This window comes from Drosophila nasuta, chromosome 2L, assembly GCF_023558535.2.
Source record: "Drosophila nasuta strain 15112-1781.00 chromosome 2L, ASM2355853v1, whole genome shotgun sequence".
Classification (NCBI taxonomy): Eukaryota; Metazoa; Arthropoda; class Insecta; order Diptera; family Drosophilidae; genus Drosophila; species Drosophila nasuta.
This window is the reverse complement of record NC_083455.1, coordinates 8,748,223-8,804,793: the sequence shown is the minus strand read 5'-3', so window position 1 is coordinate 8,804,793 and position 56,571 is coordinate 8,748,223. Positions and strand designations below refer to the sequence as shown.

The 56,571-nt window shown below is 38.6% G+C and overlaps 2 protein-coding genes across 2 annotated transcripts; both read right to left on the bottom strand.

Moving 5' to 3' along the window:
• Nucleotides 1-5,017: 5,017 nt before the first annotated feature.
• On the bottom strand, nt 5,018-47,322 carry LOC132791579 (uncharacterized). The gene is given in 13 exon segments (XM_060800564.1): nt 5,018-7,624; nt 8,246-9,392; nt 9,713-9,851; nt 11,085-11,317; nt 11,507-11,743; nt 15,637-15,844; nt 15,950-16,089; nt 17,959-18,138; nt 23,885-24,032; nt 24,118-24,349; nt 29,773-29,878; nt 32,848-33,220; nt 46,490-47,322. Coding segments are annotated over 11 exon segments (3,060 nt in total). The 5' UTR covers nt 33,167-33,220; nt 46,490-47,322; the 3' UTR covers nt 5,018-7,624; nt 8,246-8,274.
• On the bottom strand, nt 31,606-32,591 carry LOC132798798 (uncharacterized). The gene is made up of 2 exons (XM_060810781.1): nt 32,350-32,591; nt 31,606-32,282 (listed from the first exon to the last, which is right to left on the bottom strand). Exons 1-2 carry the CDS (start codon nt 32,547-32,549, stop codon nt 31,907-31,909), a joined length of 576 nt encoding a protein of 191 aa, XP_060666764.1. The 5' UTR covers nt 32,550-32,591; the 3' UTR covers nt 31,606-31,906.
• Nucleotides 47,323-56,571: the final 9,249 nt, after the last annotated feature.

Sequence of the window (56,571 nt, the reverse complement as noted above, 5' to 3'; positions counted from 1 at the left end):
GACGCTTTTAATATAATATTTTAAATTGTAATTTTACAAATAGTCCCCACTTTTGATCATAATTGTTTATCGAACGCTTTTAATATAATATTTTAGCCAACTATTTTTGCAAGTAAGAAAGCTACAGTTATGTGTGCTCGACTATGAGATACCCACTACCAAATTAATATACCTCAAAAATACTGAAGAAGGTTACATTGGGTATATTAGTGAAGGTTATATTTGGTATATTAGTTAATTACTACATTCATAATATACCATAGAGAAAACAAATATTATAAAAAGGATGTTTTGTTTGTTTTCCGTTTTTTGTCTCATTTAATATTCAAGTGTTTTTGTTACTTATATTGTATACTATAGATGAAACAAACTACCTAACATAATTTTTATTAATTCATGCAATTTTTTAATAGTTTACTTGTCTTATGTAATTTCAAATGATTTTAATTATGAATACCACATATATTATATAAATTTAATACAACATCCTTTACTTTTTAACCAAATTCTTTAATAAAAAAAATTCAGACTCTTTTTAAGAAATTTTTTCTCAAAATCGCACAAATCTTTCAGACTTTAAAGCCTTTAACAATGGGCTGAAAGCAGATTTGCAACTTCTTCACTTGACTGCGTCTTAGACAAACAAATGCAGGATTGACTGGAGTAAACGTTGCTGCTTGGCCTTAAGCTCTGACCTTTCACATAATCAACAGAAATCTGTTGAGTAACTTGAAACATTTGCAAATTTGTCTTCGACTGACCGCAGCATGAAAAGTGCGAAATAAACTGATGATTTTTGCACATTTCCCAAAGACGTAAAGCACAATAATAGATTAAGACTGTAATAGAAATTCTCGGGGCCGGATTTCACAGGAACTGGAAAGGGGATCAGGATGTGCATAAGCACACAGACAGGACGATAGGCTTGGGAGACCAGCAATTAACACACTCGAATCTACGGATCTCGAGTGATGCAAGCAGCATAGAGTCGGGAGCATGCAACATGCTGCATGGCAGCACTTTGATAGTTAGATAAACAAATACGCAAATACAAACACAGACAGACAAAGGAAGCTAGCAAGGACGTGCGGCCGGAAACAGCATTTGATAAGGACACACACTCACAAACTAATAGTTTGCGATGAGGAGGTGGCAAGAGGAAGACGCAGAAGGGACAGAGATAGAATGCAATTCAATGCCAATACAAATGCAAGGTAACATGCAAATTGACAGAGAGGACACGACAACACAAACACAAACAAACTCAACACACACACAGAGGGAGGAAGAGCGATGCATAGAATGAGAGCAAGACACATGAATTGCATTAGTTGCAACGGCAACTGGGCGACAATTTGACATTTTACTCGTACTTTGTTTTTACGCATTTCGGGGAGAGACAAAGGGGCGGCTTCCTGCATGGGGGTGTGGCAAGGGATTGCGCTATGCAAATAGAGCCGAATCTCAAGCATTGTCTTTGGCAACGATAAACTGTCAAATTGCAGCAATTTAACGCTTGATAAGCAACTTCTGGGGGACATTGCCGAGAGTAGTTGACAACCTTTGATGATTATGCGGTGACCGAATAAATCCGGTTCTACCTATTGTTGAACTTCCCTCCTTCCCTCCTTAACTCCTGCGATGCACTGAACAAAGTCAAAAAGGGTTCGTTAAAAGGTGCATGCCATGTAAAAATAAAAAGGGGTAAGAGTTCTGTCTCATGTGCGATGCGATTTAAAACATTTCCATCACCGAACTGAATTCAGACATTTGTAATTATGAGTAGAGTTGGTTGACTGAGCTATTTAAGCGATTTGCTTTATTAAAATCCCAAAGCAGAAAAACAAACAAAACATTTTGCGAATTGCAAAGACGAGGCACAAAAACCAGAACCACCACCAAAATTTATATTATACTCATACTTTATATATATAGATGTGCTACGTGAAACAACAACCACTGAAAAATCTGCTCAGGTCGCTCACATATCGTTGACTCCAGAGCTAAAGGTCCTTTCCGTCTATTCGACTGTCTGTCTGTCTGTCAGATCGACCGACTGTCATAGCGAAAATCTGTTACTCTGTCACATTCGCAGCTTGCCGAAAATTTCATTCATTCACTCATTCATTCCATTACATTTCGTTTCGTTTCGTTTCGTTTATCCCTTTTATGGCTTGTTTGGGGATTTTCATTATTACAATGATGTCGTCATCTCATACCCAAGAAGAGAGAGAGAGAGACAGAGAACAGAGATCCAGCCCAGTCGGGCTTTGTTGCGTTCCCCGGGATACTTTCTCCTTGTCCATGTTTATTTATAACTAGCAATTGTAATTAGGATTACTTTTTACTTATTTGCACAGTTGTTGTATCGCGCCGCATCGCGGCAGCATAAAAAACATATTTCTGCATTTTTACGTTCTGCGCATTAAAGTATTTGTCCAGACGGCTTAGTAGGCAGCCAGCTTCTAGTTAATAGGATGGCTATTATACGAGCATGAGCCACTCGACCCATTCTTTTACCATCGAATACACTGATACTCTGTGTACAATAAGCACAGCTGATGCCTTACCCAAAATGCAATGAGAATACGAGTATCATTTCAACGTAACAAAACAGTTGCCGGATACATGAGGTATTAGCGCGCATTATGCTGGATCAGCCATAGAAACTGTCTACCTTTATTCTTTATGGATTCAACTTATTCTCAACAGAGACTTGCATTGCACAAACATATTACTATACTGGCCTTGTTTATTATTATTAATTTACTTCATCAATATTGAAATGATGCCATGAATCTTAGGCTTACTTTTGGAGATAGGAAAATCTTCAATTGTTAGTATAAGTAAAATAAATTAGTCAAGATTTTAAAAAGTATAGCATCTCATAATAAAAATATCTAATGATTTATAACTTGCAATTTTTCACAAAGAAACCATTCTTTACTGTCCGTATAAGTTCATAACCACAAGGACGATTTAGATGACCTTTCGAATCTTCAAAAGCGAACTCAAAAGAATCAGAAGGAATATTGTCGAGATAAAGGATATTTCCTGTATATAACAAGCTGTGCTTTTTGAACAAAATACAATATTTTTGATGGAGTAGACTAGAAACTGCATCGTTGATTGTTATTTTGTTAACATTTTACTTTACCTACTTTAGAATTTAGAAATTAACGATTATATAATCATAATTTACTAAATTTATGAAGTTACATTTTAGATTATTAAGTTGACGTTCTTTGTTAGTAGAATAAATATATCTTCTGCAATTTTGACTAGTTATAACATGCAAAATAAGCTACATCTTAGAAAAATTTTGATTCAAAGAATATGAAACCAACTCAATCAATTGACATAAAATTCTTCTACCGTTCATAACAGTTTAAAGTCAACTTGTGTTTTTGAAAATAAATAATACTGACATGCAGTCTCACTTTAATAAAATGAATCGGCATTACTGTTGCTGGCTTCTCCAATTTTCATAGACATCTCAATCAAAGAGTACAATAATGTGTGGAACAAATCAGATAAATCTATTCATTTATTGGATAAAACATCGCTGTTGTCAAAGGCTTCTCTTATTCGCTAGGGTAAACCCTGAGTACTTTTAGTAATGTCCACAATTATAATTGCTTCACGGTTCTTTTTTGGCCATCACGAATTCAATCGTCAAATAAATGGAATGTATGGCGCATAAAGATATCAATCTCCTCCCCCTTGTCAACCCTTTTTCGCAATGGTCGATAAATAAAGTCAACGACAAATAACAAATTGAAAGAACGTAAAACCGAAAAGTGCAATGGAAAATAAATAGAATAAAATTGTTAAACACTCAACTCGAAAGCCAAATGACAATTGACAATGCGACGAATTGAGAGAACTTTTCACGCATTTTTCCAAATATACGAGGAAAAAAAAGGAAAAAGTGAAAAGAAAACACATTTCGACCATTTTGTGTTCTGTTTGGTTTGATTTTTCGTAAATGGCTTTTGAACTAATTTTCAACGCATGCCTGTCAGTCAGGTGAAGAGGGGGAGGTGAAGAGGTGGAGGTTGAGTTGGAGAGCTGCCTCACTCGAGTCCGGTAAATGGATTGAATGGCCTCAATGGTTTGATGGACAGGCATTGATTCATTCATTCACGCAGCCGGTGCGTCATTCAATCAGTTCAACAATCGAAAGTGTCAATTAAAAGACAGCTACAAATAGCGAACGCCAAGTGCCTTGTATTATTTTATTATATGTATTTGATTTAAACGTTTCAAAAGCGACATGTGTGAACTTTCCCTTGCACCCGCCCTGCCGCCGCCCTCTTGGCACAATTTGCGGTCGATTTTCCACATCGAATGCAATGTGTGAAATATGCGTGAATCAAAGCAGATGTTGCTGCCCTAAGGTGGTCATTGATCCCAGTTTGCAGTTCGCAGTTCTGTATAAGTGCTCTGATTAAGGCCTTCGGGAACATTATATCCATGGGCCACAGTAAACATCCAATAACGATTCCTTCAGCAGGTCCCTAGAGAAATTCAAGGATGTCCAAACTCTCTTTCTCTATTTATCTTACCAAATTTCTGTTTGTACTAGAAAACTACAATTCAATTAGCAGTTTTCCCTTTATTTAGATAGCACAAAATGGAATACACTGTTTACAGATCACATTTGATATGTCGCCTAGGGAAATATTGAATTAGTAATTCTCGAAAATAGCAACCAACATTCTTATCAATAAACCCAATTAAATGCATTCTTTGTAATCACAATTACTCTCCATGACCCAATTTGCATGTAAATGAAAACAAGCTTAATTTGTATTTAAATTGTTCTTTTTGTTTTGTATATTTTTATTAATTTTTTACTCTCTTGTTGTAGTTGTGTTTTTTTGTATTTTTCTCATGAATTATTACCCATTTTTTGTTTGTTGTTGTTGTTTTTGTTGTTGTAATCTCAATTGTCAGTTGTGGTTGTTTGCGTGAGTTTAGTTTAGTATTTTGTTAATATTTCAATTAATTTGCATTGTTAATTGTGTTAGCGTTATTTATAATAAATATGAATGCATTGTTTAAATTAGAACTATGCCGCATTACTTTTGTTTTCGGTTCATGTTTTTGCTTTCTTTTTTTTTTGTTAATACTTGCCAACAACAATCTCAGCAATCTCAGTTTGCAATTTAAATTGAATTCAAATGAGCGAGAAATAAAGAAATTCCATTGGGGTTTTGGTTTTGTTTGTTTAAATAATTTAATACTATATTTTTGCCTTGAAATTTACACATATTATTACTCGTAATAAATGCCATTAAATTAGTTTAGAAATTAAACTAGTCTATATAAATGAACTGCCAAGCAACAGCAAATGAATTAATCCATAATTCGTCTGTGCGACTTTGCGATAATTTACAAAAAAACATTACAAGTAGTTTATTTAATTTGTTTTTTTACAGTGTACACTTATGCCTCGTTCTTTGTTAATTTATACAAAATGTAATTTAAACTTAATCACTAATTATACAATTTCTCATTATCGTTTTTTATTATTATAATTTATACAAGTCTTGTAGGTAGGTTCGTGATTTTTTTTTTACGTTTTTTTTTTCTTTATTTTCTTTGATAGTGTATCCAGTGTTGCAGAGCTGCGGAAAGTGTTCGTCAGTGTTGTTCAGTTTTCAGTGTTGGCAAACATTTTGTGCATTGGAAATTTGGAAAGTTAAAGAACTGTGCGAAAAATACAGAAATATGTACGTTTTATGTAAAATTGTATATGTATTGTATGTTATGTTTACCCTTCGGGCCTAGACAGCTTATTATAATTATATAATTTAATCATTTAATTATGTTGTGTTTAAAAATGGCTAGCTTAATGCTTACATCTGTTTTTTTATTTAATGTTCTTGCTGTTGTTCTTGTTGTTAGTTTAAAACATGTTTCGAAAGTGTTGCACAAACATTTTAAATACTTTTCTTTTTTTTTATGAATGTCTCTGTGTTCCTGTTCGTGTTATTTGTTATCGTTTTGTTATTTCTGCTACTATTTTCTACTACTTTTTGCTGCACGTGATGTGTGTTTGTCTGTTGTGGGAGTGTGTTTATTTTTATTTCTATTTCTATTTTAATTTTTATGTTTTCCTTTTTTTTAACGAACTTACTTATTTTGTATTTTTATAAAATGCGGTGTTTACACTTTAATTTTTTACTTTCTGCTTTATCGCTCATTACTTTTTAACTACTACGAAGCTACTACGACTTTAACGTTTAGTACTTTTGTTTTCTTGTGATAATTCGTATGCGCATTAAACTAAAAAGGAACATATACATGATTATTTATTAATTATACATATACTCGTATATAAGTAAGTATATATGTATGTATATTATATATATGTATGTATGCATATAATTATTTATATTCATAGTATTTGTTTTTATAGTCAGAGTCATTTTTGTCGGGTAGTACGATTTGCATTAAATTAAAGTTTAGCATTAAGAACTGAATATTCATTTTTTCTTTTTGTTTTCTTTTGTTTTTTTGTTTTTATAAGTAGGTAGTTAAATATTTAATCACAAATCATTGATGAAAACTTCATTTTAATTGGTTTTAGGCGACGACGCTCTGCACGCTCTCTTGGTCCGTTAAATTCCGTTACAATTTTATCATCATCAATCAAGGTCAATCATCAATCGTTCAATCGTCGATCGTCTCTTGATTGCTCTACATAATTTTTTGACGCGGCATTTCCATCTGCTCCAGTTAGCAAACAATCTACGTTTAAGTATTGTATCTCACGGATACTTTTCTAGGTTTATACACAGAAATTTACAGTGGGGATCTCTCAAATGGGGGGAGGTCACAGAATATATACGATAGTACAGTTATAGGATAGCATAATGTGGGGATTAGGATTGAGGATATTACAGACATTTACAGTTAGTTCTCTTCTTTTTTTTTTTTTTGTATTTTTGTTTTTGTTTTGGAAAGGTACTAAAAATCAGTTGAACTTTATTATATGCTAGTTACTTCATATTCTTCAATATCTTTTGCTCATACATCGCGGTTCGTTTCGTTTCGTTTTATAAACAATAAGTGTTGCTAAATGCTAGATCTTAAATTCGTTTTTTTTATTTTTTAATATATTTCTTCTTCTTACGTTTTGCTCGATTGCATTTGATCTATGAGAAACTAGTGCCCATCTTTTTCTTTTTCATTTTGTTATTTTTAAAAATTCAGCTCGCTTTTCTATCATATGCATTTTTATTTTGTTCACTACCTTTTGCATTCCGATATACTAGGTATATATTTACAGGTTGTATTTCTATAAGTTGTATCATTTCGTTGGCATATATTCGACGCTACATTTTGCTTAGATATTCGACTTTAATAATTTTCTTATTTCTCATTTTTTTATGTTTACTTTTACTCTTCCGTTTTGCTCAGTGGGTTCAATTGTTCGACGCATTGTGCTCTCCGCATTTGTGGGAGGGGCGGGTTCTAATACAAATTTGCTGTATGATTACTAGTACTTAACATTTTCATATGGTTTTTGCTTCTATATTTTTTTTTTCTTTTTTGCTATTTTTTCTGCTTTTATATTCTGTTTGTTGTTGCACGTCCGTGTAGAGCATCAGAGCTGCAAAGAGAACAAAAGATGTAAAGAGTCTAAGGTTATTAAAGTGGAATTTTCTATGGCAAATTTGCTAGTTAAACAGCAGTAATGTAAACAACTCTTTTTTTTGCAATTTAATTGGCTCAACTATGTTAGTAAAAAATAAAATGTTGCTATAATTTGAAAGCACTAATTAAAGTTTCTTTATTTCTGATTATTGCACTATGAGTTGTAATTATATTAGCATATTCATTCATATTAATAGTGCTATTCAGTTTTTATTATAAAGTGGAAATTAAAGTAACTTTATTTTAGGCTTTTGCCCGTTTATTTACACAGTAGACACTTGCAAAATAAGAATCATTTTGTTTTTAAGGTAAATTCAATTGCTAAATAGCTTCAGATTGCAAAGCGTTTGCTGCATATTAATAACAACTAAATTTCATATAACTTTTTACTTATTTAAATATATAAAATGCGTTATTAAAACTAAATAATTCTGTGCAACACATTTTTTTGAACTATAATCAACAAATAATAAAAAGTTACTTTAATTCTAATTTCAAAAAGATACACAGTATATTTCTCAGATTCTATTGTAGTTGTAGAAATATATATTTAATTGTTTGAATTAGCTAAACTCACCTCAAATCCATTTAATAATGGCGTTTTCATCAATGATACCACAGCCTGTTGTTTTGTGTCCTCATAACACCGTTCGCCATTGGAGTTGCAGTTGTTGTGGCCGCATTTCCGTTTCCGTTGACATTTCCATTCGCCGTATTACCAGTCAATTTAGTTGCATTTGTTGTTGTCGATGTTGTCAAAATGCCAGAAGCTTCACCGTTGGCAGCAGCTGTCCCACTCCCATTGCCAATGCCAACGCCAATGCCATTGCCCGATTTGAGGGTCAAATTTCTGCTTAGATGAATCCCAACATCCTCGGCAGGCGATAGATTCGATAGCATCGGTCGCTTGTAGTCGTTGATATCGGTGTTGCTGACGTCGCGGGTTAAGCGCAATGCCTTCAGGTGTTGTCGTTGTTGCTGCTGTTGATTGTCGCGCATCGAGGTGACGTTGTTCTTGTTGCCACCACCACTTGTGGCATACTTATTGTTGTGCAGCGTCAAACTATATTTGGGCTTATTGGCATTGGCATTCGCATTGCCGGTGTTATTGGCAATGCTCAGATGTTGCGGCTTCTTGGGCATTGTGGTTGCTGCACCATTGTTACGCTTGGGGGCAGCAATCAAAGGATCTGTGCCGTTGCCCGAAGTGCCAGCGCCGTTGCCCAATGTGGCAGGCTCGGCTGCCGCCAACTTAAGTGAAGCTTCGAACTAGAGATTGTCTGGATAGCTGCGGAAGTTATAAGTTCTGGCTCGCTGAAATTCCGCAGCCGCAGCAGCTGCTGCAGCACTGTTGCCACTGGTATATGGATTGATCATCGGGGCTGTCGACTGTGAGTTCATGGTGCCCATGCCATCGTCGCCGTAGATGCCATTCAGTTGATCCTGATTGCTGTGGCTGCTCTTGCCGCCGCCGCTGCTGACGGTGTTGGTGTTGCTGCCACCGCTCGATGAGCCGCCGCCTTTGATGGGCTTGAATATGGCTGTGGTCGCATAATATTTCTCCATGGGCGGTGGCGGCACCGTCGGCGGTCTGGGGAATATGCTGCTCAGCGGTGGCGGCGGCGTGCGTCGCACATTCACATAGCCGCCGCCGGCATTGGACATTTTCGATGCCGGCATATAGTCCTGCATGTGGGGAACCGCATAGCCACCTTCTGGCACATCTGTGTGTGTGTGTTTGTGTGTTGCCCGCAGGGGAGCGAACGTAAAAGACGTAAAAGGATTTCGCTTAGTCACAGTCACAGGCAAATGGCAAAAGGTTATATATATATACAAGTGTGTGAGTGTGTGTGTGTGGCAATCGCCGCAAAAATTTATTTGCATTAGTTGCTAGCGGCGCCATATTTTATAGCTCGCAGCGGAAATGGGTGAGCCAAGGGACTTGGGGTCTGGGCTCTATTCTCTGGGCTATGTGTGGAATGGAGGAGTGTGGAGTGTGTGTGTGGTGGGGGGAATTTGGGGTCAAAGTATTGGGTTTACACACCTGTATAGTCTGGCGTCATATTACATTGTAAATCATTAACCGCTGCGTAGCCGTTCACACCGCTCGTGTACATATTCACATTGAAGGGCTCATGGTAGAGACTGTTCTTGCCAATGGAATCGTTGTCGTCGACGCTGGCCTGAAATTAAATTGCGAGATGGGGCGAAAAGAGAGAGAGAGAGAGAGAGAGTTGGGTGAATAAAGTGCAGGAAAACGCACAAATGTTTAATATAGTGACAAGTCAGGGAATGAAGATATATCTGTGCGGCATTTAGAACCCTTAAATTATTATGTGTCGGATGAGTTTTAGAATTCCCAAAGCAAAAATAAACTTCTTGCTCGATATAAGTCTTTTGATTTTAAGTTAGCAACATTATTATGGTATTAACTTTTGCGTTGTTTTCTTATTCAATTTAGCACAACTAATTGAAATGAAATTTTGCTTGAATGCGCTGATATTGAACTCTATTCAAACAATACTAAAGTTATTTTGATATTTTCGTTTCTATGTATATTTTCATATTTATCGTTTTTAATTTTGATTTTTAACAGAAAAGTATATTTTTAATAACGATAATTTCAATTGTAGATTGTACATTTCATAAATAAAATCTAGCTTTATAGTGAGAATATTTTAATATAATTTATTTGAAAATTATTTGCAAGTATGTGGTTTAATGTACATATATCTTTCTTCAGCTAAGTGATACAATTTCTTTTTCTCCTATTAAGTGGTCTACTTTGCTCTACTTTACTTTCAACACTTTTTTCAATCTAATATCCTTCATAATTTAAGTTTACTTATTATGTTCTCTTTCCTTTTAACCTATTTTCTACTACTCCTCTTAGCAGCTTTTCCGCTTAAACTATTCAACATACTGCTTATCTCTACATATTGCTTATGATCGAGTCTTGCCTTGAATTGTTATTTTTACTGCTTATTACTTTTAGTTTAAAGCGCTTTTTCGTCAATGCTGTTGACGCTTAATGCTTTCTTGCCACTTGCAACTTTAAAGTGCCGGCACTTTCTGCACTGTTCAGCACTTAAGTTTTGGCACCCACAGCAGACTGTGGCCAGTGGCTAGCTGGCTAGCTGGGTAGCTGTGGACTTCATCGAAGAGGCTATAAAAGGAAGCCGTTGAAAAGTTCTATTAAATAAAATAAATGCCGCACGGGGGCCGTCGTCGTCGTTGTCGCTGCCGCCTGGTCAAGTGTGGCATGGTTCGAAGCACACGTCGAGGACGTGGCAGCTGCACGCAACATTGAGCAATTATGTGAAATTTGAGGCAGGAATTTCAGCTGCTGTACAAGTACTATACTATATAGTACACTATACATGTACATGTATATCGTAGTATGTGTGTGTTCTCACCTTAATGCTATTGCCATTGGGGCGATGCTTGTCGACATTGCCGCCCAGTGTGTTGGGGTTGAAGCTGTATTGGAATGCATCGAGAACGTTGCTGCCACGGGCTCGCTTCGTGCGTGACACGATGAACAGGATAACGGCGACCAAAAGGATAATTATCGTTGTTAGAACCACAATGACAACACCAATGAAGTTCGCCTCGTTCGGCTCCTGATCAATCGGGCGTGGCGCAATTACTGCAATGAAACGATTAAAAGCAAAACAAAACACCATCAACAAAGGCGGCCTCAATTTAAATTAACATGCAAAAATCGACAAAAACCAAATTAAAAGTAAATATTGTTCAACTAAATAATTACTAGAGTGTGAGTGAGAGAGTGAGAGGGTAAAGTATTGAGCTGCTAATTGAATTTATTCAGACTTACGCTCTGGTCCATTGTTGTAGACGCTGTTGCTGTTGCTGCTGGTGGCATCGGTGGCGCCACCGTTTGCGGCACCGCCAGCACCTCCAGACGCGCCGCCATTCATTTTGTTTTTGTTATGATTGTGCTGATAGTCGTTGCTCTGCAAAGGATATTCCCGTGTATTGCTGCCATCCTGTGCGCTGCCTGGCGAATTATTGCGCTGCTCCTGCTCATCTGTGAAATTTCCCAACGCAGGCACTGTAAATGGCAAAAAAAGAAGGAGGGAAAAAGATAGTCAGAGAGTGCGGCATTTATGGACGACATCAACTCAATATCATCTTTAAAAGTTGCCGCTTCAAGTTGGAAGGCACAGCTGCGCTTCTATGATTACTTTTTTTTCTTCCACTTCCACATCCACACTTCACTTCTCTTCTCTGTTCTGGGCATTTTACAATTTCATTTCTCAGCTCTCTTTTCTTTACACCTTTCGTTCCACTTTAAATTGTTTTGCTTTCGCTACGCTTTTCTTTTCTTCTTCTTTTTTCGTACGAAGACCTCTTAGACCTCTAACGTGTTCATTTCCTGTCAACCGTTGGTTGGGTTTTTTATTCGACTATACGGCATTACTAAATGTATACAGATGTTTGATTTCCTACGACATCTGGTAGCGTATCTAATAAATATGCATGTGAGCTACATGAGTTGGCAATAAAGAGAACACGGAATTTAATCGGAATTCCAACTGTGTGGCTTTGATTGGAAATTTTACTAGTCAGTCGGAGTCTTTTAATCCATCGGTTTACGGGATAAACAAAACTGCCTGTTACGATAACAAATATTAGATCTATATCATAGAATATTTATATTCCCATACATTATTTAAATGTTTTACTTTTTATTTGGCTGTTAAGTGCATAACGTATGCCACTAAGTGAATTTTAATAAATAAGCTGTGGCTGTTAAGTGTAAATTGTATACTTAGCTAAGAAAGAGATGCTTGATAGTGGGAATTTTTCATATTTACTTTAAAGTTATCAACTAAAAGCAACTACACCTTGCTTTGGGACATTAATTGGGTAGTTTACAAAATTGGCCGTTATGCGAAAGAAATTCGAATGCCTAAAACAAAGATTTTCATCCATCATTGCTATTTATTATGTTTTCCCATATTACATTGTGAAAGATTACTTTTAATGGTAAATAAAAATATGCCATTGAATGAATTTTGTGAAATAAAGTTTGACCGTTAAGTGCATTGCAAGTATGCCGTAAAGCGAATTATGGTCATATGATAGAAATGCTTTACAAAATACAAAATTTCATTGCTCTGCTTAAATTCTTGGCTCTGGCGGCATTCCTCTGTTGAATTCAGGGAATTCCGTTGGCATTGCTGTTTATTAGCTTAGATCTGTCAAGCTGAGCCTGCAGCGCCGCGCAAACACCTGCTCATCAAGCGATTCCCTTTGATCTCAAATACCGCCAGCTTATGTGAAATCTCCGTACTCTCTCCGTCCCCCTAGTAACTACAGCATATGGTCGCTCAGTGCGGTCCAAAGTGTTGTCATTTATCTCCGCTAACATCTTGAGGGCATAACAAAACAAAAGACAACAAAAACAACAGCAGCAACAGAAGCAACAGAGGCGGGGGCAGCTTTTTGCAGGAAGCCACCCCTGAGAATGGCCCACGGGCTAGCCGAAAAATGTGCTTCCTTGAGCTGCGAGCTGGGAGCTGTAAGCTGTGAGTGGGTGACCCCGTTTCTCAGTTTTGTCGAGACAGTAAATGGCGTAATTACTGTGTGAAGTTGCCAGGCAGTGAAAGAAAGTGAGAGAGACAGAGAGAGAGAGAGAGAGAGCAAGAGAGCGAGGGAATGAGCTGCTGTTTTGAGTTATGTCGCCTTGCCTTGGACAGGACACTCTCAGGACACGCCAGGCATGCTTCTGAAGTTTTGTTGTGCTTGGCGGCCTTTTGTTTCGGCATTGCCATTGTCCTTGTTGTCGCCGTTGTTGTTCCCCTTGTTGTTCTTGTTGCTTCCTACTTATATATTATAAAGGCATATCTTGCATCTCTCAGTGCTCAGTTTCTCAGCGCGCTGTGTTCTCTGTGGTCGTCATAAAACGTTTAAAATAATTAAAATATTTCGTGCCACATTTATCACACACTCTCTTCTCTTCTGTATCGTTGCCTATTGTGTTGTAGGGAACGGGTAACTTGAATAGACATAATGCCAAATATGCCGCATATCTTTTTGCATTTTTCTGTTGTTCTTGTTCTTGTTGTTTTTGTTTTTTATTTTTTAGCTGCCCCTTTATAACTAATTCTCTCTGTGTGTACGATTGTCCCCAGGGACAATCTCGCTCTCTCATTCTTTGTGTTTTTTTTTTTGTGCCTTTTGTATTTTTAGAAACCCTTAAATACAACTCCATAAAACACAACAACAGCACCGCAAGCAAATCTCACAAATTGGGGTTAAATCTCTACAGTGCCTGATAAAAATATACGCACACACACTTCAGAAAAAGATGTACGTGCGTTTCTTTTGTTTATCCTTACCCTTACCCTAGATTCACGCAGCAAACTAAATAAGTAAAAATTAAAAATACCAGCTAACAGCTGGTTGCCTGCCCCACTGCCCCCCGTCTGATGCCACGCCTTCCCCCTGCCCTTTGGCATCGTTGTTGTTGTTGTGCGTGACAAATGCTTCGTGGTATTTGTTACTCGTCATGTAATTGCTGCCTTGGCAGGCGCAGCATGTGGTGCACAATCGAGCTCTCAGTTTGAGGTTTGAGTTTGAGCTGTCGACTGTGGTTTCTCTTAGCGCTTCCAGCAACATCCTTGGCTCAGTTGTTGAAGATGACATCCGTTTAAGGATGCCAGCTACCATTATCACACAGAAATGTGCTTTGTAACGCTGTTGATCCGCTGATGATCTTGAGTGCGGCATCTTCAGTCCTTCAGCTTAAAGTCTTTATATCGCGATGATTCTTCAAAATGTGTTTTTAAGCGGAATTTCATGTATTGTTTGTCCCCTTGCATTCTTTGAACTTTATTCCCTAGTGCATTGTAAAATTCTTTTCAGGGTAGTTGTATTATAACTACACGTATTGAAAAGTATATTTCTTTATTCGCTAGCAAGCTTTTCTTCCTGTCTTTTCATTTCAACTGCCATAATTATTTGACTATGAAATCTCAGTTTGGTATGGATTTATAACCGACTTCCTGCATAAATCCATTAAGCCTATAATGTTGGCCCCTCGCTGCCTCTGCCTCTGGCACTGCCTGCCATCTGTATATCGATGAAAATCCCCTATTCATGCGGCACGCTCTATTTGACTCATCAATCAAATTGCAGTTGGCAGACTGGCAGTTTTATCCCCTAGTCATTTTCACACCTACCGCACATGGATTTTCCTATTTCGGCCAGTCAGGCAAAACGACAGAGAGAGATTCCGAACTTGAGCCACACAACCCCCAATGAATACAAATGATCTTTGGTTCAGTGACCGACCCAATCGATCCTCCGATGTTAACAGCATTGTACCCTAGACATCATCCCCTAGTCGAGAATCAATGTGCCATGAAAATATTGTCTAAATATGTCGCACATGAATGGAGGGGAGCATCAACTCCTAAATCTTTGCACTTGGTACAATTTAATCAGGACTGCGACACGCTTGGCATTCAAACGGAAATGCAATGCATGCCAGAGCAATGTTGGAGGACTCTCTTCGGGGGTGGGGGTTGCAACTACCCCTAAACTGCAGACGCTTGTTTACTTTTGCATGTTTGGGCCTGGGCATTTTATATTGACTTTAAATCTCTCCGCCCAGCCCAAAAGCGAACCCATTCACCCAGCACACGACACGGACACGAGTTGCCTACAATGCAAAAATAAAAAAAAAACAGATAGAAAAGAAAAGAAGAGAGATTTTTCCTCTCGGACCGCTTATCTCGCCTGTCTAGTTCTGCATTCTGTCTCTCTATCTATTCGCTGCATTGTTGTTGCCCAAATGTTGGAAAAATGTGTTCGAGTATTGCTTTCCCTGTTTTCTTTTTTCTCTTTTTTAACCCCTGTCGCACACTTGAAAGTGAAATCAAGCTGAAAAATGCATTTGCAGACACATCTGCAGTTTACTGCTTGCAATTTACTTACCAGATATAAAACTGATCTCGGATAACATAATCCATTTGACAGCAAAGTACAAATTGATTTTCAGATATTTGCCCACGCGATGATGCAGCTTAATGGTCACATCGCGAGCATGATCCATTATCGTATCGGGCATATAGGAAAACTGAACGGGTTCGCCGGAAAAGTAACGTCCACCGATGCTAAAGAAGACCTTCGCATGCACGAAGACCTAAAAGAAGGGGAAGAAGAGTTGGGAGGGTTAATATGGTTTTAAATATACCCCAGATGTAAAGTAAATTATAATCCTCGCGAGATTCTCGCATAAATCACTCACCTGCACATCCTTGGTGTACATGTTGTTCGTATGCAAAACGATGGCACTGAAATTGCGAACCGTATCAAATTCGAACACAATTTCAACGGGTTTGCCCAACAGACCGGGCGTATCATTTCTCCAGCCAATCCATTCGTAACCTGCAATATACAAAAAGGAAAAAAAAACAGAACAAATAAAAGAACCATCCATATGAAATGAAATGAAATGTAGCGCTATTTGGTTTGGAAGTTTCCCCAAAATAAAAGGAAAATAACAAAATGAGCGAAAGAGAAGTAGGAAATCAATAGACCAACCCAACGGCCGCCACATATGCACAAGAAGAGTGGCATGTAAAGCTATTTAAGCCCCCCAAGTCAATGGCACTTTGGGGTGAAGTTTCATAGACCCAAAACAAACAAATGTTCACGAACGAACAACCAACAACGAACAACGAACCATGGAGGGTGCTGCTCATAACTAGAAATTATGGCCAAAGCGACATTTAAGCCATTTCTTTCCACTGTTTTTGTTTGCATGGCCCTAATTTGCTTTCACAAAAGGTGGCGGGGAGGGCGGCGCATAAAACAAGGAGGAAGGCATTTAAGCTAGGCTGCACAAGTCATGCAATATTAACTGTGCTTCTAAATAGAAATGGAAATAGAAATGTTTAGCTCTAACCAGATATTATTACAATTGCAAGTTAAGATGTGTAGCCACGAAATTTTGGGGCAAAGTTGAAATCAATAGCGAAAATCGATTGCTTTTGCTTTATGCAATGCAAATAAGCCAGAATGCCAAAAAACGTAATAAACATAAAGGAGATGGCTATTCAATTGTCTGGGGGGTAATTTCGGGGCGGGGGGCGGCAGACAAACTTTGCTGCAATGCGATTGCTTTTTATGTGTCTGTCTCTCGATAAGGACCTCGACGACGACTGCATGTCTAATTGTCTAAGGGAACTTTTCTACTTAAATTCGCAGAGCGCAAACTTTTCAATAATTTCGATTATTGGCCATTTGCCAAAAGCGAGAAATAGCTAGAAAATAAAAGCAACGCAGCCAGCCAGGGAAAAATAAGCTAAAACTTGTGAGCATCGGCAAAGTTTTTGGAGCCCAGGCGCAGTTCACAGTTCGCAGTTCGGAAATGAATGCCAGTGTTGCCATAAATTATCAAATATGCATAATGTTTACATTTTTACAGCAGCAGCAGCAGAAGAGAGCGCATAGTTTGCTGGAGCTTGGCTTTTGTATCCGGCCAAGTTTACTGCGACGCCAGCAAATAGTCCAAAGTTATTATTTATTTTGTTTATTGTGTTGTGAGGCAAATTATTTGCTAGCCAAAAACTTTTGCCTCTGCTGCCCTTTGCCTCGATGTTCAATGAAGTTGGGCATCGCCTTATGCTTTTTCTGTCGGTGAACTTTTGTAATTATTTGATGTTAATCAGTTTTTTCGATTGCCATAAATCTTTTGCGGGGCACTTTTCGCCAGTTCTCTCTCTGGCTGTTCTCGCTTTTTGCATTCGAACCAAACCCAAAATAAATGGCGAAAGTTTATATTGAGCGGAGGGGTTTTTTTCCTCGAGTGTTTTGCTCTAATGAGCGAGGTAGTCATAAGTGAAATGTACACCGCATTTGCATTCATTTGTTTATGTTTATCGAAGGCTAATTCAAGGCAAGAGTTTCAGCTTGGAAATAGGATTAGTCACCCAGAGAAAAAGGGAATAATTTTGTTTAAACATCCTTTAATAATAATCCCTAATATACACTATAGAAATATCCTAATTATAAATTAGAAAATAATATAAGTTGCTTAAAACACCCATTTTCTCAGGTTATATTGTTGAATTGAAACCTTAAAATATGTCATAAGAGTAATGAAATTTAAATTAAAAAAAAAAGTATGAACTAAAGTTTCCCTATTTGAATTATTGTATTTCAGAGCAACAATTGCAATAAATAATGAAATAAATATCTTAAATCCATCCTAGCATAGGAATCGTGATTTTATTCATCGCTACGTGCACTTACCTTTGCCAAAGCCATGAATATCGGTGCGGAAATTGTCCTTGCCCTTCTGGCCATCCACCAATTGACCCAATCCATCCACGTAGCGGTCACCCTGCTCATTGCCATCGTAGGTCTTGTCCGATAAATCGACTTCCATGCCGCGCTGCACTCCCTTCGGTATGCTGTATGAAACGATGCCTTCTGCAAATAACAAAATGAATATCACAATTTGAAATAGAGCGACAGAATTCAAGGAATACAACAACTGAGTGAACAACTGAGAACTAAACTCGAGAGTAACATGAGCCACACACACACACACACACTCATTCATCACTTCCGTCTTTTTCCCTGCTTTGTCACTGGTTCACTTCCCTTCACGTCATGTCACGTTTCGTGTCACGTGACACGTGACGCAGACAAACGAGTGACAAAGCGAGTCTCGCATTTGAGTTGGTATTTGTTTTAGGTTTTTAAACTGCGGTAAATTTAAAGTTTTCCCTCCTCTTCTCAACTAACTAAGTGCTAAGTCGGCCGCAAGTTTTGGGCGTGGGGGGGCCGGGGAGGAGTAGAAGGGGAAGCGGTGTCCGGATATTGAGTTACTTGAAACATAATTTCGTTTTGCGGCCACTTTTGTCTTTTGTCTGCCATTTGGTTTCTGTGGTTATTTTTAGCAAAGTGTCTGCTTGGTGGGCTTCGAGAGGAGTTTCGGGGATTTGAGGTTGTTTTTTGGGGAAAACTGCTGTAGTTTTTCAATGTCAAAGTCACACAGTGTGCACACAAAACTGAGTCATGCTTTTGCGGTCTGAGTTTACAAAGTGTTTTGATGTTCCTCCTCTACTATATACAAACTTGATTCGCATATGGTAAAGTTTCGCTGTGTTCAAGTTGAAGGATACTTTATATGCTGCAGTTCGGTGCTTTGGTCAAGCGAAATACAAACTAACAAACACCTGACACTAATTACCAAAACTAAGTGCGTCCACCTATAAAACAATTACATTTAGATCGAAAAACAACAACAGCAAACTGTCAGGGTTGCCAGGATACTTGAAATAATTACATACTGTGCTCAAACAAGCAGTTGTCGCTTTTGTGGCGGGAGTAGAAACTAATTTACTGCTATTTCTATTTACACAATTCGGGCACGTGGTAAACATGAAACACGAAACACGAAACATGGGAGCATAGCAACATTGATACCATTGACAGCACAGCACAGGACAGGACAAACAGTCAAAGGAATTTTCCAATAATTACCAAAAATCACATAATTACACATAATTAAGGTGCAACCCACGCGCCGCACGCAGTGGCATAGATAATTACCATACAAGCATTTCCTATGCTTCAATACGTTATATTCTAATACACACATGTATCAATCACCTCAATCAGTCAATCAATGGGCGGCACTTTTATTATTATTAATTTATTTTTGACAGTTTACTAGCATTCTAATGGTTATTTGATTTATTTATAATACATAGTTAGCTTAACTCCAGTTTTTGTTAAACAATACACTAAATTTATTAATCGACCTCAATCAGTCAATCATTTGAAAATAATACCAGTTTACTTTTGTCAATTTTCTAGCAGTCTAATTATTATTTACGTAATAGTCAAACACAACTAAGTAATAAATATTATGATACACACATGCATCAATCAACGTCAATCAATAAATTTTGTATGCATTAATTATTGTTAAATTTAATTACAATAATGGTTTAATATAGAACACTTCAATCCATCAATCATTGACGTTTCTTGATTTACAAGATTATTTTCTTCAGATTTCTAGCAGGTTTTCTATTTTTATGTAATGTTCAGCGGAAGTATTTGTTATTGTTATTGTTATTATTGTATTAATCAATCTCAATCAGTAAATCTTTTTTCGCTAAAAATGACTTTTACTTGATTAGTATAATAATATTTTTTTATTTATTTATAACACAATGCTCGGATGGTGTACATATTTTGTTGCATGTATCAATCTTTCTCAATCAGTCTATCAATGGAAAGCTTGTGGCAGTCTCATATTTAATTTATTTATAGTTATGGTCAGATATCAATCAGTCAATCAATGGACAACACTCTTATTACAAAAAGTTTATTTTTGCCAGTTTTCTAATAGTCTAATTACATTTTAATTTATTTATAATGTGTGCACACACTCCCTACAAAAATATAAAAGGCAGACACTAAATTACTGAAATTAGGGCAAAGTCCTTGTCTCGGACACTTAAACAGCGAACATCAAGTCCAGAGATAAGCCCTCAATGTGCCACTACACGATATATACACAACGAGTGTGTAAGTAAGTATATGGAAAGTATAAATGGAATATGAGATATTTAATTAACTGCAAAGACATTTAAGGCAGCGCGTTTTACAATTGCGTTGCGACATCTTTCACGCAATGAAGGTAATGGCATCAAAAGGGGGGACATCAGACATCAGACAACAGACAACAGAGGACGACTTCCACTTAAGCCTTGTTATTCGCGTGCTCACATGCGATTTTTATTTGCGTGTCGAGCATAAGAGACAAAATGGAAACTGCCAAAAAAAAAACAACCAAGAAAAAAGAGCAAAACAAAGTCCTCGTAGTGCGTGCAGCTGACTCAAAAACGAGGAAGAAACAAGCTCACAACTACATATGAACAGAACATACATTCTATATAGTCTGTGGATACGTTTGGGGGTCGAGACAGAATCGGGCAGTGAGCAGATACAATATATAAAATGTAATTTGCTTCCTTTATTTTTCTGCTTTCTTTATGTTTTTTGTGGCCTCTCGGTCACGCGACCATTGACAGAAGAAGGGGAAGGGGAGACGCCAACGTAGTCTGCAAACTTTTGCTGATGAGTCAAATTGAGCAGCAGTTGAATGCATAAATAGATACTTAGACTTTAGGGTAAACTACATAGTTAGTTGTGAGTTATTACGTTCCGTGCAATTTCACCACATTTTCCACATCGATTTGGGGCGCAAACCAAATAGAAATCAGACGGAAATAAAAGAACGAAGTTTAGAAATCAAACAGTGGCAGGAATGAGTTTGTGTGATTGAAGGCTGAATTCCAAAATCACATCAAACCATGAAGTTACCAAATAAGCGCAACAAAGGTGTGACAAGTGCTAATTCAAGTCAACATCGTGTGGGTGTTAAAAGCACACACTCACAATGGCCATGAAAAGCAGCCCACAGATCGATATTTAGTTAGAAGCGAACAATACTTTTCATTATAGTAGCATTTAATTTGATTTAAGCTGCAGTTTAAGCTAAGACACCTACTCAAACCCAGTCAAAACTTTCAATTTTCCACAATAATGGTAATATCTCAGCCTAAACACCCATAAATTATGCAGAGCAGTCATAAATCCAGGGCTTAACGCTAATCAGTTGTTGCATTTATAAAATGCACTTTAGCATATGCTTCCCAAGTCGAATCTGATGTCGCTACAAATTCCAATTCCAATCCCAATTCCTATTCCAAGGGCTAAGCTGTTCGTTAAATCGAAACAAATTTGTGTTTAGCTCGGCTGTGTGTGGAAATCAGAGTGTGTCACTTGCCTCAAGATAATCTGCAGCCATGACATGACGTGACCAAGGAGTCTCTCCTCTCGCCCCAACCACAATTTATTCCTCTCTCGATTTAAGCCCTATTTGTTTATGATTGCGACTTCGACGACGGCGGCGGCGGCGGCGCTTCCAGAGCCAAAAGCGAACCCAAAACTGGGTGCGGTCTTTCGGTTTAGTTCCATGTAGGTGTGTCTATTGATTTGCATTTAAATGCGGGGAATCAAATGTCGAATGTCGACTCTTTGCTATGCTCTTTGACCAGTGGCTCAAATTTATGGCCACAATTTATAAACAATTATGAGTTTGGTCTCAAATTTTCCGACTGCGCATCGATGAGATTAATGTGCGGCATTAAATCGAATCCAAGTCATCAACTTGACTTCGACTCTACTATATTGATTTCTTTCGGACAGTCGTCTGTCTGTCTGGCACTTGTCTAGACCTCAGACCCATGCCATGGCATCTTATCTCTCGCTTAATTTGCATATGAAATGCGCTGTTCGTACATCTAAATTCCCCATGGCAAATCAAATGACATGGCGCCCCCATCCCCACATTTGGTCAGTTTGCATGTCTAAACCGTCAACTACCCCCCAACATGGGGCGTGTACATAGTTTTGTGGGTCCCAGACCCAGTTCTAGAATTCTATCACACAAATGGCGCCAGTTATCGGGCCTCCCCGCAATATAACCCAACCACACATCCACATTGCGTTAATTTACGGAATAATTTCCACTTCCGCGCCTCGTTCGCTCCCAGTGGGATCCACGAAACCTACGAAAAACGCGGGGAGTTACTATGTCTGGGAATTGTTCTGGGGTCTCTTTGGTCAAACAAATTGTCATTAGGCGTGCTGCGTTCGTGTTGTTGTTGTTGTTGTTGTTGTTATCGCTGCTACCTGCAAATTATAGAAAAATTTGTTTGGCCAGACTGAGTTGTAGTTGTAGTTGTACTTAGTAGTTGTTTGTTGTTGCTGTTGTTACTTGACAATTGCGTGCAAACAGCGTCAGACGACAATGTGGAGGTTGTTTGCCGTTTTGCCTTGTCGTTCGTCTGCATAGTTTCTCAGGCAGTCTGGATTTCGATTTGGTTTCCTTCTGGCATACATGTATACGTGTGTCTGCACGCGATATAATATGAGTATATAACATTTTACTTGGTTTTTCTGCTTTTATTTCAAGTACATTTCGCATGTTGCAACCAAAGAACGACAACTCCAGCTACAACTGTGACTCCGACTCGGACTGCGACTGCCACTACAACAAGTCAAGCGTTGCGTGGCCAAATGTCGAATAGGGTGAGGGGGAAGGGAAAAAGGTCGCTAAACATAGGCGCAGTCGCGTTGTTGCCATGATTGGATTATGCGGTTTGACTAATACGCTGCCCATAACGTCATGTTATTTTCAGCTGAACAACTGCGACAAGCTTGCATGCCAAGAGAATCAAATGATTGGCGAGAAAATTGCACAACTTCTCAGGAATTATTGAATAATACCCTTGTGGTAAAATTCTAAAGGCCCCTAAATTTCAACTACTTCATTTAGTCGGTATTAAAATAATGTATGAAGTAGTTTCCTTAATATCTTAACAAGTTGAAGTCAAAAAAACTTAACTTAAGCCTGTTTAATGTGTGGTTGTTAAGTGAGAAAGATAAATCTCACTTACCGGCCTCAACTGGTACTTAACTAAATCACATGAGCCAAAAAGAAGAAAGGATAAGCAACATATTTTTTCTTAATTTGTATTGCTTTATTTTTGAGTGGCCGTTAAGTGAGCAAATTATGCCCGTAAGTTAAACTCGCTACTTAACACAGTGCATGAATTAAATGCAAGCCAAATAAAGCTTGCTTTATGCTTCCTATTGAGGAAATACCATACAATTAACTCATACTTAGTAGCCGAGCTACTTTAGTTACTAACTTAACTCAAGAGCATTCTGCAGCCATCTTGAGTTAGCCTTAAGCTATGCTAATGCATAGCGCTAAGGTTTATGGCACTTCAAGGCACGTCTGTCCACTAACTAGACACTTAAGCCGCTTTGGCTTGTCTAATAGAAACACCGACCACAGAGCAGCCAAAGACTGCAGTCTCAGTCTTAGTCTCAGAGTGAGTTCCAGGTCCAGGGCACTCCTTTGTGGTCGGTGGCCGGTGGCCGGTGGTCGGTGCTTTTGGCCCCTTGCGACTCGATGATAAATTAACGCTGACACTAAAACTCTGTTAGCCTTTCCGCGCTATCATTGCTCATGTCTAGTTTTTATCGCACTCGTTTAAATTCGCCCGCAGACAGACCGATGTATGGACGGAGGGACAGACTGAGATTAGGATGAAGATGGTGAGATGGATGGAGGAGCACTTACCTTCCCAGGGGCAACCGACGATCTCGGCACGCAGGCAGATGGTGCGATCGTATTGACCATACGGATATATGCGTATCTTTGAGGCAAATATAATCGGTTGCAATGCGTTCTCCACCTCGCTGTAAGTGTTGATGTTGCCGGGCAGAATCTGTGTATGGATTAAACAAGTTGCGAATCAAGTGTTGTAGTCGAGAGCTGCTTTTTTTTTGCTTTTCTTCGCGTTAATTGCTTACCTCTTTGCCTTGTGTGTTCTTCCAGCGTTGCCATTTGTCAAAGCCCGGTCGCCAATACTCAAGCACATAGGCCTCGGTGTACTCTTGACCCTGACCCTTGCCGAAGCGACCCTGTGTCCGTATGGCGGTTATCACATGCGTCTGCAGTAAATCCACTTGCAGATACTCCTTGAGCGCATTCGATACCATATGCTTGGGGCACCAGGCACCGCCATTATTATCGGTTTTCAGTCTGCAAAAGAACAGAAAGGAAGAGTTGAGTGTGTGTGTTTGTGATATAGAAAGATGCAACGACAACTTTATTAATTAGCCACCGTTTGCGAGGTAGCTCGAGGAGATTCGCCAGAAATTTTTATAAATTAATTGACATTAAGCGTTCGGCACCACACGACGTCTACAGCCTCCAACTCAGCTGCAGCCACAACTTGAGCTTCCGGTTGAAGTCAGTGGCAGCTTCAGAGCTGTGTGGAGCATCAGCTACAGGCTTAGCTACCGCCAAAGCCACTGACATTTGTGGCCCCAAGTGAAGAAGGGGGAAGCTGAAGATGTTGCCGTAGCCTGCAGCTTGGAGCCTGCTCTTTCTGTCTGTCTGTGTGTCGGTCTGGCAGCTCGTCTCGTTCGTTAAGCTGTTGCGGTTTTAGACACAGCAGGATGTTGTCTATGTAATTAAGGATTAATTTAAGTTAGACACACTGGACGCCAGGATGCGTGCGTGTCTGTGTGTATGTGTGTGTTTGTATCCTCCCCCTCCTTGAACTGCTTTAATCAATTCCTGCTTGGCAGGCCTCCTTTGCTGGTATTGATATGTTAACCACTACAAATGCGTTTTTCGGTTTATATTTCAATTAAGTTTTACATGCTTGATTGCATTTTGGGGCCTTAATGTTTGCCCATTATTCATCGGCTGTGACTAGGCCTAGAAACCATTCTCCTTTGGCCACATCTTGACTTGGCCAGTTTTCTGCTGCTGCCTCGTCGCAAATTGCTTCATTTTGTTGCCAGCAGCAGCAGCAGCAGCTGTCTGTTTTTTTTTGTCTCCCCCTTCTCAGTTGGTTGCCCCAGGTGCTTGGGCTGTGCCAGCAGGTTATTGAATTTGATTGCAATATTTATTTAGTGGCCGACATGCGTTTAATGCATTTTTGCAATTTGTTATTGAGTTTTATGCGCATGGCGTGTGCACCGAGTGCAATTAGCAATGTCTTCCGCTTCAATTGCGTTATTTTTAAATATTCATTTTATTTCAACGTGAGGGCCTACAAAGTGCTTGTCAAATCACCTGAATTATGATAGGGATGCAGAAATTATTTCATGATTATCTATTTCATTTGTCACTACTTGTTACGAATGGACATTTGATTCTCTCTTTAAACCTTTTTTATAGCCATGACAATAAACATTTAGGATAAAATAAATATTTTATTTCATGAAATTATTTAACTTTAAATGATAAATCGGAGATTAGGTAATAAAATTATATTAAATAAATCTTATGTGAGCAACATGTTTGTGAAGGAATATTAATCATCGATTTTCAAATAAATATGTTTACATAGCCACAAAATTAGCAACAACATTAAAATTCTATTCACTAAATCTATTCACCAGCAACCAAACAAATATTCATTGCAAAATATGTTTGTATAAACACGTAAATTGCTTTTCAGCTTAAAAATCACTTTATTTCGAATACTTAAATCATTTGGCTCAATTACAGTTAAAGAAAACATTAGAAAGTCTATTGAACGCCTTTAGGAATTGAAATTTATGCATTTCAAATTGTTTTTTTATTGCCTCACTTCGTTTTGAAGACACCTTCCTTAACTATTCTGACCGCAAGCTATGTGGTCCAGTAGGGCATCGCGCACTTTCGAGGCGAATGTAATAATCATTACCAACTGCAATTACTTTCAAGTGCATAGATCAAAGTTGCTTTATTAAAATAAAAACGAGGGACGCAAAGACAGAGAGAGAGAAAGAGAGGACGTGAGAGTCACAGACAAGTTCCCACAGGCTGGCAAAAAAAGGTCAATTTAATCATCATAAAATTGCTTAGATTTCTTTTCTCTCCATTTTGCTCTGAGTATCTTTTCTGTTTCTTGGCCTCGTCGTCGTCGTCTTCGACTTGGTCTTCGTTGCTGGGCAGTAGCCCAGTTGGAAGTGCTCCAAAAGCAAATAACCCAAAGGCAAGGCGTAGCAGGCAACAGAGCAGAGCAATGAGTGAGTGAAAAAAATCAGGAGAGATGTAAGAGAGACTGAGAAAAACGTATAAACATCATTTAAAATGCTAATATCCGCAGTTATGTGCATTTCAACTTGACTTTAATTATTGTTATTGCCAAAGTTAACAATCTGCGCCATCGTCGGCTGCTCATTTCAGCTCCACTCTGATGAACTGGCTAACTGCCATGCTGCCGGGCACTCGACTCCAACTCCAACTCCAACTCCAACTTGGACTTCGGTTGAGACTGGCTTTGGTTTCTAATCAAGCGCCGCCTGCTTCATGCTTAGCGTATTTTTCTGCATCGCCTTTTTTCTTGTTGCCTCCCAATTGGTTGTTTTTTTCTTCGCTGTTTTTAATATGTAAGAGGTTGTAAATTTAATGGCCTGACGGCCTTTTGCTGCTGCCTGCGAACTGTGATGCTGGGCGAGGTAATGAAAATCAAACAGCACCAACTGTCATTAAACTAATCTTTGTAATTCAATAGCTGCAGCAGACATCAACATCACAACATCAACGTCAACATCAACATCGACATCAGCGTCAACGTTCCATGATCGCATCCTGAGGGCTGAGACACCCCCCAAAGGGCCAGAGTCTCAGTCTTTTGGTCGGTAAGCAAATGCGCGTGATTTGTTTTAAGTGCATGTTTTGTGTAATGAATTACTTAAAGTTCGAGTTTCGAGAGTTTTTGGCGTCTAGTTAGCTGCCTGGTTAGCTGAGAGTGGAGTGGCAAGCACGGCAGCCACAAATTATAATGCTGCCTGCACTTTTGAACTTTGCTGCAGCTTGATTGGACTTGGTCGATGCGGAAGCAGGAGAAGAAGAAAAATAAAAGAGACAAAAGAAAGTTCCATCAAGTTTTCGTGTGCTCTGTGTGTGGCAGTCAGTGGGTTAAGTCAACATCAAGTTGGCAGTTTGGCAGTTTTTGGTAAAGGTGAAAGGCTTTCGGTTTAAGTGCTCAGCAGTGTTTGGCAAATTAAAGGAACTCTTTTCAGATTTCCAAGTTGTAAACGTCAATGCAACAAGCAAGCAGATTAATATACAATCAAGCATGGAAATGTCTCCCACACTTAACTTTAACTGAACGCATTAAGGACACCTTTTTGGTGTAGCAAAGTGTGTTGTAATAATAAACATATTGACCACTAATCCATTTCATTTGCCATTAAGTTTTCAGTCACTTAGCAGCTCTCTTAGCGAACGCTCCGCACTAATCGCAAATCACCACATCGCCTGTCAATCGAAAGCACTTTGCGCAACAAAACGACAACCCACAGCAGACAGTCGACAGTTGGCAGTCGGCAGTTGGAGAGGCCAACCACAAGAAGGAGGTAGATACTGCTTCTATATAGTATACCAGCAGAAATCGACAATCGCCCATCGACAGACACGACCTTTCAGGTGAGTCAGCCAAAGAGTCAAAGCGACTAACAACAGCCCGCAGCAGTCAAAGAAACAAAAAACAACATATCAAATGCCCCCAATCCAAACCCAAGTCCAATTTCGAATGAAGTACCCCCAGTCTTTTAGTCTTTGTCTTTAGCACAAAACACAAAAAAAAAAATTCCGCTTAATCTGAAGAAGAGAAAAAAGCTGTTCGTATATATATATATATTTTGTTTTGTTTATCTCAACGTGCTCATCACGCATCGTTTTGTGGTTTTACTTTAGTGCCGCCATAAAGGGTTAATGTTAATGATGCCTTTGTGGTGTGTCTCACTGTCCCAGTCTTCTCTCCTCTGCTTTGGGGCTGCTGTAGATGCTGTTGATGCTGCTGATGCCAGTCAGCCCTGCACTTGAGTGTTTTTTAAGTGCATGTCTATAAACGCAGACAGACAGCAAATTATTACAGAATACTGAATACTGAATACAGAAAGCGAGAAGAGATTCTCTCTGTGGCTTCGATGTTTGCATTGATTTTGCCGTAACTCACGTGGTAATTGACATGTTTATGGTTTGAATGAGTGCTTTACTTTATTGTGTGCTTTGCTTTGCCAGCAGCAGTCGCCACTCGTGAGTATTTAGTTAACTTCAGTTCTGTGCTATTCTATACTAATTATACAGCAATCTAATAGAGTCTGATGGTGTCATCAATCACGTTTCGTGAGCCAATTGCAAAACTTCCGCCCCAAAATCTCTTTGACCCGCATTTCCTCACACTTTCCTCCGCGCCATAAAAACTTCAATTCAAACGAAATACAAAATGCATCAATAAAAAAAGTAAACAAAATAAAACTTGAACCAAAAACTAAAACTAAACTTGTCTAGCCAACAAAATGCACTCCAACCGCTGCTGCCCTTTGGTTGAACCGCCTGGCGAACCGGTTTAGTCGCTCTCTGCATTGAAATTGCATTTAATTAGTGGGGTGAGGAGGGACTGAGATGAGATGGAAAAAAAAGGGCTGCCGACTTTAGATATCGCTGTCAGAGCCATTAAACGGTTGCCCGAGCAAAGCCTCTTGCATATTCATGAACAAGATTCAGATACCGCTCTAGATTCAGATTCAGATTTCCCCTAAGAGTCTCGTATCTTTGAAAGGGCAGCAAACAGACTATTTTCAACGCTTCCCAACACTGATATGCAAAAAAGTTTTTCCCCCCATTAAGTTTTTGTTTCTGATTTTGGTATTTTGATGGGGCAACTGTTTGTGTCATAACATCAAACTTCTTTTCTCTTCTTCTGCTTCTTGTTTCGTTCGTTTGTTTTTGTTTGTTGTTTGTTTTAGTTTTCCAATCGGTGGCTAAGATTTCGATTTTATAGACTTTGTCTTATCGCTCTAATGAAGTTGTCTATAAAATTAGCAATTAAACGAACACGCAGTGCGACTTTAATGATAAGCCATCGGACCGGAGGCAACTATGGGTTAAGTGGTTGGGCTTTAGATTAAGCAGCAAAACTCAAAAGCCAAAGTGGGCAGTAAAAGCTCCAGATAAGACTCGACTTCAAAGTTGCCTCCTGACCTGAGTTTCCTGCCGTTTTGAATTCCACAATTTACATTCAATTCAGTTGAAATAAGTTGCAGCTGCAGACTGAACAAAATTGCAATTTCTTTCCATAAGAAATACAAATTCAAATACAAATTATGAAGAAAATGTTATATGACAATTGAGGAACTCAAGTTATTTGCAGGTATAGATTATTTAGAAATGTAATTCCTTTTAGGCATTTTAGAAGAAAAACAAAGAATGGAAATTGCATCATAATCCTCTTGGAGAATTAAACAGTTTCAATATATTTTTATTTAATTATGCATGACATTTATCCCGAACTGAACAAAGTTCTTGTTGTCAGTTACACATTTATTTTTTAAAGAATTCTTGTATACTCTAGGAAGTATTTCAAATGCAAATGATTTGCTACACAAATTGGACATTATTGTGTAATTTCTTTTGTGTGTTTATATTAAAAACTGTTTAGAAACTTTTGAACTCACCTTGCATGTTGTGGCCCAACAAATCCCGTGTCATGGGCTGAGCTTGCTGTGATTTGAGCATCTGTAATTGCGCCCGATTCCATGCCTAGTGGCACATTGCACGTAGCTGCAAATAGATCAAAATCAAAAGAGATGAATATGTATATTTATTTGGCATTTGAAGAGGGCGCAAGGCACAAAGTAAATTAAAAATTTCAAAAACGAAAAACGTTAATTAATGATGGATGTGCTCTTTGTGCAACAACATCTTTCGCTCTTTAGCTCGCTCAAAGTAAATTTAGAATCCCCCTGGATGCTGCTGTCGCTAGTGCAACGCCCATCAAATCTATCAAAATAAGTCAAGCGTCAGTTTGACTTTTTTGACATTTGAAATGTGGGCAGGCAGCAAAGCCCTCCCCGGTGAGGCGGGGGGGTGATGCTCGAGGAAGGTGAATGGGCGTGTCTTTAGGCCTATCACTTTCTCAGGGATCTCAGAGACGACGAGTAAAATAAGGCAAACACTTAATCATTGGCAAAGTCAAGCCAAACCGGGCAGAACGTCAACTACTTTACTTAATTTATTGCCAACCGATTGCATATCCAGATGGGAGTACAACTTCGCCAGCCTTTGATATGAGTTGCAGTTGCGAACTTGGAGCAGAAGTTGGAGTAGAAGTTGGAGCCCCCGCCTCGACTGTCTATCAGGACTGTCTGACTGCCTGCTGACATTTTCGCCAGAATCAACACTGATTTGACATGACTTTTGTTGCGCACAGGCACAGCATGGACCAGCTTCCAGTTGCCAGTTGCAAGTTGCCAGTTGCACGTTGCAAGTTGCCAATTGCCAGACGCATAGAGTGAGAGAGAGAGCGAGAAGAGATTTGCTGCAGTTTTGTTCCTGCCTTAGGTGCGTGCATTCGTTTAGAAGTTTATAAATAAAGATACACACACACACAGAGTGAACCTGGACGCAGCTCTTTGCATTCGCACTTGATTGGATTTGATAGCTAGCAATGCTAATGTGAACTGAAGTTGTTCTGCGACTCGAACTGAGGTTGGGCTAGAGACCCAACCTAGGGACCAGGCCCAGGCCCAGGCCCAGGGTCAGAAGCTGGTTGCCATCGTCTGACTTTGGCTGCATATTGCAAGTGCATTCATTTGGAAAATTGTTGCATGTTTTCCTAACTCAACTCACTCGATGTGTCTGGCACAACAGCAACAACAACAAGTGAGGCACTTCCTCTGCTTATTTGCTTATATGTATGTATGCCATTTTAGGCTGTGGCTGGATGTGAAGGAGGAGGAGAGAATGCAAATATTGCAGTCAGAGTTTCAGTGTATCGACTGTGCAAGAAGAACTTTGCCGATGAACATGTTTATAAATTCGTATTTATGTATTTGGTTTGCTTGATTAACTATAAATATTATGGCTTAGATTTGATTTGTGGCAGACAAAGGAAAATACAAAACTCAGCGAAGAGACGACAGAGGGGGGAGAAACACTATGACAGCCGCCTGTAAGTTGCAGAAAAACTTGTGGTTGCGTCGGAGAAAATTGTATAAATAAGAGAAGCTGAGAAGCTGCAAACGAACTTCTTGGCTGCGCAAAACTTTTGCCATGCAAATTGTAATTTTTCATCATGCCAACAACAACACGAACAACAAGAACAACAACAGCAATAGTTCTTCTCAGTTTTTGCCGCTTTCCGCTCTGTCAGCCAGCGAGAACTAAACGCATTTCGAACTATGCAAATCAATTTTTGTTAAATATGAAATTAAGTTTTTATCGTTTCTGTGAAATAAATGTTATAGATATTTCATTTATTTGCAAAATAAAATAAATCCTATAAAATATTCCTCTTTAAAGCAAAATAAATCGTCTTAAAACGAACCGCACAACCTTCTAACCCATTTTCTTTGTTCAACCAAAAAATCAATAGCAGCATTAACAAACCAATTTTCCACAAATGTTTTGTTTGTTCTTCGCTTTTCATATGCTTTATAAATACAATATTTGTGTGCTATTTTCCCCTCCCTGTATGTATTTTTTTTCTTGTTTCTTTTGAAAGTCTTCTCATGCCGCTTGCTGCTTTCTGCTTTTGTGCCGTCCATCAGGTCGGACGACAGAGAGTGTCCCCAACGGTCTGTCCTCATATCAACATAGAAATTTATGAGCCGCTGACATGCCAGGGCCATTCAAAAGTGGCCATAATCCTAAGCCAGTGCTAGCTACTGCTTGACTGCCATGACTACACTTCAGTATGGCTTCATTAAAGCCGCGTTCCAGCGTCTCCACCAAACTATGGAAAATTTCTGCACAAAAGTTTAGAGACAGCATAAAAATGCCCATATGCCAATTAATGAGCTGCTGCTGATGCTGCTGCTGCTCGACCAGAGAAAAGTCACCGTCCAAAATGGAACTGAGCCACCCATGTCCAAGCGAGCTCATCGCTTCGGAGTGGACCGGAGTGGAGTAGACGCCCCATGGCGACCATGGGCCACAGAGATGCCACCAACTGTGTTGGCTGTCGCTGCTCGCAGAATGATGGGACACATAAAAATGTGCTTTCAATGTCAATTAAAATAAATTTTCCTCACTGAAAGTTGCCCGCAAGTTCGATATGCCACTTGAATAAAAATGAAAATAAACATGTTGCATGCCTTCTTACTTCGTTTGCCATCTTCGTTTTCTGTTCGTTTTTGCTTTCCAACTTAAGAGACTTTTCGACTTTAATGATGAGACTCTCTGGCAAATTGATGAATGTGCGCACCTTTTGACTTGCCGGCCAAAAGTTCATTTATTTTATTTGTGAGATAAATGAGAAATAAATGCTGCTACACTGAGCAAAAACAAATAGAGAGATGAAGCTTGATTTTCATAAATATTTAAAATGTATTCCCTTGGCACATATTTAGATAATCTTTAATTTCGAGATCTCAATTCGTAATAAAGTATTTTTTCTTACAGTGTATGAGACTACTATCTATGATAAGAGCTGAAGAGCTGCCATTCTGATCACTTGACACATATTTCCAGAGGTATTTTCTTAATGTAATAATAAAGCTTTGCTATTTTTTGAAGTGTATTATACTCACCAATATCGAAAGCCGCAATTGCTGGCGTATTGAGCATTAAACAGCCGCTGGCAATGATCAATGCCAAGAGGCTAAGGTTCCAGTTGCCGTTCCAGTTACTTGTCGGGCAGGTTAAATGCCGTCCTCGACTCTGGGATGAAGATGATGACGATGAGGATGATGATGAGCGGGGGTAGCTAGAGCGCGGGTTGGAGGTGGAAAGGCACTGGCGGGAGAACATTTTGTAGTTGGATTTTGTTGCTGTTGTTGTAGCTGAAGCTGATGATAATCTGTGCGTCATTTTGTTGTTGTTTTCGTTGTTGGCTGTGCAACTCTCCATGTGAGAATGTGGGGAGAAACTTGATTCCGTTTGAAATTGGCTTAGAAGTGAGATCTGCAAGAATAAAATGTCAATGTGAATTGATTAGTAAATGAAGTTAATAAGAAAAAGCTATGCGCCTCTCTTTGCGATTCTCATTGTATGCTTTAAGCTTTACATCAGTTGATCTGAGCTCAAAGCTCTTTTGTCTGTTGCCTGCTCAAAGAATCCTTTCGCTACGACAAGCTTATTTAGTTGTGTGCGCCTCTCTATGCGATTCACAACATTGAGCAGACAGAGAGTGAAGCGCACTCTTCTATGCGCTTCTCATTGTGTGCTGCCTTCGCTTCTAATTAGTTTTGCTTAGGGTAGTCGCTGGGCTCACCCACATCGCAACTCATTAAAATTAAAAGACATCAAAAGAAATTTGCAAACTAAACACAAATAGCGGCAGCTGTAGGACGATGATGTAAGAGCCTAGAATGTCCTTTTTGTGCCTGCCGTTCATAGACGGGATGCTCCTCTAACCGGGCCCTGGCACGTTCACTCATCTGCTGCCACCTTTTGTGCTACCTTTTGCCCTTTTTTCGCCGCACGCTTTGCATAAACTAAATAAATTTTCTTGGCCGCCCGCCTTCCAGGCATGTCATAAACTGGGGCTGACTTGGATTTTTCCTGCTCCTCCTCCCCCTTCGGCAGTGGGGTTGACCGTGCAGCTTCTGCTTTAAATTGCTACACCAGCTGACGTCTGACGGGTTTTCCTTATTTCTTTTTTTTTCTGTTTTCGGGTTCTATATGAAGCTTGCTGTTGTATATTGCTGTATAAGCCAGCGTTAAATTAAAGCGGAAACTGGCTTCTGCCTGGCCATTGGAAGATTTTGCAAGAGGTTAATGGAATGACAGTCGAGAAAGAGAGGAACGAAAAACCAGTGGCAAAGAGAGGAGAAAAGACGAGGAGAGAAGCAGGCAGACAACATGTTTGCTTTGGCCGCTTTCTATGTTCCACCATCCGAGTTTTGTGAGTCTGTCGCTGGCTTTTGCCACAGCAAAAATTGTTGCAAAATAATGTTAAATGAAAAGCACAGAGTCATCGAGTCAGCCACAAGAGTCGTTTGAGGACGAGAAGAGCTAGCTAGCGAGATGCGTTTGGTGTGGGCAAATGTAACAGACCACCTCATCCGCTCATTGTGCTCACGACTAGGCGATGCTTTGCCCCTCCTCTTTCTCCTCTGCGCTTCTTATTCACTCCATTGGTTCACATCCTCCGCGTCATCGTCACGCACATTCACTTTGCATTCATTCAAGTCGAAGTCGAAGTTGGAGTTGAAGTCGAAGCTGGAGTTGGAGTTGAAGTCAAAGTCGTAGACGTAGTCGAAGACAGCTGGCAACACATTTTGGCTTTTTTTGGCATCAATTGCGGCTCAGATTCATTCACAGTTAAGCGCAAGATTGAGCAGAACATTTGGACAACCGAAGTGAAGTGAAGTGAAGAGTTAGTTAGACTCAAGTGACTGCTGACATCACTTGGCTGCCACACAATGTCTCCCTCAGCAGCAGTTAATGATCTTTACAAGTTTGAGGAATAAAAAGGACACATTCCAGAGCTAACAAGCCTCAGCTTACCTGCTGCTGATGTTTATCTAACAAATGTCCATACATGCTGCTGTTGCAACCTGAGAAACCCTATCGACCGCCTCCGCATGCATGCAAAAAAAAGGGAAACAAGAAATGGGCAACGTCATGTGGCAATTTGTCACGCAAACGCAGCTGCAACGCCATCACCACCCCCAACTCTAGGACTCCCTTTGGTTTCCTCAGTTCGTTCGATGGTTTTTCCCTTGACTCGTGTCAATAACTCAGCGCTTAATTGCTCATCTTTCAACGTCGTTGCATCGAGCTCCACATGCGGCTGCCTTTGACGCTGCCAACAAATTAGAAAAATTCTGTGGCAATGCCTGAGAAATAATGCTGGCTGTCATAGTTTCAACTACTCGTGCTTTATATACTCTCGTATGCACAGCGGCGATCTGAGATCTTTCGATCCTCCGCTTGCCACACAATGTAGGTTAAATTAATAGTGACACTCGAGGCAGCGCTTCGAGCGCGTGGCATGGCATCGCAAATGCCGCTGGTCAGGACTGTTCACTTGCTATGCACACCTGGCGGCGCTTTTTGCACTCGTTGCAGCAGCAGCGTGCCACATTTTGTGGCAAGTCGCCGCTGCAAACCCGCTTCGCTCTTGTTTGTTTTTTTCTTCTTTTCGCTTTTTTCGTTGCAAATATTTCATAAATTGAAATGTACAGTTAGTTAATTACACACTCAATTGCCGCTAAAAGTGGCAGCTTTTGCCGCAGAACCAGCCGAGAGACAATTTTCTGCTCGCTTCGACTGCATTTTTAATGGTTGTCATAAAAGATTTATCGCCTAATGGTCAAGCCAACTGCAGTCTCTGGCGGATAGAGGCGTTCTCCAGACTAATCACAGCCATTGCCATTGGTTGCTATTGTGATATAATCGCTGACGAAACTTCTTCCAAGTCAGTTGCAGGTGCTCGAGACAAAGGGTCATTAGCAAATAATTCAGGCGAATCAATATCATCATTATTTTTTTGGCAATACTTCAAGAAAAAGTCAAATGAAACTCTTTGTTTTAATTTATTTGTTATCACTACTTCCTCGAAATGAAAACTTTTGCTTTTAATTGTCTCCCATTCACATTTCTTTTGCTTTGCCTCTTTGCTGCGCTCTGAGAAAATAAACTATAGTTTTAAATTACGAGCAGTACTTTTTGTTTTGTCTCTTTTGCAGCATTGTTAGTCTTTGCTGAGGCCAAATGAACTCAGCAAAAGCATTGACAAGTTTCACCCAAAAAGTCTTAATTAGCTGCTCAACTTCTTTTATAAACATATAAACAATCTCCAATTTCATTGCATTATCTCTCTCTGTCTCTCAATGAGCTCAACTAGCCGGTCACAGGTCATCAATCAAAAGCATTTTCATTCTAAACTGTCAACACACACACACACACCCAAGCAAACACACAGTGATTCACCTCGATTACTGGGAGTCGAAAAACTAAACAAATTGCGGACCCGCGTGCTGAAAATTTAAACATCAAACTGTGTTTTTGGCTGACTTCCTGATTAACTCGAAAATAAAAGAACTGAAAAATTCCCGCAACAAAAATACCAACAACCAAATTGATTAATTGATGAAGCGCAGCGCTTGCAGTGTTTTCATGGAAAAATCGAGAAAAATATATATAAAAAGTAGAACGAGCTGCCACACAAATACATATATAGTATAGATGTATGTACAGTAGGCCACATGGCTCGACACAATTTGCATAAATCGAAACACAAAAAGCGAGTTGACTGCTGTTGCTGCTGCTGTGATGAAAATTGGGAGGCAAAAGATATTTATCTTGTGTGCTGCGTCGAGTGTTTGAATGAGTGTCAAATTAAATTGATCAATTAAGCAATTGACGTGCCGGCAGCAGCAGCCAGAGTTCTGATCCAAATGAAAAATGCAGCAAGTGCACAACGCATGCGACGAAGGGAAAAGACTTAATAGCGAGACTGAGAGACAGAGAGACTGAGAGAGTCTTTTACGTACAACAAGTGACGCAAATTGTGGAGCAATATGGGGTTGAAATTGTGGGATTGAGATAGTATTTGAATTTAGTAGAGCACTCTAGCTAGCTAGTGACAATTTTCTGTCAATTCAGCGGCGCTAATCAAGCGAGCGAGTGTCGAGCATTTAAATACGCGTCGAGAGAGGGAGAGAGATAGGGAGAGAGAGAGAAAGAGGCATAGAAGCATAGAGGGACAAATTGGCCAGCAGACTCTGTGGGGACTTAAAGCCAACATGCGGGTTTCAGACAGCGAACGTCATATATATGTATATATAATCCATCAAGCATGCAGACAGTTGCAACGTTGCGTCGGAGACTCAACTCAACTGCGACTCAACTGGAGTCGACTCGAATTTCCCCCAGCTGTAATCAAATCAAATGACAACGCAGACAGCAAGGAAAATGCAGTAGCAACAACTTTGTTCAAGTCCAAAACGGAAGGCAACTGTCTAAGCTTCCACAACAACAACAACAACAATAACAAACAACAACATGCCACATGCAACTCTCCCAGGAATACGTTGACGACTCGGAACAAGCGCGATTCCTGTGACTATTGTCACATTTGATGGCCAACACTTTTGATGATTTAATAATGGCTTTCCAACCAGAAAGAGATAGATAGATAGACAGAGAGAGAGAGAAGGGACAAATCCACAGCAAAGTCAGTAACAGCAACAGCAGACTAATGAAAGAGTGAAGTGTGCCTGACTGTCGACTGTCTTTGTGTGTGCTCAAGTAGCCTGGCTTAAAGCCGTCTTCCTGTCTGAGCAACGCAAAAAAAAAACGAAGAAGAAATAAAAAATAACTGAAAATTTGCATAGAGACAACAGTTGACAACTTTTTTTTTCATTGCTTTTTATTATTTGCAGCTAGAATGTATTTCTATTATGGTGACAGGCTTGGCAGACGGACTGACTGTTGACTGTCTCTCGGCTGTCTGCTGCCACTTGAAATGGCAGGCAGGAAGCCTGCCAGCTTAAAGGCACTTAAAGGACGGCGGGGGCCGTGAGTATTGATTTTCGACATGTTCCAAGTTCATTAAAGTCACATCAGTGACACGCCTCCCAACAAAAAATGCAAACAACAAATATACAAAATATCCTCTGCCCACATTTCGACCGCAAATAGACACGAGATGCGACAGCAGCAACAACAGCAACAAACAGCGCCCACAAATCAACGCCTAACCACAAAGCCAAAGGCGAGCAGCGGCAAGAACTGCCGAAAAAATAGAGCGAGTGAGCGAAAAAGAGCGCAAGAGAGAGAGAGAGAGACGACGACGCCATTTTGTCTGTCGCCCGGCCATTAAATATGCAAAAAGCAACATGCGAAAAAAAAGAGAAGTGAAGGCGAAAAAAAGTGTTGCATACTTTTAGTTGCTGCGTCAAACCGCAAAAAGGCAGCAGAGCAAAAAAGGCAGTAACACGAACACGAGCAGAGCAGAGCAGAGGCAGCAACAGCGACAGGAAGCCGGAAAAATAAATAAAAAGGCGAGACGAGACAACCTCCAACCTGGCCGCCGTCTCTCTCCTCTCCAGCCTTGACTTAACTGCTTTCGCGAGCCATTCATTAGCATAGACATAGAGAGCAATATTGAATTTCTATGCCTGTTAGCTCGTTGTGTGTGTGTGTGTGTTTGTGAGGTCACAAGGTTGCGCAAAAAATGTTTCACGCTTTGGCAAAGTTGTGTTGAGTGCGCTGCAAATCACAGGCTGGGCAGTGAAGCGTGAAGCAAAGGCCCAAAGGATGAGAGCTCAAGCAGCGCCTGGGGATCAAATTAGTCGAGTTTTTCTTTCGTTGCGTTTGGCATAAGGAATCCAGCGAAATATTCCAGACTGTGTGCCCACGATAAGTGGCAAGTAAAGTGTTTAAAAAGGGTTCTTCCCAGAGTTCCATGTGCAGTCGCGTCACATGTCATCGGGAGGAAGAAAAACAGGAAACGCGAGGCTATTGACAGCAGTTATAAAAGGAAAATGCCAACGAGATAGAAAGAGAGAGAGAGAGAGCGAGAAAGTATGCTTCGGCAACTGATAATGGTTTGATGCTGGAAAAAAGGGAACCTCATCGGAAGGTTGAATAACATGCAAAAGAGTATAACTCAGCATGTGGGGGTGGGGATTGGGATTGGGGGCTTAAGGTAGCATCCCTCAACGGCTTGTTAAAACGAAGCTGGTAAGCCCTTTGGGGCATTCACTTGTCTGTCAATTGAGTAGGCAGCTCAACAGCCACCCGGATCCATTCACATCCTGTGGATTCCGCTTTGTCTGCGGTTTGTCAGCAGCTTCGACATCAACATCGACATAGTCATCGTCATCAACGTTGACGTCGCGTGTGGGCCACTGTCGGAATTTTTATGAATTATAAGCGAAGCTGCTGAAAAATATATATTCAAAAAAAAAAAAAAGAAGTATTTTTGAGGATGACAACAACGACGGCAGCAGCAATAGCAACAGCTACAGCGCTGACATTGACAATGAGGCAGTTGTAAGTGGCTGGCAGGCGAGCGCAACAACAAAGCGCTGATTGACAGGAAGGCACACAAAAGCGGGCCACGAATGACGAGACAAAATGCCAGCACACAGTGCAGTGTAGAGTACAGAGAAGCCTCAGCAGAAGCTCAGACAGGGAGACGGCCTCAATCGTTAGGCCGAGCAACGGAGCGTGGCCAGGACATGTGGGCTCAGACAACGCCCAACGACGATGCGATGATGATGATGATGAGCACACGACGTTGAACCTCTACACTCTGCATATCGATTTTCATATGGTAGTACCATCGATGAAAAGGGAAGAAAGGGGTACTCGAAAATTGCAGCTGCGGCTCAGCGGGCTCTTCTTCTTGCATTCATTGTTTTCACATGTTTTTTTAATGATCCCCCGCATCCGCATAACCGTTAGCCAGACAAATTAGCAACACTTGATTAATTTTTATGACACGCTCAGTAACTGAAAGACACAACACAATGTTGCAGGTGAGAGATACAAACACAAACACAAACACACCAATACATCCTAATGCACACATAGATTATGCTCTCGCATGTATGGCATAATGACCCAACATTTGTCTAATGATGTGCAATTAGGCAAATGGTTAATAATCATAGGCTTGCTATTGTTATTGTTGATGTTGAAGTTGATGTCGATGTCGATGTCGATGTTGTTGCTGCAGTTGCAACTAAAGTTTGTTTTATTCTTTTATTTCACTTTTTTGGTTTGTTAACTGCACGTGCACGCCTTCGCGGGGGCGTGGCAGCGGCTTCGACCATTTGATTATAGAAATCATGTACTAGACAATTGTGACACAGTTGCCCATATGGACTCCCTCTCTCTCTCTCTTGGTTGGTTGCCCCTTCTCCTCGCTTAAGCAGCCGGAAAGGCGGCATGTTGAAAACTTTTGTTTGCCCGCTTTTGCTGTTGGCCCGTTGTGGGTTTTGTGGTCATAAAATTTAACGCTTGTTTGGGCTGCTGCTGCTGCCGTTGCTGCTGTTTCTGCTGTTTTGCAGGAAGCCTTTATTAGCTGATTGTTTTTTATAAGGTAATGGGCATTAAATGACTACTTTGTTGCGGTACCGTAATGCAGTTGAAACAAAACAACCCACAAACAAAAAAACTCCCTGAGGTCTGCCAGTAATTGCCAAAGCTTCATATTCAGACGAAACGATCTCGAAGGAAAAAAAGTCACAAAATGTTATAAAAGCAAAGCTAACAGTCGAGTGAGTTTATGACTTCAACAGTTCAAAACACTGCTGACATATTATTTATTTTTGGGAGTTCATTTAATATAATATTGTCTGACTTTTCTACTAAATACTAAAGTCAACAAAACATACATTTCATTTAAATTTATGATTAAAGTACTCATTGAATTTGAAGTGATTTTCTGTGTTGTTTTAAATGATCACCAAAATAGTTATTGTAGAGTATTCTGATTAAAATTCGAGTTTTTTTTTATAGAATTTCATTCACATTAATGTCTTAACAAAATAATCTAGCTTAAATAAATAACTTTCTTAAATTTGTTATTTATATGTATTTAATATTCAAAATGAATATTGTTTGATTTGTTTACTTTATTTTTAGAACTCTCAAATAAATGCAATTGAATTGCATAAACGCACAATGTTAATAGAGTGTTTTTTTCTAGATTTCTTAAATATTTCTTTACATAACGAAACTTTTAATTTAATACAAAACTAGAACATAATGATGTAAGTGAATCCTCTAACAAAAAATAAAGTGTTTTTGTTCGAAATAAAAAATATTTTTGAGTGTACGTAAAATATTTGTAACTCGCTAACCTTTAACTTTTAATTTACTCTCAACTTCTACATTACACTTTTTCATAAATATTCATTATTAATTTAAATTCGAAAAACCGGAAAATTCCATTGTTTTTTTTTTTTGTAGCTTTAAACATTATCTCATCTTAATTCTTGTGAAGTGAAATACATTTAACCCTCTAGAGCTGTTATAAGTTACAATGTTCACTCCAACAGTGGGCGCTACAACAGTTGGCACTTAACCCTCGGCACATCACTCCCTTTAATTACGCAAACATTTTGCCCATTTTGTTTGGAGGGGAGGAGGGGGGCAACCCTCGATGAAAGTCATCACGTTGTCGGCAAATGACAAGTTCCAGTTGAAACATTTTTGACACCTGGCGTGTGGCCCATTTGATACACTTGGGAATGCATTTGCATAGGCTTAGTAGAAGTATTCCCTGAACGGGGAAACTAACTGGACAGCCCCGACTTGGTATCTATATAGTTTGGGTTAAATGAAACAAGTTTTGGACAAATGTGTGTGTTGAGTGTGTGTGAGAAATTACATTGCATGTATGACAAAACTTTTTCAAAAAGTATTCATCGTCCAGATAGGAGAGAAAAGGAGAGGAGAGAGAGGAGAAGGTTCAGTGGGTGTGCTATATGGGCACAGCATTGATTAATGAGCCGAGGAGTCGCGACTCGTACTCCAAATATGCATTTGCCAACTTAGAACATAATTACCAAACCAAATTTCTCGGCTTGATGTCGAGCACTTTTCCCGCATTTTGATGGATTTGTGGGTTGGGCTTTTAGCGACCCTGAAGGCGCAATTATTGCATTGAACTCAATGCAGAAGGCGGCGCTAATGACGTTTTATTGTTTTGTGATGCGTAAAATGCTGTTGTTGTCATCGTCGATGGTCTGGCTAATTTTTTGAGGCAGCGACTTGCTTGAATGCCTCTTACAAATCGAGTGAGTCTTCTGTTCTGTTTACACATACGACAAGAAGACGAAGACAAAAGCAGAGGCAGAGACAGAGAATGCGGGAAGCAAAGGCATTCAGTAAAGTTGATGACGAGCGGCGATTCATTTCCGGCCGTTCGTCTCATCACATCACATCACATCGCATTCTAAATACAAATTTAATATGCCTTATATGTTTTTTCATAACACAACTAAGTGGCATGCCCCATGCTACGTGTGTGTCCCCTGTGCTCCTGTTCTCGGACTCCGTCTCCGACTCGGTCTCTTTCTCATTCTCATTTTGATTCTCGGGGAATGGTCGCAAATTTGCGCAGTGAACTGTAACCGAAAGTTAATTAGCTCAACGGAATCGTCGTCCCAGTTGCACTCCCATTCCCAAGTCCGAGTCCAATTCCCAGTCTCATCTAGGGGACCATGTGACGAATTCAGTGTCTTTTCAAAGGCCATTCGCATTTACATGCATGCGAGTGCGAGTGTGTATCAGCAAACATTGATGAACCATATTATAAGGGTCGACGGCTTGTTGCTTTGATAGGCAAAGCGCATAAGAACAACAAAAAGGAAACTACACAAGAAAACGAAAAAGGAAATCTTAATGTGAGAATCAAAAGGGTTTGACTTTGCTGAGAACTTGAAGTGGAATTTGAAATTGTTGCACAGCGCTGAAGATTTAGATTAAAGACACACACAAGACACATGAAAGTGAGAAATGATTGATTTAACAACTGGAATTAAATAAATCCGCTTTGTCAAGCAAACTCTGAGATTATAATGGAAGTAAGTCTATTTTAAGTTGATTGTAAATAATATTATTTAATAATAGATTTTGTTAGCATGTTTTTTTTAGGGATTTTCAAACTGCGTGGGGTGTGTTTTCTTTTTGTGTGTTGTATTTATTTTCTTGGCAGTTACATTGCATTCATTCTATTTTCTAAGCTACGCTGACAGCTTGAAATATTTGGGATACTTTAACAGCAACTTTTAACTAATTAAGCGCCCCACACGCCACACACAGCAACAACAACAACAATGGCACACAGCTGTGTGTGGAAAACTTGAAGTTGTTGCCTTTAAGCTGCCACCAACAGCAGCAGCAGAAACACATAACAAAAAAAAATGTGGCACATTTAAAAAAAAGAAACACACACAACAAAAACTGTGGAAAGAACAAGAGCAAAGCTGGCGCCAAGTCATTACATGAAAAATTCTCAACAACATGCCAAGACATAACACACACAGACACACACAGAGATACAGTGGCTACTTTTAAGAGCCGCAACACTTGAAAATATTTCACAAGTACATGAAGACGATGTCGACGTCGACGTTCACGCTGGCAGCGACAGCGACGTTGACCGCAAGACGAACACTTCAGAGGGAGGGAAAATAATTTTCCTTTGCTGCACATTTTTACAAGTTAACACACAGCATAAAAACCAGGCAAACAATAAAAACGAGAATAAAACTAAAAAACCAAAAAAACAACACAGAAGACGATGAAGAAGACGGAGGAGTGAGTGTGAGAGTGTGTAAGGCGGAGAGGGTGGGCGTGGTTAGCCCGAAATTGTTTTCCTTATGCTACTGTATTCGGATGCCTTGGCCATGCACGACTGCCGCAGGGGCAATTTGTGTGTGTGCCCCACACAACAGCATTGTGGCACAGCAGAAATTGTGGCACCTGTGCCATGTATATTTTTGTATAGCATAGTGCGATGTATCTGCCGCGCCGTGCATCTGTATCTTTGTATCTTTTGCCGACGAGCCAAACAAATAAACTGCCGGCCAAGTTATGACAGTCAGCGGGCAACAACAGGCAACTGCCAACTGGCAACTGGCAGGAAACATTATTCTTAGTTAGATGCTAATTAATTAAAGTTGCAGAGACCGCAGACAAGCCCCAGGTCCAAGCCCTAGTCCATAGGCCATTCGTTGGCCAAACACACGTAGGCTCATGTGGGCAGCCGACAATGTCGAGGCAACAATGCTGGAGATGACATTACTCTCTCAGTGTTGTGTGGTTGTAACGGTTAAATGAGAAAACCCATGTGGCAAGGAGAGCGACAGCTAAGCATAGCAATGAGCATTATGTTCAACTTGATCTGATTACCAACTACCAAACACTATGTGATAATACCCAAAAAAAATCATGAGACAGTCAAGTGCTTAAAGTGAGACACTCATCACTTGAAAAGAAACTGAAATTTCACAGCGCTTAAATATTTTATGTGTGCACAATTAAATTGTACAATTTCACAAATTGTCTGCTAAAATACATTTTATTGCATTAAATTTGTAATACTCAAAATTAATTTATACTAATGGCAAATAAGATTGAAATATGGAATCAATTTAAAGACTTCAGAATTGCTAAAATTATTATCATATAAGAATAATAAATTTTCAATTCAATATCCAAATACAAAAAACCTATAACATTTTAAATAACATTTTATTATATTATATATTTAATGGCAAAATCAACAAACTCAAAATTAATTTGTATTCATAGCAAATGAGATTGATATATTAAAGTAATTTCAGGAATTGAGTATTGATAATATTATCAAGATTTAGGCACATTCCAAAATGAGTTAAAGAAATATAATGAATGAAATATTCAAATATAAATTAACTTTACCTAAATTTTTAATAATTTTATATTTTCATAGCAATGCAAATAGGCTCAAAATAAACTTATATTCATGATACTAAAATAATCAAGTAATTTCAAGACTTGGCTCACATAGTATAAATATTTAAACACATTCAATAATGAATGTTGGAAATATTTAAATTGAAATGTAATTGGTCAAAGAATTTTAAAGTTATCTTCTGCACAGATAATTTTCGAAAATGTTAAATAAAATGTAAACTAAACAGAAGTCTAAGACAAATATTTATAAATGGCATTTTAATTATTTTTTTTCTGAAAACCAGCTTTGAGTCGTGAGTGATTAATTAGCATTTAAATGAATGAATCCATCAGCCAATTTAATGTAAATTCCACAAAAATAATCTAAGCTAAATACGCTTCAAGTTTTCTTCGGTGGAAAGAGAAACTGCTTTTATCAGAGTTGTCCAGCACAGAAATAACAAACATGATTAGACCAAGTTTGATCATAATGCTAATAAAGTGAATCGACCACAAGAAAAAGATGAAAACTTTTTCAAGATTATTATGATGATTGCGGCTGAATGGCGCCTCAGGCTAAAGCAAGGCGGCCCCCATCTTCAAGTGGATGCGATGCGGCTGGCAACTTGTTTACATAAATTTTAATTGCTGTAATTATGATTTTTACACGAAATTAATTATGCATGCACAGTGGCTGCAATGGCAATGGCAATGGGATAAAGATTCGATTTAAAGATTCTGATGGAGATTGAAATGGAGACTGAGACACGCAACTGCTTAATTTGCTTCCTAAATACACTGCACAGTGGCCAACAAAAGATATTTACGAATGCGATCAAAGACGATAATTCCACTTAATTACCTGCGAGAATAACCAAGGAAATTATGAAACTGCAGCGATGTGTGAAGTTGCCAAAGAGATAGCGTACGTTGTTGCATCTCATCTCATCTCTTAGATAAAAATCGTGTAAATTGTTTGCCCCACTCAACAGAGAAAAAGAGGAGGAAAGATCTTTCACTAGCTGATAAACATTTTGAGCGCAGACGAAAAAGAAACGCAGCCACGAAATTTATTTCTAGTTTTCTCGTTTGCTGTTGTTGTAGAAATTTTTATGGCCCGCTTTTGTATATATCCATAAGATATAGCAGGTTATTTTGATTAGCTCGGCATGTTGACAGTTTGACTTTTCTTAATTTGTGTTTAATTAATGTTTACGGCGCACACTAAATTCCACAAACGCTGCCGAAGCAGCAGCTACATAAATTTATTCAAATATCTTTCAATTGTTCTCGTGTGTTGATTAATTGCTACTAGATCCGAGCTATAAAGAAACTCGTGTGTATCACAATATTTATTGAAACAAAAGCAGACCACATTCAAAACATCTGTATCAACTTATCTTTTAATTGTTTAAACAAAACTCGTTTCGATCTATCTTCACTAATTGGCATGAAACCAAATCAAATACTCGTTTGCTCAAGTTTACGCATTTGTTTTGCCGCCCCATTATCGATTATTATTTCTGCAGTTGTTTATTTGCCCTGAAACACAGTTCTGAACTGAACTGAAACTCTTTGGTGGCATACAATTTAATTGTTTTTACAGTTTTAAGGCAAGTTGAATGAAATTGATATTTGTCTTTTAAAACATCTACTTTAAGTTAAATCTGTTTCACTCTTAAGAGTTTATTCAAACATAAATAATTTTTGAACTGCTTTAAATCGTTATTAACTAAATATTTTATTGAAATAATTTGTAATATCATTTCACTTTTTCACTTTTCTATAATTCAATTAATTCATAATACAATTTCGTTCACTTACCTAGTTTGAAAATATTTGTTGCATCAAATTTTTCAGTGATTTCAAAAAGATTGTATCCTTAGGTCGAATGCATAAATCGCATTGTTTTTAAATATGTATTTATAGTGTATTTAAATGGGGGCTTCACACACACTTTTCCACACAAAACACTAAAGCACAATAATTCTCAAAACAATTTGAAATGCAAATTAAATGCAGTCGTAGCTGTTGCAATTATTATTTTTGTTGCTTTATTTATTTTTGTATTATTTTTGGGTTTCTTTTGGGTTTGCACTGTGTTGCACAGATGTGTTGTATCTTGTGGGTTGTTTTGATATGTTTAGCACTTGGGCCGAGATACTTTTGAACATTACATGCCGCACACTTTTTTCTCGCTGCTGCTGTTGCTGTTGTTGGCGTTTATTTAATGGTTATTAATTTTGCCATGCATTGCTTGCGCCGGCAATTGCACAGTTGCCGCATTTTGCAGTCGCTAACTGTGAGATACTTTTCCGTTAACTGGCCGCAGTAGTATCAGTCCGTAATCAGTATCTTTTTCTTCACTCACGCGAAACTCGTAGACGCGAAACACCGAGAAACGCAAAACCGAAACCGAAACGAACAACTACACTAGAGTGCTGAGCGTTGTTGTTGCCGCCACGAGTGCTGGGATGAGACTGAAACTGAATGAGATTGCTGCCGCTGCTGCAACCACCATTGCCGCCGCCACCGTAGCGAGCGCGAGCCGAAAAAATTGTTGCAACAACGCAACGCTTTGCCACTGCCACCGCTTGTATTGCTTGCTGCTGCCGCTGCTACTGCTGTTGCTGTTGCTGCCACCGATGCTGCTTCTGCTGCTGCTGTCTTTCGCTTGTTGTAACGCGCCGAACGAAGGTTGACGAGCGATTGAATTGAACGAACGTTGTAATGTTACTCTGGAGCCGCATAGCGCTCGGTCGTCCATGTAACCGAAACACAACGGCAACTGCTTTATATGTGGAACTCAACCACAGGCATTAGAGTCAGCGAGTGGATGACCAACGAAAGAGAAAGAGAGAGCGCGAGCGAAGAGCGAAGAGCGTTTCTTATAGTTCTTGTTTGTGGAAGCTATTTGTACTTCGATGATGAGGAGTTGTTTGTTGGTAAGAACTTAAGTAAGTTATGGTTTCAACAGCTTTAGCTGGTAATATATTTCCGCAAAATAAAAATAAAATACTTAAATAGTTAGAAATGTATTCATTTGGTATGTAGATAAAATGTATGATTAATTTTTAATTTATTCAATGCACTGAACTTATAAAATTTGTTATACGAGTAATGTTATAATTAAAAAAAAAAATATAATATTTATTTTTGTATTTTTATTGGAACAATATGAATGTGTCGCAAGTTCATGTAAATTTATATTTCAGAATACATGCAAATTATTTAAATAGAAATTAAACATAGCAAACATATTATATGTTTCGAAGCAAATAAAATATGAATTTACAATAATAAAAATATATTTTATTAATTTTCAATTACTTTATTTAATTAAAAAATTAATAATTAGAATTTCTACATTTATTTATTTTTATTACAATTTTAAGAAGAGCAGTTCACCTGAAGAGCAAATAAATTTTGAAAGGAAAAATATATAAACTATAAATATATAAAAATATTTATATTTTTGTTAAAAATTTTCAATTATTTTATAAAATTTTCAAGAATTCATTTTTGCACTTATTTGCTGGTTTATTTACTTTGATTACAACTTCAAAAGAGCAGCTATTCACCTGCAAAACTATAAAAATCAACTGTTTGTTCTCTTTCACTTTTATTCTATCGCTCTCTTATGATTTTTTGTCGCTCTTTCATGACAGCAAACAACGCTCCCTCACTGCCTCGCTCTTTAAAAATTGTAGCAGAGTTTTCATTTCCATGTCGTTTCGCTTGCGGCACATTGTGGCATGCGAGTGGAACAAAACAAACAGCGCTTCTATCTGTTGATTTCTCTACAGCTATCCAAGAGATACACTTTGTATCTTTGCCATGTCCAGGGTTAAAATATTGTATTTGCTACATTACATTCTTTTAGTTTTATGAAATGGTCAACATTTCATGTAACTTTGTGTGTGTGTGTGTGGAACGCCTGCTGTTATTCGCTATCAGTGGCAGTGGCAAGCATCGTTTGACTGATGAATTCTCCAATAATTGCCGAGCGCATTAATCAAGATATTCACACGCGCGAGATACATGCTGCTGATACAGATACAAAATGCGTAACGCGCAACACACAGCAACAGCAACGTTGCAACTTGTCATAATGAGGCATTATGATGCAGCTTAGCGCCGCCGAGATTTGCCGCCAACTCAAGAGAAGCAGCAGCAGCAGCAGAACAACAGAGCAGCGTGCGATCTCGCCATGATTTATGACACTCTGCAGTTTTGCTGTGTGTTGCTCAGATACAAACGCTCAGATACGCGAGCGAGCGAGCTGGCGAGCAAGTCTTAGACCACAGTCGACAGCTATGTGTAGGGGACCTAAAGGGGCACTTGTTGTAGATGGTATCTTGGCCCGCTTTATGGTCGCAGTTTGATTGATTGGTACGCACAACATAACACACAACATTCGAGAAGGTTGTTTGCCTTTGGCTATGGGTTTGGTTTATGATGTCGCCGGGTTGCAAGTCAACAGTTTTTACTTTCGAATAATTCGACTTGGTGACACACTTTGCGACTGCAACACAATACCCAAATGTTCAAAATGTCACAGATCAACAAACTAGATTACATTCGATCCGATCAGGTACAATTCGAGTAGGGATAATCTAGCTTAGCTGACCTACTTATGCACAATGTTCATTCTTTCAAGTCTTTGCTTAATTATTTGAAAAAAGAAAACAGAAAAATGCATTAAAAACTAAAGTTAAGTGTACTGAATTAATACAATTTTTCTTATTATTTGGAAGAGATTACAATCACAGAAATCAAGAACGAAGTTCAATAAAAAGAAAACAAGTTTTTAACCCTAAGTAAATATAATTATGTGATATCAAGATAGTTACATATTTATTATTTTATTCGAACTTCACAGTTCATTTAAACACCTTGCAATTTGAAATGATTTTTGAACTTCATGGAAAATATTTTCTGTTTCTATTTATACTTCAGTTTTTACTGCAGTATATATTTACATTTAATTTTAATTGTTATTGATTTTGAAATTGACAATTTTAACGAAAATATTTTTTCTATTTATACTTTACTTTATACTGCAGTTTTATTTTAATTGTATTTGTTTTTTGACAATTTTGTCATTTTTTACAATACATATTTTTGACAAAGACAAGCTTGTCAAATTTTTGTAGAAATTCCATTTTTGTCTTGTTGACAAATTTGTCAATTTGACACTATCGATTTTGGGAATTTTTAGATTTGACAGTTTCGATTTTGATCAGGTTGTCAATGCTAAACATTTTTTAGGTTTTAACAACTTTTCAACTTTACTATTTTTAAATTCAACTCAACTTGATTTTTGTTGCAATATTTTTATTGTTTTATTTTATTTTTATTTTAAAATTTTTTTATTTATTCAAAATATTCTTGCAATTAGACGATTAGCTAATTTATTTATTCAAGATTCCAGACAGCAAAAGATTTATTATTATTAGTTGCCCTTTTGCTACCATCTAATACTTCATGTCTTATCACATGTTTGCCTCTTAATGTGTATCTAGATCTGTTCACTGATTAAGCAAACCCCAAGTAAACTATAATTGTTGTACTGACTACGACAACTTGAACGAAGAACATTGTGTGTGTCTCTGAGAAGCGAGTAAACAGCAAATGACAGCGAAAATATATGAAAAATTCAACATGAATGAGCTAATCGCTGATCGTCGTTGGCAGAGTGATAAATTTATCGAATAGTGTAAATATTCATTCATGATAACGCGCCAGTTGTCGTCGTCTGTTGTCGGAGCGGAGCGTTTTGTATATTTATCCTACGCGCTGATTGCATTTTTGTGTAAATTTTTGAGCCTGGCATTGCCATAATAATGATTCCTCGAGGCTCCTCTTCCACTTCAGCCTCCTGAATGCGACGATTCCTTCACTCATCGCTCACTGTTTGTTTGGGACTCTTGAGGAAAGACAAACAAAGCGACGACAGCGACGCATGCGCAACAGTTTTAGGCTGAGTTATTGAATGAACCAACTGAAGTTGAAGCTTAAGTTAAAGGTACTGCTCCGCTGCCTTCTCTTCTATTCCCTACAACAACATGTGTGTGTATTATTATTTTGCTTGTCTGTCATTCATTTTGAGCGCATTTGTTTGCCTCGCAACCAGCCAGACAGTTGGCAGTTACCAGTTGCCAGTTGCCAGTTGCCAGTTGCCAGTTACCAGTTGGCCCTTGGCTTGTTTGCATAAATGATAAATTGCTAATTGATAAATTTGTTATGGTATTCTTTTTTTTCCTTGCTTGCTGCAGACATTTGCCATTTCCTGGACTTTGACGCAACTGACCAACAGTTGCTGAAGTCTCTTCTCAAACCTGCTACACTTAAAGTATCTTTATATCTTTGTATCTTTCCTTGAGCCTCTGCTTCTCTGCTTCTGCGACTCATAAATTCATTTTAACGCGTGCCAGTTACAAAGTTTTGCGACCGCACTTCAGAAACTTGCACTAGCTTCCCTCCATTCCACTTCACTTCACTCTACACTCCACTGTTCTCTTCCACTTCTCTTCTTCCGTTTACATCAAATCAATTGCCGGCCCCAGTCGGACTTCTCGATATGCGAATCACGTACGCGTATATCAATTGTTGCTGCTGCCAGCTCTAGGCAAATGATGAGCCAACTTGGCTAACTGTCTGTCCAACCATCTCACTTGTCTGTCCCTATCACTGTCGCTGTCGCTGCCTCTGTCGCTGTCTCTCTTTCTGTCTCTGGCTGCCTATCTGACAGACTGCCTGAACGATTGACGGGTTGCCAGCTCCCTCTGTCTCTATAAACTACACATACATACCGACACACACATACTTATAATATCGATTCTTTATGCATATCTGTTAATGCTCATTTACTTTGTTGCCTCAATTCGTTCTTGAACTAAAAACTGTCGATTCAGCTATTGGGGGGAAACATGCTTGACTTGAAGAACGAACTCTGATTTATCACTAAATATCGATTCGATTACCAGACTTTACTTCTAAATTTATAAATAAATACATATTATTATTACATCTCTCTCTCTCTCTCTCTCTCTCTCTCTCTCTCTCTCTTATTCAGGTTGTAATCGTTTTTAGTTTTAAATAATCTGATTCAAAATTAAGATTTATAAGAAAACGAAAAGGATACTTTAAATGAATGGATTATAAGAGATTAATGTAAGTAGTAATATGCCAAATACATTCAACTTATTTATATATCAAGATAATTAAATACAAAAGCAATTTAAATTATATAATTATATTTGAAATTAGTTATATAGCTTATAAATAAGTAAGAAAACTACAGTTCATTGTGCTAGACTGTACGATACCCAATACCCATTTTCAATAAGAGCAAAAAAGTGCGGTATTATTCTAAAAATATATACCAGATTAATGAACCAACAAAAATAAATAAATAAAAAACAAAATTCAGAGCAGAAAAATTTACATGTTCTGTTGGTTGCATTATTCAACAATATTCAATTTACGACTCTGCAAAATATTCAACATTTTTAAATCTTTCTTTTTACCACAGAGGATCTCTCGTTGGTTTTTATAATTATATTTCTTCGTTCTTGTGCCAGTCCAATCTAAATGATAATTCCAACGCAGTAATCTATTTGCTTTTAACCCATTTTCCACAATTTTTGTCATAGATTTTCATATCTTTGGCATTTTCGGACAGTGCCAATGGAATAATAGTGCAACTCAATCAATCTTCACTTTTCACAAAAAAAAAACATTTGACCGCAATGCTTAGAAGACAAACTGAAAATCGAAACCCCATCGATGGCTATGTAAAAGAGTTGAAAGCTGTTCAACAGATTTTTAACACAATTTTGAGGGCTCATCAATGGGGAAGGAAGACCGAAAAGGAGAGCCACTCCCTCCCTTCCTCTATATGTGGAGCATTTGTATCAGCTGATAATCCCTCAAGCGCATCAACAGAGCAACTGCAATATTTTGCAGCAAAGTAACTCGAAATGTTGTTCAGTTTTTCTTTTTTTATACCCGCTACCCATAGGGTAGAAGGGTATTATAACTTTGTGCCGGCAGGAAATGTATGTAACAGGTAGAAGGAGGCATCTCCGACCCTATAAAGTATATATATTCTTGATCAGCGTCAACAGCCGAGACGATATAGCCATGCCCGTCTGTCCGTCTGTCCGTCTGTCCGTCTGTGTGTCTGTCCGTCCGTCCGTATGAACACCTAGATCTCAGAGACTATAAGAGATAGAGCTATAATTTTTTTTCGACAACATTTGTTATGTTTGCACGCAGATCAAGTTTGTTTCAAATTTTTGCCACGCACGTATATATAATAACTACTATAGTAGTTATGATTTCTGAAAATTTGGTTGCGATCAGATAAAAATTGTCGAAGTTATAAAAGAAATATTTTTGTATGGGCAAAAACGCCTACTTACTAGGGGTCTTAGTTGCTTTGGCTGACAATCTGGTATATTGTGCCGTCTATGGTATATTTTGAATGCGGTACTATGTCGATATACCAAATATACCATTTGGTATATTTTTAGTATTTTTGCAGTATATTCGGTATATTTTGAGAAAATACCGCAAATTATATTTATTTTATTCAAAATGGGTAGCGGGTATCTCACAGTCGAGTACACTCGACTGTAGCTTTCTTACTTGTTTTTTTTTGTTGTTGCTCTCTATCAGGCTTTGGGGCAGCAGCAGCAGTGAGATGATGATGATGATGGGAGGTTGGTTTTTTGGCTTGGTCTAACTAAGCTCGTTGATGTGTTAATTGACCAAAATTTCGTACACACTCGCTGGATGCAGACACAGACTAACCCGCACACACTCACACATATAGAGAGCTCACATAGGGGCAGACAGATTGTCAGACACAGGGATACAGATACTCGAACATGGATACAGATACATGAGAGAGAACGAGAGCTGTAAAACTGAAACAGCAGTTTTTGTAGCTGGCTCTCTGCTTGGATCGGCTCGCTTGTCGATATTAAATCCCAGCAAAACTTAATTAGAAATTCCATTTTTGGCTTTGGGGCGCATTACACGTGACGCGTTACCAATTATCGACTCGAGAACTGTTGCATGCTCTGCTTGCTCCTGTTGCTGTTGCCGTTGCTGTTGCTGCAACACACACGCCAATTAAAAATGCCTTTTGATGATGACACAGGCAGAAACAAAAAAGAAAAACCAAAACCATAAAAATAGCAGCTTGCAACAAGAGTTGGAGTTTGTGTGAGAGTTGCTACAACATTTACCTGGCCTTAACGGACTAAACTGACTAACGGGAAATGGTCTAACGGCAACGCCGCACGACTGCACGTAACTGCAGCGGAAATGCGTTTGCAAAATGGCGCCGACGTGCGTGCTAATGAACGCTCAGCAAGTCCAACAAACAGCAAAATGAAAGACTGTCTGCTGTTCAGTTTTAAGGGAAGGGTTTAGGTGATGATGGTTGATCCTTTCATGGGCACGCCATCAATGTTAATTCGCCAAAAGCAGCTTGGCATTGTTGCAGTCTCTATTGAAAAATCACAGGCCTGAAATTGAACACATTTTGTCCATTTTGTGGTTTGTGCCACAGCAGCAGCAACATCTGAGCAGCAGCAGCAGCAGCAGCAGCAGCAACAGCAACAGCAACAGCAGCATCAGCAGCCATAACATTTGGGCGGCTTTTGTTTAGTATTCAAGGCAGCAAAATGTTAACGTCAAATGTAAAACGCAAACGCACTGCTAAATTTGCCAACACAGACCAGCCCGACGAATGAGGCACGATGCACGGGGGCAGAATAATCACAGTCAACTGTCAAAACTTCAGATGCATGAGCAGCATGATGAGCAGCAGCAGCAGCAACAACCACAGTGGAAAGGGAGTCGCAACTGACTCCACTCGATAAGAGCAAACAGCGTAACTAAGACGCTTCAATTGACAGTGATTAACGGCAATAAATAAATATAAATAGCACAACACAAGGCTGAAATGTTAAGCAGTGCTTAAATTAATAGAAATGTCATCAAAATCAAAGGAGTCTCAATAAGAAATTGATGGAAATGACGCTAATTTCATCAGATATAAATTGAATTTATTTGAGTTGACTTTGCTGTACAGTTTAATGAATTATGCTGTTCATTATTTAATTAATAATCAATCACGGCAATTGTTTTTGACAGCACACAACAAGTTATTTAATACACGCCTCTTTAATGCGTTAAGCATTATTTAATTAATCTCCTCGTTCGATTATGAATATTAAATACATGTAGTTTATGCATTTTAATACCAAAATTAATGCGATTTAGAAAAAATCTATACTTTTATTGTATTTTATTTCTGGAATTTATCGTTAATCAGCTAAAGGACAATTTATCATATTTAATAAATAATACCAATAATTTGATATTCACAATATTTATTCAAAAGTGGAAAATTATGAAAAGAGTGAAATACTGAAGCACCTACAATCATGAATACATATAACGAAAGTTTTTACTTTTACCGAAAGCTTTATTTGGTATAGAGATATAATATTACATTCAAAATATACTATCGTTTACAAAATATACTTGATTGCCTATTAAAAGCAACTAAGACCCGACAGCAGCAGCCACTTTTTCAAACCATATAAAACTATTTCTTGAATAATTTATCTGCTAACGCTGATCAATAATATTATATATACCAGCTAACAGTATGGCTTAAAGTTGGATCAAACCTAAATATAATAGCATTCTAAATACATTTTCTTGATTGTAAAAATAATAAAATACAAAATATAATAACTAAAATAACAGTGTAAATCAATTAAAGTGCACATGGAATGTATATATTAAAAATACATACATTAAAAATACTAATCCTAAGAGATATATCATAAATAAATTTAGCTTTCTGAGCATATGTATGTAAATGAAATAAAAATTAAAAAATGAGTGTGATACAACTATCAATATAAAAACACCTTAAATGCACAAAATGCTGTAAATGCCACCTTAAGAATTTTTGATATCTTATGCGGCATTATTACAGCATAAATCATTATGCGTGTGATAAAGCAGAGGACAACGAGCACATGTTGCCCAGTTTCAGAGCTTGGTCTGATCACTTGAGTTGTGTGACGACTTCCGTTTGGGGATCCGGCTTCGATGTCTTTTCGTGTCGAGCGTTTATGACGGCGACGTTTGCTGTTTCTCTCAAAAAGCGGGAGAATTTCAAAATTTAAATATTATTACAGTAAAACTTGTAAAGTAACGACTTGGCCGACACCTCAGTGCAACAACGTCGCTCCAAATGGTTGCCAGCTGTCGTAAAAAGCTGTGCTCGTGGAGGTTGGGGAAGTTGGGGGAAAAGAGGAACTCCCTCTCGATTACATTAATGCTTATTTTTGCAATTAAATAAAAATATCGTAAAACGGCTCACGGTTTTTACGAGCTGGCGAGTCGCGTTTGGTGCTCTTAACCCTTCTTCGATAGGTGTCAGAAATGTGCGTCGCAAGTGCCTAATTAGAAATTCATAAAAAACAGAATCTGAGTGAAACGGAACAAAAAACGTGACACTGTAAAAATATCGTAAAATTATTGAAAAATCCTCAAAGCTGACAGCAATTATATGTTTTAATGTTCGATACTCTATTGCTAAGTTAAGCATTCCAAAACTAGTGTGTTAAAAATGCAAATTTGTTTATAGTTTGCACAGATCTTAAGAATGCAGATCCCTGGTTCTTACAACTTGATTGTCAATCAATCAGAATGTCAATCAAGTAAGCACAAAGAGCTTTGCATACCAATTTCATTTCATTATAGAGTATCTTCTGGTCGAACATTCCACGCTCGTCACTCGTTTTATGATTATTATTATTATGGTATTTTGCTGCGACTATTCTAAACTTTAAGGCATGGGGTCTATT

Coding starts and splice junctions, on each gene's coding strand:
- LOC132798798 (XM_060810781.1), bottom strand. CDS start 32,549: ATGAACTTTTGGCCGGCAAGTCAAAAGGTGCGCACATTCATCAATTTG. Junction 32,283..32,349: donor GAACTTGCGGGCAACTTTCA/GTGAGGAAAATT, acceptor TTCTGCGAGCAG/CGACAGCCAACACAGTTGGT.